This window comes from Apium graveolens, chromosome 10 (genome assembly GCF_009905375.1).
Source record: "Apium graveolens cultivar Ventura chromosome 10, ASM990537v1, whole genome shotgun sequence".
NCBI lineage: Eukaryota > Viridiplantae > Streptophyta > Magnoliopsida > Apiales > Apiaceae > Apium > Apium graveolens.
This window is the reverse complement of record NC_133656.1, coordinates 176,204,531-176,276,619: the sequence shown is the minus strand read 5'-3', so window position 1 is coordinate 176,276,619 and position 72,089 is coordinate 176,204,531. Positions and strand designations below refer to the sequence as shown.

Sequence of the window (72,089 nt, the reverse complement as noted above, 5' to 3'; positions counted from 1 at the left end):
ACTCAAGACAGAATCTCAGTGTGGATGAATTGAAAAAGGATATAGCTGACTTAAAGACATATAACTCTGAAAAGCTGGATTCAATAATGCCATATGGTACCATGCATGATCTATTACTAAGATTAAGGAGAGAATCAGATTCTGACAAGAAGATAGCCAAGCTGGAGAACAAAGTTCAGGTTATTGAGAATTCAGTGGCTCTACTTCTTCAAAATCAACAGACTCAGACAAATCTTCTTATGCAACTGGCTAAAGCACAAGGCCTAACTCCTCCACTTGATGATAACAAAAAGGGGGAGAGAGAATCAAGTAAGGGGGAGAAAGGACCAACTGAGGGGGAGAAACTTCTAGTTCAAATCAGCAAAGTAATTGTACCTTCAATTACTATCTCCAAGCCACCAGTTGCAGATGGTATAGATCTTATAAATGCAGCAGCAGCAAATTTGAAAGATGCTGATAAAGGAGAGTTGACTCTGATCAACTGGAAAAAGATTGATGAGGAAATACAGAAAAAGTTTTAATTAGTTAAGGAACCAGATCAGTCAGCCATCCATCACTCTCATGTCAAGCCAATCAATGTGAATGAGATGAGCATGAACTATCTGGAGAAAGGACAATCTTCCTGCATCAAGACTACAAAGGCTGAGATAATTCTTAAACCAAGGGAAAACTATCCAAAGTTATCTTTGAAGAACCCTATGGATTCTGTGTATGAGACACCCAAGCCTGATGAAAAGAAGCTTCTGTCAAGATCTATTCTCCTCTACAAAGATCCAGCTGATTCAGCCTCAAGAAAGAGAATTGCAAAGATATTCAGAAATGGGAAGGAAATTTGTGTGGTAGCTGGACATCCACAATTTGTTCATGCAAAGGAAGAAGAAAAATCCAGATTGAAGCAGGAAAAGAGGCAAGCTGCTCTAGATGCAAAGAAGTCTAAACAAAAGAAAGAACAGTTTGCTTTTTTGGCCAAGCTACAGGCTGTGAATTCTTCTCAACAAATTCCCTCTCAACCATCTCAAGCTACTGAATCAGAGAAGAAGATTGAAAAACAGAAGAAATCCCCAAGAAAGAAAGAACTGGCTAAAAGAATAAAAAGAAAGTTGGATGTTGTTGACAAGGAATTGGAAGATCAATTTCCAAGGGAATCCACTCAAGCTGAAACTCAAGCATCAGAGCCCTCTGTGGTATTTGAAGACATAAGGGTGGTGGACCCCTTCAGGAACATACATGGAGAGCCTATTGTGCCAAAGGATGAGCCAATAGAGTGGGATAAATTACCAATTCCTGACTTCAACTTGCCAATTCTTACTAAGCCAAGAAGGACAAAATCAAGGGCAGTCAAGAAAGTGAAGCTGTCACCTCTCAAATCCAAGTCAGTAGTCAAAGCTCAACCCAAGGTCAACAGGGGAGACTACTTGTACTTGTGTGACATCAAAGAATTCTCAGATCTAAACCTTTATCTGGAGGAGCTGGATGAGGTAAGGGCAATTGATGCATACAGAAACCTACCTGAAAGGTTGGTGTTCAAGTACAAAGGGGGAAGGGAGATTTAGTGGCCTCTTCACAGGATACTTCAAGAAAGTCAAGCTGTGTTGATCAAAGTCTATTCATCCTTCAAGAAAAACTTTGGGTTCAATGTAACTGCAAGAAGATTAGTATTGAAGAAGATTGAAGAGCTAAGGAGTGTTAGAGCCAAGGATGCACTACCCAAAACTCTTATCATCCCATACACAGGGAGAAGAGTGCATCTAAGGCCCTACTGGCTGATGGAATTCATGGATGACAAGGGTGTGAGAAGATTCTTCAGGTTAGAAGACCAATTGAGTATCTCTAGCAATGAGACTCTCTTAGAAATGCAAGAAATGTTAGATCTCTCAGAATCTGGTGAATTAGAATTCCACAGACAGCTCCAGAATCAAATTGAAGAAAATAACAGAAAGCTTGGAAGAAGATCCAGACCTTCAAGAAACTAGAAAAATCTGCTCAGACTAGAGGAGCATCTTGAACTGACTGTGAGCCAAACCTTGTACATTTTTGTTTAAATTGAAGCACTTTCAGTTCTATCTACTTATCTTTAAAAATATATGTTTAGGATGTTTTGTTATCATCAAGTATCTCTTAATTTATGGCTATAATTCCAGTAGACATAAATTGGGGGAGATTGTTGTGAATATGTTGAGTACTTGATGATTACCTAAACAAAATATCTAAGTAGATTTTACTTAGTGAAATAATGTAGCACTCGACGGATAAGAATTATAGTCCCGACAGATAACTCATTATAGTCCCGACGGATGATTAACTTATTATCCATCGAGTGAGTAGCTTATGTAATAATAAGTTTGTAGCACAGTATTGTATGCACCTTTATATAGAATCTGGAGTAGCATATAAGTCATGTTGACTTTAACTAGATATGCAGAATAGGTTGATTAACTGTACATAAGCAATGTCTTGTAATTCTGTATAAGTGAAATGAAGTCAAGTGACAAAATAGCTACCAACGGATGATTAACAAACCTTCGACGGATGATCAAAATAGCTACCAACGGATGCTTAACAAAGCCTCGACGGATGATCAAATGACTATCAACGGATGTTTAACATAGCAGTCGACGGATGATCAATTAAGTCATCGACGGATGATCTGAAAGTCGACAGATGATCATATCAAGATTCAAACATCAGTTGAACAGTGAAAGCTGACACCAGCCGTTGAGTTGGATACAAGTACACTGTGGAAGCTCATTAAATGGGTAATAGAGGACGAAAAGCAGCAAAGATCAAGACTGTTAGATTTTATATTTATTCAGTTCTTTTGACTTTGTAATCTTGGTAATATATAAACCAAGAGAGTAGCAAATAGAAAAATAACTGAGATAGCTAAGAAACAACAACAGAGAAATCTTTGTAAGCACTATCTTTACCATTTCCTGTGTTCTTAGCAGTTCTATTTTGTGTAAGCAGCTGTGAGCATTTCTGCACATAGAGTCCTCTCGATATATTAAATATATCTCTGGTGGAATTGTTTAAATTCACCAGAAAGTTTTTGAAGACTCTTGTTTTTAATTACTTATGTTTTGATTCATTCAAGTTTACATTCCGCATTGTGCTAATCAAAACAAATATATCCATAATCGAGTTGAACATTTTTATTTCAAGAAAAAGGTTCAAGAATTTCATTCAACCCCCCTTCTGTAATTCTTGCTATATTGTTAAGGGACTAACATCCGTGTATAATTTAATAATATTAATTTCACACTTATTCTCTCAATTAACGTATCATTAATATTTATATTTTTAAATCTCGGTGAAATATCAAAAATATACTTATTTTAATTTAGATTTATGTTTGAGGAATAGATCTATATATACATATATTTTGTCAATAATAATGATAATAATAATAATAATATATCATCCAATAATTATACGTAAGAAACATATCAACCATAAATCTAATTCAAATTAAGTAATTTTTGATGTTTGAGTGAAATTAAAATTCTTAATATTAACATTTATAACTCTCTTATTTATATTATTAATTTGGTAATTAATAGAAAATGAGTTAGATGTCAATATAAAAAAATTATGTATCGAGCATACATATCTGCATTGAACTTCTATTTATGTCTCTATTTAGATAAATTTTATTTATATATACGTATATATTATTGTCATACTTTAACAATTGTATTTTTATGGTACAAATAAATTCAATTACAGACAAAGATTAAGGAACTTTCATTTATATAAGTACAAAACATACTTGTAAGTGTTGTATGACTTATCGATCACAATTTTAACATAGCAAATACACGACACATTTTTAACATACAAACAAATAAAATAATTATGAATATATTAATATTTTATACATATTTAGAGAATGCTCACTAGCTAAATATTGTGTTATGTATAAGTAATGGACCTCCAAGATATCTTGTTATTATTTTTTCTATCGTCCCAAGTGAGTTATATACCATTATATTTCTCAAGTAATATTTTCTTTCAAATGTACGGTAAAAATGAACACAAACATACATATAATTTTTTCTGATAGACTTCATTAAACATATGATCATGTTGGTTGTTGTATCAAATGAAACATATAATCTTAGTAATATTTTTGTATCAAATGAAATTAAAAGGAGCCTATGTATTAAACATATGATCATGTTGGTTGTTGTATCAAATGAAATTAATGTTCAGGACTATGTATTTGTTAATATTGAATGAGGAATGTGAAAAGTTATTAAGGTCAAGAATAAATATTAAAATAACAATCAAAAATAAAATTATAAGCATACAAACTACTATATTATGCTGTATCTCAAACAACCACAAACATTTTTAAAGAAACCCGGTCACCCTTAGTAGTGGACAACAAGAAAAATCACAAACATTTCTACATCAACCCAATGGATCGCCATTAGCAGTAGACAACACAACATACAACTTTCGAACTCTATTGTTTTAGCTTAATGACAAATTTCCAAGAACACGTTCAACCCACATATCACCACGCCCCAAAAATAACTCACATACACAAACAAATACGTCTTCAATCCACCGGGCAATGATATACATATATGAGGGATGTAAAAAGTTACTAAGGTCCAGAATAAATATTCAAATAACAATCAAAAATAAAATTATAAGCCTACAAACTACTATATTCTGCAGTATCTCAAACAACTATGAACACTTTTAAAACAACCCGATCACCCTTAGCAGTGGATAACAAGAAATATCACAAATATTTCTACAACAACCCTCATGGATCGCCATTAGCAGTGGACAACCAGAAATACAACTTTCGATCTCTATTGTTTCAGCTAAATGTCAAATTTCCAAGAACGTGTTAAACCCACATATCACCACGCCCTAAAATTAAGTCATATACACAAACAAATATGTCATCAATCTACCGAGAAACACCATATATGTACTCTTAATAATTGCTGTTAAAACCAATACTCGCAATAACATTGCAATCACAACACAAAAACTCATGCTCATATACACAAATAACTACATCATTTATCCATCAGACGGCAACAAAAATATAGCATTAACAATTATAATTGAAAAATAAAAATTTAATTCACGCAATATAAAGCAGGTCCGCGCATTGTACATGTTATAGAGTTAGTTTGTTAATAAAAAGTATAATCGAGAGGTAATGAGATCAACTAATACTTAGTTTAATGGAGGAGAAAAAGTAAATGTAGTTAATTTTACTTAAAAAAATTTAGCAAAAAAAAAAATCACTTAAAATTTAAGTACAATTTGTCTTGTTAGTATGCGGAGCGGATTTATTTAAAAAAAATTAAACAAAATTTCACCCAAAATAGATCTTAGCTAAAAACACAAACCCGAATCCCGACATTGTTTTAATTTAATTTTGAAAGACCAGTGGCTCGGTGTAACCTGGAAACTAGGGGAGAGCGCAGTTCGGTTCAGTTCGGTTTTTGTATAAAATCGAAACCGAATTTTTCGGTTTTAAAACTCGAAAACCGCAACAGCAACTGAATCACCGGTTTCGTTTTCAAATGTCCCGGTTCGGTTATAATTATTCGGTTTCGGTTTTAAAACCGACAAAAGAAAAATAATTATAACTTAAATAAAAAAAGTTCGCTTAATTAAAAAAGCCAACCACGTCATATAAGTTTTTACAAACATGTCTTGCAGATATAGCTTAAGGATACATTGATAGACTAATTGTAGTAGAGAGACTCTCAAGACTTGCTGAACAGAGGGATTAATGAACAGAGGGAGTAACATCCTGCAGATGCAAGCCTAAAACATTTCAATGATCTTAAAAATTGATAACGGCCTCTGTAAACCGACAATTTATGTAGTTTACAACCTAAGTGCACCTCCTAAATTTATATTTTAAAATTATATTTATATTTTGATGATGTGTATATATATTACATAATATATTTTATTTATTAATATATTATAATAATCGGTTCGGTTTCGGTTTTTTCGGTTCGGTTTAACTCCAAAACCGGAACCGACTATTAGTAACGGTTCGGTTTTTCAGAATCTCGGTTTTAATTCGGTTCGGTTCTAATCGGTTCAATTTTAATCGATTTTTATCAGTTTCGGTTCGGTTTCGGTTTCATTTCGGTTTTTTTGTTCTGCCCTACTGGAAACTACTAAAAACATGCAGAACTTTGTTACCGGCACAGTTCAAAGAAAATTTTATTTATTATTTAAATCAACAAAGTACATACATATGGGTAGAGCATGAACATTACAAGCAGTGTTACAGAAATCGGTCGTATCGCCGATAAATCGGCCGAAATATCGGCCAGATCAGGGTTGCCGATATAATTAGAGTGAATTTGTTCAAAAAATGTATTGGGGGAATCATGTCAAATTTCGTGCCAAATCGGAAAAATTACCGGGTCAAAACCGGATTTCAATCTCAGTATTATGATACTTAAAAAGGAAAGAGTGAAACGGGAAGTGTAAAACGGGTCCCTTGAATGATAAAGAATGAAAAAGCTTAAAACGAAGAACCATACGACGGTGTACAGAAAGGGAAGCCGTAAAAGGGTGAGATAGAAGTAGAGCTGACAATTCGTTCGTTTCGTGTACTTTCGTGTCGTGTACTTTCGTGTTTCGTGTCATGAATGTCTAACCCAAACCCGAACCGTTAAGGATTCGTTTCATTTCGTGTTCGTGTATCTTTATTTCGTGTACGTTTCGTGTCGTGTTTCGTGTAATTTAAAATTAATAATAAAAATAAAGATAAATAAAATATATATTTAAATATTAAGTTTTTACTAATCGAGTTTTAAGTCAATAAGTCATAAAGACTCAAGTGCAGTCAAATCTTATGAAATTTAAATTTGAATCTATTTTATATCTATATTCTGTAAATATTATATGTAAAATATTATTATAATATATATGTATTCATATAATTTTGATAAATTTATATAAATATTTATTCATTTCGTGTACGTTCATTTCGTGTCGTGTAAACCCAAAACCGACATTAAGTTCATCCGTATACTTTCGTGTTCGTGTACCAAAAATGTCAAACCAAATCCGTTATTTTTGTGTCGTGTACGAAATTACCGGCTCTAGATAGAAGGAGAAGAGGATGTGAATCTATGCAGTTGTATACTTTTTTAATAAATAAAGCGCATATAACAAAGTTTTACTCCACTAACACTCTACGCAAAACTATATATTATATTATAGAGTTGTAGTACAATATACTTTAGGTTGTAGTACAAATTACCACATGGACTTGGTTTAAGGTCCATGATTCAGGCCCATTTACAATTAAAATCTGTGTGATACAGATACATATATAATATATGTTTTACTTATATAAATTTAAAAATATATATATTAAAATATAGCCAATTTTATTCTAATTTAATATTCTGATAAATCATAAATCGGTAGTTCAACCGATTTAGACTCTGTTTGGGATTGCTGTTAAAAATTACTGTGTTGTTAGAAAAAGTGTTGCTGAAAAAAGTGTTGTTATAAAAATTAAATGACTGTTTGGTAATTTTTTTGATATGTATATGTATTGATGCAAAAAATTAAAAATAATGATGTTTTTGGTAAAGTTTGATGGTGAAATCAGCATCTGTTTACCGCAACAACTGAAAAGCAGTGTTTTTTCTAAAAGTATAGGGGGACTTGTTTTCTCTTAACAGCGGCTTTTAGGCCAAAAACACTTTTCCGAAAAACAGCTTTTAAATTTTACCAAACTATTTTTTAACTGATTTTCAGTGAAAACCTGTTGTATGCAATAACAATATCAAACACACCCTTCGTCCGATTTCCGATTTCTGATTACAGTTAACATGTAAAAAAACAACGAAGATACATTGGCTTTTTTTCTAATAAAGCATATGCCTCCTGGGCTTAAACAGAAACCTAGAACTGAATGTTGTACGAACCACATCATAAAATAGACCAAATTGAAGTCCAACAAATAAAACAACAGGTGATGCAGCCAACCCGGTGATTAGATAAGGTACCCATTTCATTCCTTTTGTATAAACTAAGAAGAAGCTGGCACTGAAAGCAATCATCATTGCTGTGATTGAGATGAAAAGTGCTAGGAGGCCAATCATCAATTTTATAGGTAAAGACGCCAAGAAATCTCTTTCTGCGTAACGCGCTGTGAGAATGGCCAAGAACATGAGTATGGAAGCTGAAGAACTGAACAATGATATGGCATCTGTTATTACAAACACAAGAAAGGCACTTTCATTCTTAAATATTGGATGCCCGCTTTCCTGATTGTTACCGCCTGGAAAAGTAAAGGCTGCTGCAAACATAATGGTGGTTATAAGCGCAGCAACAACCATGCACTGAGATGCTGTTTCCTTCATCCACCTTTCCCCCTTATCCATTAACTTTGCATGCTCCTCGGTGAATAAATCTCGAGGAGTTTTCCCTTGTTTGTTCTTCATTTCTCTTAAAGACGGCTGCACCATAGATTCTACTTCCTATTTGGAAAATCATTTGTAACTTGTTACAAATTGTAGGAAAATCATAGCATGTATGATTCAAGATCATCGTCTAGGGAAGAAAGGATTCAATTCAAATAAGCATAATCAATAATGGTAAAAGGTAAAATCGACCACCAGGGTCTTGCCCCCTGTGATCTCCGTCTTCAATTCCCCTCCCGGTACAAAAAACATAATTACATTGAAATAACATGTACAAATAACAAGAGAAAAGGAAAAAAAAATGAGACAGCAGTAAATATTAAATACTGATTTCCTAAAATTACATGGATTATTTCTTAAGAACTTTTCTGTTTAGGACCAAGAAAGTTACCTTGTACCAAAGTAGTTCCCGTTGCATTTGAAGAGCTACCCCTGACACAATACAAAGTCGAGTTTGTTCTGGCAACATGGCAGCTAAGTGTAGTATATTGTTGTCATTTTTGTCCGTGAAAGAAGTTACGAGGTCCGTAATTGAACCTATCTCATATAACAGATTGTAGACACTCTCTTGACGATGTGAAACAGCAACATGAAAAATTGTTTGTTCATTGTCATCAATCTTCCATACCAGCTCAGGACAGGATTGTATAAGCTCGGTTATCAGCTTAGTGTTCCGAATGCAGCAGCAACAAACAAAAGTCGAGACCTGTGTATGTGTTTATGTTCATACTTAGCATCAGGGCCATTACCTTCTCTGACTTCTACTATTTCTGAAGGGCCTCTGATTATATTCCCTATCTCATCATCCTTCTGTTCAACAATCTGTGCCCAGATTATCTGGACTATTTCAAGTGCTTTACACTTTTTATCACCTGGTCCTATTCCTGGTCCAGGTAGTACTGTAAAAGAAAATTGATTTGTTGGTGATAACTATATATGTTGCGTATGCCATAGGGAAAATATACTTAATACTTACTAGTATTAAGTATATGGAGAAGAAACTTACTGGTATTAAGTAGTTTCCAAAAAACAGGCTGCCTTGTTCCAGCAAATGCCGACGGATTTCTTGCCAAAACATGGAGTGCATTCTTGTCAGTTGCCAGGGCCAGTTTTTCCTTGTGATGGTGCAATAATTTTAATGCAACATCTACACAATTTCACAAACAAATATAACAACTAATTAAACAAAGCTAATTTCCAAAGCAAAGCAATCATAAAGAACTAGCAATACATTATAAGATGTTTAATTAATGGATAGAAGCATGATAAATTCTTACATTAGGGCTGTCTTTCAGAATGATGATCCCTGAAACTATGAAGCTATTTCACCTATTTATGGGTATGATCAATTTCTAACTATAATTCTAGAGCGACATAAATTTTACAACTTTATGACTGTATGCTACATATCAAGATATTTGAAATTATATAAATATAGATGTCAAGCTCAAGATCTGTTAGAATAAAAATCACAGTGGCTATATAGGAATATATAATCAGATGCTACAGGCTGCAGATTGATCAGATTGATACTGAATTATCCATGTTTTTAATATTTATATAAAAAATGTGGTTTGTGAAAATCGAACTCAAATTACTTCATTCAACTATACAACATTTTACCACTACATCATATTATCACATGTGTTTTTTATCATACACATAATATACATAATATGTAAGTGTGCTAAATGAATATTTTATTTAACTATAAATATATTATTTGAATTTCGCAAATAAAAGAATAGTTAGTTGAATATTGTACAGTTAATTTTAAAGAATTGAATTTCAGATTTAAAATTAGGCATAGTACATAAATGGATTATTATCTTATTTATTAATCATTTTTCAGTTTGAAACTATATCTCATATACTTTTAGCATATTTTTTTATTATAAAAAGTAATTAAAATGTACGTATATAATTTTAAAAAAAATATTGAAAATAGAGTCGCTTATATATGAATAATCTATATTGGTATTACATATTTAAATGAGTTCGAATTATAATGAGTAAATGCATTTTAGAACTTGGTTCATTATTCAAAAAATACTCGAAATTTAACTACATGACCCAACCGAAAAATATCGTCACATTATACGTTTAATAAATTTAAATTATAAGCTCGGCGAGAATATCTTACAAATAATGTGAATTTTTTTAATATATTATGTTAATATAAATTAATGTGTTTGAGGTCCTTATAAGATCATGTCAATTGATTATTTATATTAAAATTACTAATTTCACTGCTTACGCATTATTATTTTTGGAATTTTTCCAAATTTTAATAATATTTGAAATTTGAAATTTGAAATGAGAGCACACTAGAATTGTTAAAACTACGATGATATATTAAATCGATTTATTTTTCATTTTCACTTTAAAAAAACTAACTTTTAAAAAAAATCTTTTAGATCAGCAATATTCATTGATAAAAATAATATTGAACAAATATTTTGAATTATATTAATATTTTGAATTATTCAAATAAAAGTTATATCTATGCTATATTGTAGCATTTGATTCAATGCATTTTATATTATTTAATGAAAAAACATATATTGTTCAATAATTTGAAGGAATTAATCAGTTCAACTGATATTTATAAAACTTTATCGAACTGAAATTTTTTAATTTTAGAAGAATAGTATAAAATGTTATCAAATTATTATATGAAAAAATATTAGAGTCGTAATGAAAGAAACTTAAAAATGGTTTAAATAACGATATAAATATAATATTTCTTTCGAATTCTTGAAAAAAATCATGAATATCAATAATAAGTCTTAAAAATATATAATTCATTTTTATGTTACAACAATGATTGATATCCGGTTGCGTAAAAAAAAGATATGGATTGTTTGCCAGTGATAATGTGAATACCATATATAAATTATAGCAATTTATTTATTACATAATTTTAATTTTTGAATAATTATAAATGCATGTTATTTAATTGATCTATTATCTCATTAGATGTTAATAATGATTACATGTACATAAATCATATATTTAGCATATAAATAATTGAAACCATCATAATTTACTAAGAGATGTAACATACAATAATTTATATGTTAACACACATACATATAACTTAATCTTCCTTTGTTAACAATAGTGTAAATAAAAAACTAACATTTTTACATACGTTGAATTTCAAAAACTAATATTTTTCATTAAAATCAATTTTAATATTAACAATAATGTAAATTTTACATTATTGTATATTATGTAACAAGTTATTCTAACTTCAATTATACATTTTTTATCTTTTTAAATTGTGTAAGTTAATTGTAAGTTAGTAGTGAGTTCAGTAATAATATAGAGCAGTACATATAGTTTATTTAAATAAAATTCAAGATTTTGGTCTAACTTTGTATTCAACATATATGTTAATTTGTAACTTTTTATTTGTAAACATACGAACGGCATTCTACACATTTAGTTTAATCGTTTCATTTTAAACGTACACTTACTACCCTGTTTATATTCATTCATTAAACATAAAATAACGGGTAAGAAAAATATAATATAATAATAGTTGAAAGGATATTCACTTCTAAAAGTGAGAAATCATTCAAAACTCCTAATATTATAGAGGGGGACATGGATCTTGTTGAAAATAAATTTTATCTCCATTTCTTCAAATTTTGACTCAAAAACCTATATAAAGATATTGTTGAAAGTGTTCTACAAACATTATAATTGCTTTATTCATAAAAAAAACTCTAAAAAATGATTTTCTCACACTAGTTATTAAGCTAGTTTTCAATAAAGTCATAGCACTACGAACCCACTCGTGACCACCTGATATAGAACACATTTGCTAGCAAACGAGTTTAAAAAGTAAAATTTTCAGCATAAGATCACGGATGATTTGAATTCCAAAATCCTTGCAACCAAACAACCCGGTAGCCATCCAGCAATTAGTTCTTTTTGATCATTCGTTCGGCAAATGTTTTTACAATCTAACTCTAAGGACGTGTTTGGAGTTTCTTAAAATGTATAAATTTTAATTTATAATTGAAAAGTGTCTTATAAGTTATATAAATCTTCTAATTTATCAGTTATTTACATGTTTGGATAATTTTATATATAAGTTATTTATAAGTTGATAAGAGATTTAGTAAATCATAATTTATAACTTATATATTTTTTGAAACAAAAATTAAAATGAAAAGGATAACTAACTCTCATTTAAAAGTTTTAAATGAACAAATTTCATATTTGGAATATTTTATCAAACTAAATTTAAAAAATATATAAAATTGAAAAGTTTTTTTTGAAATATTTCTCCAAAAATATTTTTTGCAAAAATACTATTAGTTTTTATTAAAAAAAAAGTCGATACAACTAATTGTGTGTCTCGTTTATTTTGGTTATAACATATTTTTGCAAATATTTTTATAATATATTAAAATCGCAAAAAAAATAAAAAAGTAAGTATTTTTAATATTTTTTTTAAAATATTTTATATATCTCAAAAGTTTTAAATTAGTATAATTTAAAAATTAAAAAAGCGAAAAACTAAAAATGAAATGAGAATGTGTAAAGTCGAAGGTAACCATCTTTTAATATTCTACTTATACCCAGTGTTCTAAAAATTCCCGATTTTCAAAACAAATTCTGATTAATCCCCGATTAATCCCCTACAAAATATCCAACCGATTCGATATTTGAAATTCGATTTATTTTTTACGATTTTTTCTTTATTGCAGTATATATAATTATTTATTAAAATTAAAATACTGTATTAATTTAAATATAAATAATTATAAAAATTATGATATAATAAATATATATTTGTTAATAAATAATTAATATAATCATAATAATATATTAACTATAATTTAATATTATAATACATCCAATTTTTACCCCGATTAATTCTCGATTTTCAATTAGTCCTAAATCGGTAGCTCGACCGATATTCCCCGATTCCCGATTTTTACGACACTGCTTATATCATATAAGTCATAAATATGTTACATTTTAATTTTGCAAAAAAAAAATGTTACATTTTAGCCAAATAGTCCGATAGATTTTCATTCATCATTTAAGTTCAATGAAAGCCGCATGTGATGAAACAAACAGGTACTAAATTTGTCTAAATATACTAAACTCTATCATCATCAGTCAAGAGTGCGTCTCGTATTGCTAGCAATAGCTGAAAAATAATTAAAAATTGTTTGATAAAATTTTAAATATATTTTTTTGTAAAGTATTTTTGAACTAAAAATTACGGTTAAAGAAAGTAATTTTTCCTGTTATTTTATAAAAAACTGCTTTTTAACTTTTATGGCAAGCAGATAAGATTTTATTATTTAAATTCATCAAAAATATTTTTATTTTTTTAAATCAAGGCATATACCTGCCAAAAAATTATCAAATACTCATTTAATTTTTTTAATACTTTTTTCACCTGCAGCACAATAATTTTTAATAACAATCACAAACAGAAACTTTAAGTAAAGTTAAGAAAAATTAACCCAATGAAACCAAATTATAACTAAAAAGTTATATTAATTTTTCGGGTTTGGCTTGAAATGATGGTTTGCATATTTGTAAGAGCAAAAAAATCGCATGAATAAACAGAGTTCCAACTTCGTACTTCGTACTTGCCTTGTTTTGTGCGATCCTCTGTTTACCTCAAGGTTGTACTTCTTTTTTTTCCTGACATATATAAATTAAATAAAAGCTTAGTAAAAGAATATATATATTACTTAAATAATAGTGGGGAAAAAATGACATTAAGTACATTTTTCAAAACTTTGATATAGCAATAATATCCGAAAATGAGCGAATAACCAAAAAAATAGAAAAACTCGGCGAGATTACCTTAAAATTGCCGGAAACACCTTTCTTTAACCCAGAAATACATGTATGGTATTTTGATGGTACAAAACAAAGATTAGTTAGATGAAATGAAACACCTTGATTTATAGGTGTCCCGACCGAGTCACACACGCTGTCATGAGGTCATCTAACAAATAAACCCAAACATTAATTAATAACAGCATGTTTCCACTTGTAATAGAGAAGGTCAAAATGCTCAAGAATAAATATAAAACCTAAAACAAAAACATATGCATAGATGCATAGAATATTTTATAGCAATAAGAATAAAGCAACTTACCGAGTTATTTAGATTTTATTTGTCACTTGTCGTTAGAGTTTGATTTTATTTGATTTATTTGCGATTTATCATGTTCGAGATTACAAATTTGTAAAATTTTCATGATGTTAATTCGGTAAATATTTTTATGCTGATATATTTGTGGTCGATTGTTCAAAATAACATTGAAGATTATATCATGTATATCACTTCAAAAAATTACTTAATTATCTATAAAAGAATTAAGAATTCAACAACAATATAATTATATATTTATTCAATTTCGATCATATATATAGATGTCGTATGACTTATATTATTAAATTATTTTTCTTTTCTTTTTTAAAAACGTGGTAGCATATAATTTGGTTGAAATAACTAATATAAGGAAAGAAAAACAGTTATACTCATGCCTTTTGTTGTGTTTGTTTTATAAAAATAATGATTCTCATTCTCCTTTCTTTTTGGATTCGTGGGAATCGAACTCAAAATACTCTATTCAACTATATAACTTCATACCATTACATCATATTATTATATTGCTTTTTATCATACACATGGTATATATGTAAGTGTGCTAAATTAATATTTTATTTAACTTTAAAAGTAGTTACTTGAATTCCGAAAAAAAAAATTGTTACTTGAATATTTAAACAGTTTATTTTAAACAACTTAATTTCACTTATAAAGTTAGGTATAATACATAAATGAATTATTATCTTATTTAATAATCATTTTTAGTTTGAAAATATATCTTATATATTTTTAACATATTTTTTATTATAAAAAGTAATTAAAAATATATATATATATATATAATTTTTTAAAAAAATATTGAAAATAGAATCGCTTATATATAAATAATCTATATTGATATTATATATTTAGATAAGTTCGAATTATAATGAGTCAATGCATTTTATTTTATTTCGAATTTGAAATCAAAAATTGGCCTATAGTTAAAAAAAATACTCAAAATTTGACTACACCAAAAATTTTAATATTTTGACTACACGACCCTGCCGAAAACATCGTCACATTCTACGTTTAGTAAATTTAAATTACAAACTCGGCGAGAATATCTTACCAATAATGTGAAATATTTTAATATCTTGTGTTAATATAAATTAATGTATTTGAGGTCTTTATAAGATCAAGTCAATTGATTATTTGTATTAAAATTAATAACTTCACTAGTAGCGTATTATTGTTTCTCGGAGTTGTACCGATTTTAAAAATATCAAAATTTGATATTAGATCTCACGAGATTTTAAAACTACGATGATATATTAAATCTATTTATTATTCAATTTTCACTTGAAAAAGACTAGCCTTTTAAAAAGAATTATTTTCGATAAGTAATATTCATTGATCAAGAAAATATTGTACAAATATTTTTAATTATTTTAATATTTTAAATGTTTCAAATAAAAGTTATATATACTATATTATAGCATTTGATTTAATGCATTTTTATATTATTTAAAGGAAAACATATATATTGTTCAATAATTTGAAGAAATTAACTAGTTCAACTGATATTTATAAAATTTTATCGAATTAAAAAATATTTAATTTTAGAAGTATAGTACATAATGTTATCAAATTATTATATGAAGAAATATTAGAGTCGTAATAAAAGAAACTTAAAAACAGTTTAAATAACGATATAATTACAATTTTTCCTTCGAATTTTTGAAAAAAATCATGAATATCAATATCAAGTCTTTACAATTTATAATTTAATTTTATGTTACAACCATGATTGGTACTTGATTGCGTAAAAAATAGTTATGAATTTGTTGTCAGTGATAATGTGAATATCATATTTAAATTATTGACATTTTTTATTAGACAAGGTTAATTTTTAAATAATTATAAAGGAATGTTATTTAACTAGATATTAATAATGTACATGTACATAAATGAGATATTTAGCATATAAATAATTGGAACAGTAAATATTATTACTATTATTATTTTGAAACAGTAAATATTATTATTTTTAATATTATAATGTGGCCGATGTGATGTGAAACGAGTGGTTGACTAGTTGCGATGATTGTGTAATTGTGTTTATGAAAAGTAAATGGTTGACTAGTTACATTATTGGATAACAAAAAGAGTTATGCCACTTGATAATAATTGTATATGTGACATTTTTATTAATTTCTTGTCAAGGTTTACTTATTTTACTTATTGTTACATGCTGTTACCTATATCATATTTATATATAATATTATAAAATTTTGATTTTATATTTAATTAAAATCTAGACTATAAATGTTTAATTTATACAAATTTAATAAATAAAAAATTATATACAAGCGTGGTTTATGCATCTAAAATAATGAGTTCAAAAGTCGGATATCTCTTTCATTCACAAATAAGTTAACCGGAAACAAATGATTGGTAGCTCTTATTCCCGATTTCAAGAGTTCTTATTTTAAGTTATGTCTGTGTAATTAATTAAATTAAAAATGTTAGCCCTATCTACTATAATATGAACGTATAATCTATACTCTATTAGAAGGTAATTTATATATAATTTGCTTCTCAATTTATGTTATCTCTTATATTATTTGATTGTAAGAACTTGTGGTTAAATGGTAGCAATTCCAATATGGATCCTTCTGCGTCTATATATGGATCCGAGTAAATCGGTGATTTGACAATTGAAGGCGAGGATAGAAGATTAGGTGAAATTTGTTCAAAGAGAGAGTGTATAGAATATTAATGGCACAATGTGGGAACACTAAAACAGATGATGTTGAAAACGGTGCTGATTTCTTTCATTCTCAATCTGCTTGATCTTTTGCAAATTGTAAATGAGCAAGTGGATGTCGATTTTGACATTCTCATCCCGTCTCCTTTTCGGTAGAGTATATGTATGAAGTATCTCAAAAAAAATTGTTGAATTTATTGATAAAGTTATTTTATGCAAAAATTTCATATTGGAATCCCACTTGTAATAAATTAAAATTGAATATAAAGAATAATACAATAGAAAAGTATAATGTTTGACTATGGTACAATAAAATTAAACTTTTGTATCATAAGTTTTTATAGATTCTAGTTTAAAACTCGTGATGCACGATTATTTTACATAATTATTATTTTTATTCTTATTTTAAAATTTTATTAATAATATTTGTTAAAATAATAATTAGGTCTAAATAAGTATTTTTATATATCTTTCATTATATTATAATAACTATTTATAATAATTATGTTTTCAAATAAATTAGTTCATAAATTAAACCGATAAATAATAAAAAAATTTATACCTGACAAAATTAAGTACGTCACGTGTTTAAATTAAAATATTTCAATTTAGAATTACTTAGTTGTTGATAAGATTTTAATCTTGAATTAACTAATAGAATATTCCAACTCAGAACTTTGACAATTGCCTTTAAAATCTCCTTTATCTCCTTTCATTCCTTGGTCAAATTCCTTGGCAAGTGTATAAAAAATTTAAAAAGTTAAGGCCAAGACCACAGTTAACAAAACAAAACATGTAGGTAAACAAAATCAGTAACTGAAATAACGAGGAGAGAAAGAAAGATGTACCCGAAACCATGGCTTTTAACAGTGACTGAAATAAAGGTTCACAGATACAAAATGCCAAGAGAAATGATCACAGCTGAGTCACCAGGCCTTGCTCGAAGTCCTGGCTGCTCTTAAAGAGAATATTGCCCCTACCTGCTGCGTTTGGGATGCGCACAATATCTCCACCAGGATAAAACAGCTTGGAGTTTATGTTAACAGCAGCAACAAAAGCTCCACTTCGACCAGCACCTCAGTCGCCGGAAAATATCAGCACTTCAGGACTTGTGGGAGAGAAATGTAGAGAGGTTGAAGATAAGAGAAGAGAATGTAGTGTGTTCTTCCTTATTCATTCAGTTTAACCTCTATTTATAGGAGAGGAAAAATGAAACTGTCCACACACTTAATGTCTGAATTAAACTGCTTCATTAATGAAAAAATCAAAACTGATCAGATTTTGAATTCATTAATGAAAAAATCAAAACTGAACAGCTTTTGAATTTAAATTATTTGTAACAGCTTTTCACATTAACACCCACATTATTATCAGAACTTAAGTTAAGTTCTGATTTAATTCATCAGTACTTAAGTTCTGATTCTGATATCAGAACTTGTTAAGTTCTGATTTTATTCATCAGTTCTTAAGTTCTGATTCTGATATCAGAACTTGTTACAGATCAGATTATTTGCAGGTTCAATATATTTAGACTAAGCCCACTAACAAAGTGACTTAGCCTATTTCAGAGTACCCAGCCCAATAATCCAGTCACCGATAAATAAATTCGAATTAAAATAATTCTCAAATAAATAAAATTCTCGCCCAGGTCGCCTCGCGTACGCGAGACGCCGAGACATTCGCCCAAATCGCCCTTCGACCCGATCCGGTCCGGTGCGGTGCGGTGCGTGGCGGGGCGGGGCGCGCGCGTGAAGCACACAACAACACAATGGACCATCACACACCTTAGTAGTTGTATACTACTCATGTGGGTAATACCATATAAAGCACACACCCTCCTTTATTTATTTCAATGTGGGACAAACATTCTCAAATTTTTCCAAGCTTTTCCAAGCTACTTTCAACTCTCATTTCATATGGATTTCATTAAGAAAATTCTTAAAACCATACATGAAAATTTAAGTTCAAATATCATTGAACAATTTCCAATCATTAGATTTTAGGATTAACATCAAGAACATAATTAAATTCAGCTCTAAAATCCTAATTTTCTAACAATCCCCCACAAATCCATACAGAAATGCGATCAATTTCCCTTCATGACTTGTTTTTCAGAGTCGGTACCCTTCCGAGTTTGAACCCTCCTAATTCCTCTACTTCAATGGCTATCAGACTCAGATGGAATGTTTCACCTTGAATTTTAATCCGTTTAGTATAACCATATTCCATAGACGACGACAAGTCAAAGGTTATGGTGCCAATCTACGGCTTTGAGACATTAATGGTCATGTCACGATCCTGTTCGTCGAATGCTTCAAGGATTAACCCTATCCTCTAATTGCGACCATACAATTACATTCGCTTAGCTGGGCATCTCCAGAGATATACTGCCTCTATCTCGTCAAATGACTTGATCCCATTCAGAGTTTTAACACTCTTGCTTTTCTGGCAGTGTCAGTACCTTCTAGGTTTACAGGGGATAGACTCAGATACTATAGTATCATCTATGTAGCAAAGGTACTACCAACTCATCCTTACAGCTTGTTATTACCCATTGAATACACTTTGAGGGATCTCCTCTCATGTGTATTGGGTTTCCACTGTGGATGAATTATGATGGGTTGACAATCCCATCCCCAACCTTGACTTAAGGACCACTGCAGGTTCCAGTCCTTTAGTAAGAGGATCAGCTATATTATTCTGAGTTCCTATGAACTCTATAGCTATGATCCTATCAGTCACTAAACCCCTTATAGACTTGAGTCTAACTTGGATGTGTCTCTTAGTTTTAACATTATGCTTTTTACTGCTAATCTTATCGATAGTTGTTCGACTATCACAGTGAATAGCAATAGCAGAAAGCGGTCTGCTTACTACAGGTATTGCAGACATAAGTCCGTGTAACCATTCAGCCTCCGTCCCTGTGGCATCAAGTGCACACAACTCAGCCTCAAAAGTAGACCGATAACAATAGTCTGTCTGCTTGACTTCCAGGATATTGCTCCACCAGCCAAGGTGAACACGTATCCAGTCACTCCATTGGAACCAGACTTCTTAGCTATCCAACTTGCATCACTGTACCCTTCAAGCACACCAGGAAATCTCCTGTAGTGTAAACTAAGGTACATTGTGCCTTTTAGATATCTAAGTACTCTATCAAGAGCATCCCAATGAGTTCTGTTTGGACAGCTTGTATATCTAGCCAATTTAGATACAGAATATGAAATATCTGGTCTAGTACAGTTAGCAAGATACTGCAAGCTCCCAATAATCTGAGAATACCTTAACTGAGACACAGACACTCCTGAAGTATTCTTAACAAGGGAAACTTTCGAATCATAAGGTGTACTAGCGATTCTACACTGTGAATAACCATATTTCTCAAGTATAGATTTCTCTATATAATGAGATTGAGTCAAGGTTATTCCTTCAGTGGACTGAATCAATTTGATTCCAAGAATCACACTTGCCTCACCCATATCCTTCATTTTAAAATGCCTTTTCAAGAATTCTTTAGTCTCGTTAATAATCTCAATATTGGTTCCAAACAATAAAATGTCATCCACATATAGGCACAAGATAACACACTCATTACCTTTAACTTTAGTGTAGACACACTTATCACTTTCATTAATCTTATAACTGAAAGACAATATAGTTTCATCAAACTTTTTATGCCAATCTCTGGGAGCTTGTTTCAAGCCATAGATGGACTTGATCAACTTACATACTTTCCTTTCATTGCCTGATGCAACAAATCCATCAGGTTGATCCATATAAATCTCTTCTTCAAGTTCACCATGAAGAAAAGCCGTCTTTACATCCATCTGATGGATGATAAGACCATGGACTGAAGCCAATGCTATAAGCATTCAGATTGTTACCATTCTTGCAACCGGAGAGTATGTATCAAAATAATCAATTCCTTCCTTTTGCTTAAAACCCTTAGCTACCAGTCTAGCTTTGTACTTATCTATTGAGCCGTCAGGGTTCAACTTCCTTTTAAAGACCCATTTGCACCCAATAGTAGAACACCCAGGAGGGAGATCAACCAACTCCCATGTTCCATTAGAAATAATAGAGTCAATTTCACTCTTGACAGCGCCCTTCCAATGCCTTGACTCAGAAGAATCCATAGCTTGCCGGAAAGTTAAAGGTTCGTCCTCGATATTGTAAGTGATGAAATCACCTCCAAAATCCTTGACTACCTTTGCACGCTTACTTCTCCTTGGTTCCTCTAGTTCCTTAGGAATAGAGCTACTACTAGGTTCCGCCCCCACATTTATCATCTTTTCCACATGATCAGAAATAGAACTTGATGTGTAAGTAGGATCTTCCTCAGAAGTCGTTTCAGGTATTCCAGTCTTCATAGGGTAGACATCCTCAAAGAATGTCGCATCTCGAAATTCAACTATCGTGTTTGCCACTATACCATCTATGTCAGATTTTAACACTAAAAATCTCATAGCTGTAGTGGTTTCAAGATAGCCCAGAAAGATACACTCAACAGTCTTTGGACCTAGTTTCTTTCTCTTGTGTTCAGGAACAAGCACCTTAGCAAGGCACCCCCACACATGAAGATACTTAAGACTAGTCATCCTGCCTTTCCATAACTCCAAGGGTGTTTTATCCATGTGTTTCAGAGGGACTCTATTCAAAATATGGCAAGCCGTATTTAGAGCCTCTCCCCACATGTATTTAGGCAACCCAGAGTTAATAAGCATACTATTAATCATATCTTTAAATGTTCTGTTCTTTCGCTCAGCAACCCCATTAGACTCAGGTGTGTATGGTGGAGTAACTTCATGAACTATACCATTGTTTGCACAAAATTCATTAAAAGCATTACTCGTATACTCACCACCTCTATCAGATCTCAATCTTTTAAGTAACTTACTAGTTTGTTTTTCTACTTCAGTTTTATATATAATGAATTTACTAAGTGCTTCATCCTTATGTCTAAGTAAATAAACATAACAGTATCTACTACTATCATCTATAAAAGTAATGAAGTATCTAAACTGGTCCTTGGTCAACACACCACCAAATTCACAAATATCAGTGTGTACTAAATCTAACAAGTCTGAATCCCTAACAACGTTATGAAAAGGTTTCCTTATCTGTTTAGCAGACACACATACTTGACATTTAGAATTCTTTTCTATGGTATATTTTGGAATCAACTCTAAGTTCATCATGTTCTTAAGAGCACCAAAGTTTAAATGACCTAGTCTAGCATGCCATATATTTGAGGACTCAATACAGTTAACAGTAGGAATAATATTATTATTCAAATTTCCCAAAACGGGATCCGCATTAATAACAAATAAACCATTTGACAAGTAACCCTTGCCAAAGAATGTACCAGTGTGAATAAGAACTACTTTATTACACTTGAACGAAATTTCAAAACCACTAGAAACTAAACAGCTTCCACTTATTATATTTCTACGCATGTTGGGAACATGATGCACTCTCGTCAGAGATAGAATACGTCCTGAAGGGAACTTCAGATCCACGTTTCCAACTCCATGTACTTGAGCAATACTAGCATTCCCCATCTTCACAGTCAGGCTATGATTCTGTTGATAAGATACAAATAAACTAATATCAGCACAAATATGTACATTAGCTCCAATATCTATCAACCATTCATTTGACAGATAGGTAGAAAATATCACAGGGTTGTAGGATACATACCGGTCAACGTCGGTTTCAGAAGCCGTAGCCTCACCAACAACCATGTTCACTACAGGCCCACTTGCGGTTCCAAGCACAACATTTGCTTGCGCTACCTCGGTTTTCTTCGCTTTCTTCGTAGGGTAGTCCTTACTCCAGTGTCCAACCTGCCCACAAGACCAGCATGATTTGTTTGCCTTGGGTTTCTTGGCCTTGTCCTTGTCACTCTTAGGTTTATTACTATTAGCTTTCTTAGCAAAAGCCTTCCTCTTTTGTCCTACAGTTGCTATGTTTACCTTTGAGGTACCGTGTTCAGTTGGCATCACATGTCCCTGTTTGGACTTGTGTTGTTCTTGCACCGAGATGTCCAACATAAGGTTGGTCCAGGTGATCTCTCCTTTCTGTCTTTTCAGGGAGAGAGAGAACTCTTCCCAAGACTTCGGGAGTTTTTCAATCACACTCATCACCTTGAACTTCTCCGGGAGATTCATTCCAGACTCCTTCAAAGCATGCACTATCATCTCGAACTCATGCACCTGCTCAGTCATGGACTTATTGTCCACCAGCTTGAACTCGAGGAACCTTGCCACATAATACTTTTCTAGACCTTGTGAGTCAGTATTATGTGTCTGGTCCAGCTTCTCCCATAAGAGTTTTGCAGAGTAGGCATCAGAAGAATAGACATCAAACAAAGTGTTTGTTAGTGCCGCCAGAATGGCCGCTCTAGCCACTCCATCCTTCTCAGCCCACTTCGCAAAAGCCTTAACTGTGTCAGCCTTCTCTTGATCCACTACTGGTTTCTCATATTCCACAACCGGCCACAGACCCTTTATAGTCAACCACAACTTCATCCTTTTCTGCCAGCGAGAAAAGCCAATGCCACCGTTGAATTTCTCCGGTAAACCGGTTAGTTCAACAGCTTGTGGAAAACTATAGGTGGTCCAATCAATGGCCCCAGCAGTTGCACCCGAACTGCTACCACCACCAACGATAACCTCACTTTCGTTAACCATTATGCTAAATTCTATATAACTAATATTCTCTTCAAGAATGTTGTAAATCTCACTAACAAATATAGCAACATAGAAGCAAGTGTATAAAGAATTTAACAAGTTTAGGCCAAGACCACAGTTAACAAAACAAAACATGTAGGTAAACAAAATCAGTAACTGAAATAACGAGGAGAGAAAGAAAGATGTACCCGAAACCATAGCTTTTAACAGTGACTGAAATAAAGGTTCACAGATACAAAATGCCAAGAGAAATGATCACAGCTGAGTCACCAGGCCTTGCTCGAAGTCCTGGCTGCTCTTGAAGAGAATATTGCCCCTACCTGCTGCGTTTGGGATGCGCACAATATCTCCACCAAGATAAAACAGCTCGGAGTTTATGTTAACAGCAGCAACAAAAGCTCCACTTCGACCAGCACCTCAGTCGCCGGAAAATATCAGCACTTCAGGACTTGTGGGAGAGAAATGCAGAGAGGTTGAAGAGAAGAGAAGAGAATGTAGTGTGTTCTTCCTTATTCATTCAGTTTAGCCTCTATTTATAGGAGAGGAAAAATGAAACTGTCCACACACTTAATGTCTGAATTAAACTGCTTCATTAATGAAAAAATCAAAACTGATCAGATTTTGAATTCATTAATGAAAAAATCAAAACTGAACAGCTTTTCACATTAATACTTAAGTTCTGATTCTGATATCAGAACTTGTTACAGATCAGATTATTTGCAGGTTCAATATATTTAGACTAAGCCCACTAACAAAGTGACTTAGCCTATTTCAGAGTACCCAGCCCAACCCAGGTCGCCTCGCGTACGCGAGACGCCGAGACATTCGCCCAAATCAACCCGACCCGACCCGGTCCGGTCCGGGGCGGGGCGGGGCGCGCGCGTGAAGCACACAACACAATGGACCATCACACACCTTAATAGTTGTATACTACTCATGTGGGTAATACCATATAAAGCACACACCCTCCTTTATTTATTTCAATGTGGGACAAACATTCTCAAATTTTTCCAAGCTTTTCCAAGCTACTTTCAACTCTCATTTCATATGGATTTCATTAAGAAATTTTTTAAAACCATACATGAAAATTTAAGTTCAAATATTATTGAACAATTTCCAATAATTAGATTTTAGGATTAATATCAAGAATATAATTAAATTCAGCTCTAAAATCCTAATTTTCTAACGGCTGATATTTATACTCCTATCCTACTAGTTGATAATTGTCATATCTCTAATAGAAAATGGTTATAAACACTAAGGTGTTGTATTGGTAAAAGCTAATGTTAGCTTACAAGGTCGGAGGCTCGGAGCTCCTACATTAAGTCACTAATTTTTACTCCATCTCCAAAACATGGCAAAAAAAAAGTCAGTTTTATCTGCGAAGAAATTTTTGGAAAGAATGGTAACAAAAACTACACTAATTTTCTTCTAAGAACCGAAGTACCTATTGAGTTGAACATGAACCAGTCACAACAAACTCGTAACCAACAAGTATACAACAGAATCTTTAGTACAGCATGTGTTTGGTAGGTTTGAACAGAAACCTAGAATTGTATGTCGTCCGAACCACAAAATAAAACAGAGGATACTGAAGTCCCACAAACAGAACAACAGGTAAACCAGCTAGAACACTGATCAGATAAGGTACCCATTTCACTCCTTTTGTAAAAACTAGGAAGAAGCTAGCACTGAACGCAGTCATCATCATCGCAATTGAGACGAAAAGCGTTAAGAGGCCAATCAACAATTTTACTGGTAAAGCAACCAAGAAATCACTTTCTGCGTAACGTGCTGTGAGAATCGACAAGAACATGAGAATGGAAGCTGAGGAGCTGAACAACGATACAGCGTCTGTTATTATAAATACAATGAAGGCACTTCTGCTTTTGAATATTGGCTGCCCGTTGTCACCATTGGTACCACCTGGTAAAGTAAAAGCTGCTGCAAACATCATTGTGGCTACAAGGGCAGCAACAACCATGCACTGAGCTGCCATGTCCTTCATCCAGCTCTCCCCTTTCTCCATCAACTCCGCGTGCTGCTCAGTGAATAAATCTTGAGGAGTTTTTCCTTCCTTGTTCTTCATTTCTCTTAGAGAAGGGTGCACAATGGTTTCTACTTCCTAATACGAATATCGTTTAGCTTGTCAGAAAATAGAAAGAATAAGTTATAAAATTAATGAATAGATAAAAACCCTAAAACTATATGGATTCTCTCAAGTAAAAGTACTCTTCTCAGGCAGCTAAGTGTACCTTGAACCACAGTATTTCCCTTTGCATTTGAAGAGCTACTCCTGAGACAACATGAAGTCGATTTTTTTCTGGCTTCATGGCAGCCAAGTGTAGTATACTGTTGTTATTTGAGTCCCTGGAAGAAGTTATGACGTCCTTACTTGAGCCTATCTCGTATATAAGATTGTACACGCTATCCTGGCGATTTAAAACTGCAACATGGAAAATTGTATGGTCATTTTCATCCTTCTTCCATATGAGCTCAGGAGACAATCGAAGAAGCTCAACTAAAAATTTAGTGTTGCCCAATGCAGCAGCAACAAACAAAAGTTGATCTCCTGTCTCTGAAGGGCCTCTGATTATGTTCCACATGTCATCATGCTCCAGTTTTACAATTTCCCTCCATATAATCCGGACGATTTCAAGTGCAGGACAGTTCTTCTCTTCAGAACTTATTCGTGGCCCAGGAAGTACTGTGAAATCAAACAATTATTTGAGAGATTTGGTTTATAGGACATATCGGACATCGCATAGGTTCAGTTTCTTCTCTTTTAGAAGAAGTGTCTTTCTGTTCTAAATTTATATATAGACACTAAAAAAAATTGCATGGATCAACATTTAACAGTGAATAAACTTACCTGTATTGAGGAGTCTTCCGAAAAGAGGCTGGCTTGTTTCATCTAGCACTGACGGATTTTTAGCCAAAGCATGTAGTGCATTCTTGTCAGTTGCCAGTGCCAGTTCTTTCTTGTGATGGTGCAATAAGTTCAATGCAATATCTACATGATATTAGTAACTGTTATAGCAACTTAACAAATTAAGCTAATGTTATAGCAAACCAATCAAAATGCTCCAGTACAAAACATTCAATGAAATAAGAAGCATAAGAAATTCCTAAGCTGAGTAATAATTTAACAAACGAGTGGTATTATATCAAGCCCTAAACCATATTAAGTTACTATTGAATCCAGATATGTTGCATGAAGATATTTGAACTTTCCTATGTGTCAAGCACAATATCTATAACGACAAACAAGAATCATGTAAAAGAACATTAATCAGCTAGGTCGCACCCTGACTTTAGAGCAGCAGAGTGACTTTAGAGTGAAAAACCAATACATCCTATGCTTACACTAAAAAAAATGCAGAAAATGAAACCTTCTCATATTTACCATATTTGTTACTTGCCCTGTTTCAATAGCCAATAAGTGTAATATTCAGATCAGGGTTCTGTCATGTTCCAATTTACAGATTGTTGACCATAAATAAGTGCAATGATATTAGGCCTGTCAAATAGGGCAAGTTTAGGTTTATTTTTCATTCTGCTAGTGCTGCTGTCACATATATCCCTTGCAATCAAGTCTGCGTGCATTTTTTCTGCAGGGCTTAATCTGTCAAATAGAATTTTTTAGTAATTAGTATGTTGCTAGCAAGAGGATGCTTACCATAAAGATTTGCACTAATACAAGCATGCATTAGCATTACTCTATCCGTACTGGTCCACTCATCATCCGTCATATTATTTGTTTTAGAATAAAGACATGACACCATGTCATTGCGTCTAAACAGAGCTGCCAACGAGAGTGGTGACATATCGTTGGCTCCACGTTTCCTTAGAAGGTTGGGGTTCTTTTTAACCAAAATATCTGCAATTTTAACAGTTCCAGTTGATGCTGCTATACAGAGAGCTGTGTTTAAGTGATAATTTTGAAGTTCCAAGTCCTCAGGTTGCATTAATTTCACCAGCTCTTCCACAAAGTAAGTGTGTTTTGTCGACGATGCAATGTGAAGAGCAGTATCATGATACATGGTAATGCTCACGTTTATCACCTGTGGAAATTTGCCTATGATTCCTTGAGCAGCTGGCCAATCACCTTTGAGTGCAGCTTCATAGAGTGGCAAACAAATGGCTTGGTAATTCTCTCTGTCTGTAAATTTCAAGCATAAAAGCTTAGTACAGATATTTTCTCAACTTATTACAAATATTGATATATTAACTATTCATTTGATATGCTGAGTTTAAGTTTTAGATTTGTTAAAAAAACGTGAACAGTCACATCTCTGGTGCCTTGAGAACTTCTCCATCTCATTTAAAATCAAACTATCTCAGGCATAACTTATTATTATTATTATTGTAACATAAATCAGATTACTTGGCTTCCATTAGATAGAAGCAGTTTGCTTAGGCAACTAAAGAGAACAAGAAACTAAGTTATACGTCAGATCTGAGGTGCTAGAACCTTAGCTCACCTCAAATTACTACTTTCATATTAAGCATCCAACTTTTCCGAAGTCTTATTGCAATGTGCCCTGAATATCTACTTACTGGATTTTTAGATCTTAAATAAGCCATAATCCTACGTTAATTTGCCATCATCGTAAAATTTATTATTTCATTTGTAGTTGCTAACCAGAACATTTGTTCATCCAGAATTTCAAAATTTATTTGTTTTTTAGATCTTAAATACGCCACATCACTCTATTAATTAAACTTATTGTAGTGTAAAATTTGTTCACACGGGTCTCTTCGAAATAAATAAATTTATCAAAAAAAAATAAAAATTTGCTCGCACACATACATAATGAAAACGAAACTGCTAACCAGAAACATATATAGTTGAAGGAAAATTTGGTTGAGGTGGTGTAGGAATATTAATAGAGTGATGTGGCTGTAGTTCCATGTCAGCAGATGATCTTGAACTACTTGTTCCTGCCAATCTCGTCCTGTTTCATCATTGCAAACATACATAAAAATCAGGAGAGAGAGAGAGAGGGAGAGAGAGAGAGAGAGAGAGATTAGTGAATGAGAGGTGCAGAGTAAGATAATTTGAAGAGATGAGTCAATATGAGAGTTGAATCTCAGAAAGAAGAAAAAAAGCTGAAGGAAATTACCTTTACTAAAAATCTGCTAATTCACCTTTCTTTAAGTCAACACAAATTTTATGCAAGCATGAATGGTCTGAATAATTAAGATGAAACACCTTGCTTGCTTTATATTGAACGCGATCAGTCTTACGTTTCAGCAGAGACTTCCATAACCTTACCTTAATCCAAATCATCTAAGATTAAAATATAACAGATAAGCAAGCGTGGCTGCTTAGTTAGTTAATCAATTTCTTTATTATACTTGTAGTTGTTGTGACAATATTACTTTATGTGCTACTCGACAGACTGCGGTTGGAGAGAGGCAATCAAATGATAAAAACATGCAGTTGACAAATTAAATTATGATGATCTGCATGGTTCTTGTACAAGGACAGGTTACCTTGACTAGCCAGTAGCCACACCACACATTCACACCCGCGCTACATGCATTGCCTGTAATGTTATTTATAATCCGAAATTTACACACATGTTGCGTATTAAGTTAATCTTCCGTTTATTTTATGGTGACTCATGACACATTTTTAATTAAAACGCATAGTTAAGTTGTGCAGAAGTTCCAACAAGTTGGATAATAGCATAGAATGGTAGGTAGATAAGTAGATTAGAATGCATTGTCGTTGATTGTTTCCTCGGAACTGAAGTCCGTGAGGCATTAGACACAGCAGGAGGCCTTGTTTACAAATCAGAGTAGCTGTATATTTTAAAAAAAGCATAGCATTTTCTGTTTGTTATAGATTGCAAAGGTTATATATTTGCCATATATATGTCTGCTTCACAAGTAATTGCCAGAGAGTGTTAATTTTTGTAGGGTACTGACCTGTTTGCAGAATTACTATAACAACATCGTTAAAACAATGTAAATCCGAATTAACAGTTAATGTGAATTTCACATTCGGCTAATACCAGAACCAACATAAACACTATGTACTCCTTCTGTTAGTATCTTACAGATTGAAAAAGAAAGGAACTCATACATGTGTGTTCTGGCCTAACCAATGTATATTGACCAAACCACACATTACTATATATGAAGGGGGACCGAAGCATATTTTAAGGAGAACATGAACTGTTACAAGTCACAACATACTATATAAGCAACAAAGATAGAATAGAATTCTTTAGTAAAGCATGTGTTTCTTAGGCTTAAACAGAAACCTAGAACTGAGTGTTGTGCGAACTACATCAACAAAGAGACCATACTGGAGTCTAGCAAATAAAACAACAGGCACTCCAGCTAACCCGGCGATTAGATAAGGTAGCCATTTCATTCCTTTTGTATAAACTAGGAAGAAGCTCGCACTGAAAGCAATCATCATTGTAGTAATTGAAATGAAAAGTGCTAGGAGCCCAATCATCAACTTTATAGGTAATGATGCCAAAAAATCTCTTTCTGCATAACGTGCTGTGAGGATGGCCAAGAACATGAGTATAGAAGCTGAGGAACTGAACAATGATATGGCATCCGTTATTACAAACACGATGAATGCACTTTCATTTTTGAATATTGGATCTCCGCTGTCCTGGTTGTTTCCACCTGGTAGAGTAAAAGCTGCTGCAAACATAATTGTAGCTATGAGGGCGGCAACAACCATGCACTGAGATGCTGTCTCCTTCATCCAGCTTTCCCCTTTCTCCATCAACTCTGCATGCTGGGCACTGAATAAACCTTGGGGAGTTTTTCCTTGTTTGTTCTTCATTTCTCTTAAAGAAGGATGCACCATAGTTTCTACTTCCTGATATATATTTTTTACAACTTGTTAGTGAAGTGTAAGAATTAACATATAGGAATAGCATGTATCTTCTGAAAAAATTGAAGGTTGGATCTGCTAGGCTTCCTAATGCAAACCCCCTCTTTTTCTTGGTAATATGAGGTCAGCAGTTCAACACTTTGTGGAGGCTTGTGCGCGTGACCATTTTATATTTATGTAATTGACCATATCCCAAATATGGAGTACATGAAAAGAATGTACTCTTCTAAATTAGCAAAAAAAAAAAACTTATCTTTTGAGGTGTTCAAAGGAAAGAATATTTACCCTAAACCACAGTAGCTCCCTTTGCATTTGAAGAGCTACTCCCGATACAATATGAAGTCGATTTGGTTCTGGCATCATAGCAGCCAAGTGTAGTATATTGTTGCCACTTATGTCCCTGAAAGTAGTTACAAGATCCTTAATTGAGCCTATCTCGTATAACAGATTGTAGACACTCTCCTGACGATGTAAAACCGCGACATGGAAAATTGTCCGTTCATGGTCATCTATTTTCCATATCAGCTCAGGGCACAATCGAAGAAGCTCAATTATAAACTGAGTGTTGCCCAATGCAGCAGCAACAAACAAAAGCCGAGACTGATGTACTCTTTGATCAATATACTTAGCATTAGGGTGGTTACTTTCTCTGACTCGTATTGTCTCTTGAGGGCCTCTGATTATGTCCCATATATCATCATCCCTCTGTTCAACAATCTCTCCCCAGATTATCTTGACTATTTCAAGTGCTTGACACTTCTTCTCACCAGGTCCTACGCTCAATCCAGGTAATACTGTGAAAGAATATTAATGGATGGATAATTACATACCTTGTACATAACATAGAGAACCTAAAATTATTCCAGTTTCTTTCGTTTTGGGAAGTTTGTTTATTTCTGAACTTTTTGATCTTTTTTATTTGTATACAAAAATATTACATGCATCATTAGTGCCACAAAAGAAAATACATCTACCAGTAGATAACCGAGAACTTACTTTTATTAAGTAGTCTCCAAAAAACAGGCTGCCTTTTTCCAGCAAATTCTGATGGATTTCTAGCCAAAACATGGAGTGCATTCTTGTCAGTTACCAGAGCCAGTTTTTTCTTGTGATGTTGCAATAATTTCAATGCCACATCTACAAATTTTGGTAAACTGTTATAACGACTTAAATGAAACTAGTGCTCAGAGAAAATTATCTAGAGTTCCAGCGAAACAATATAAGGCGTTCGATGAAACAGGAAGCATGACAAATTCTTTGGCTGAAGTTATAATTCAGCAAATGAGTAGTATATATGTCAGGCCTTAACAAGGAATTTCTTAAAAGCATCTTAAATTATTTATGTGATACTTCAGAATCCAGATACCCTGCATCCAGAGAGTTGTACCTTGCTATATCTCAAGCACAATTACAACATCTATAATAGATGCCAATGGAGAGATGTAGAATCCTGGATCTAAAGCTGCAGATTAATAAAGTTATACTTAGATATGCTTGAACCCTTAAATCCTACTGTAGAATCATCTTGAACGAACATTTTGCAGAAAAAACAACTTTCTCATAGCCACTTTATATATTCCTTATTCAACAGGTTAAATACTCAGAAAAGGCTTATGTAGTGCTTTACACTAAATATCGTTGATCATCAATTCTCTCAAGAACGTTAGATTTTAGACTTATCATATATAAGTCAAAATTTTGATTTTTTGTGGACATGACAAAAGAGGCTAATACTTTTTTATTTGTTTGTGAATCCCAAGCAATCTATGTGCATCTTTTTTGCGTCGCTTAATTTGGCTAAACAAAAGGAAATATTAAAGGAATACGTGACATTATCTTGATTTAAAATGGTGTAAAAAGCTTATAAGATTAAAAAAAAACTTGATTTGATTAGCTTGTTGCTACAAGGAAAAAGCTTACCATATAGCTTCGCGCTGATGCAAGCATTCATCACCATTGTTCTATCCATATCAGTCCAATCTTCACCTGTCATATTTTTAGTCTTAGAATAAAGATATGACACCATATCTTTGTGTCCAAACAAAGCTGCCATCAAGAGTGGTGACATATTATTGTTTCCGCGTATGCTGAGAAGGTTAGGTTTCTGTTTCTCCATAATCTCAACAATTTTAACTGTTCCAGCTGTTGCTGCTAAACAAAGAGCTGTATTCCAGTTTTTGTTTTGAAGTTCCAAGTCCTCAGGTTTCATTAAACTTGCCAGCTTTTCCACAAAGTGAGCGTGTTTTGTCGACGAGGCAATGTGAAGAGCAGTTTCATAATTCTTGGTAATGCTCACATTTATCACCTTCGGACATTTGCCTATGATCCTTTGTGCAGCTTGCCAGTCACCTTTGAGTGCAGCTTCATAGAGCGGTAAACATATAGCTAGGTAATTTTTTCTTTCATCCTCTGTGTAAAGTTCAAATGTAATAGCTTAGTACCAATATCGTAATCCAAAAAATAGAGAATATAGATTTTGTTTTGTTTAATCAGAAAAAGATTAATGGAGATTGACATCATAGGCTCATATCAATACCATAAGACTTACATTGCTCCAAACTAAATAAAATCAAACTACTCAAGGCATACCTTTGATGTTGTTATTATCCATCCTCAAGTTTCGACTAAAGAGGTAGGATTCCGAAGGAACATATAGTGTAGGCAAAACATATAGCCAACTCTATTGAAACTATATCAACTAAGATGGAACACAAGGTAAATATGTACACAATTCTATACTTCTATTCCTAAACTGGCAATGAATCATATTTATTCGGATAGTGATGTTGGATAGCATAAGGTCATGTTTGGGGCCTTTCTCTGACAACTTAAAGTTTTAGAGCGACTAATTACTTAACAAGTGATAATTGTCAATATTACACTTGTTCTCCACATGGTTGTGCATTTTAGATGCAACAAGAACAGGTAATGTAAGTTCTACATCAGACCTTAGATAACTAAGATTCCCTGTTGACTTTGAGGGTTGAGGGTGTAACTGGAAAATTAAGAAACTAGTATTTGCAAGTTTGCAACGTTTCTGAAAGTGGAAATCATTAGTTCAGTTGCTAGATATTGAGTATTAGTTGTGCAGAATTTGTACTATATCCAAAAATGTTCAAGTAAATCATGAAATCATAAGCTTGTATACGGAAACACACCCACAAAATGACAAGGATGAAGGCTAACCTGAAAGATATACGTCTGAAGGCAAATTAGGTCCAGGGCGATGATGATGAGGCGGAGAAGGAGAGAGTGGGCGAGGAGGATGAGGTGGTGTAAATATTTCAATAGAGTGATCATGCTGCAATGCCCTTTCAGTAGAAATTGCTGAGCTACTTGTTCCTGCCATTTCTCTTCCTGATAAATTAATCATCAGAACATATCAATATAATCAGCCTTGTACTCAAATTAAAACTAAATCAACATCGAAAATGCAAGCTCATCACAACCCTCTGTTATTGATGATCCAATAGTTCAAGTGATCATCATAACCGCGATTTCTATTTTTACATGTTTTTTTAGCCGAACATGACCCTAATCATCTACTGCTAGACATTACTGAAATGAAAAAAGATTAAGGCATTGGAATAGAGTTTCGAAAATCATCCACTACCGGACATTACTGAAATGCAAAAAAATTAAGGCACTGGAATATAGTTTCGAAAAGTAGCAAGGCTGTAAGAATTACCTGAACTTAATATATCCAAGACACTTTGTTCAACAGTTCAAGTAAAACAAATTATATGTAAGCTGGCATGAATGGTGAGATGAAATAACTTGCTTTATATTCATGAACCTACATTGTCATTTAACATCCTGCAGAGTCTTCCATGAATTGCAATCCTCTCAAGTCAACTAGGAATGTAATGTAAACAGATAAGCATGTTTGTTACTCCAGTTTCTACATTTCTTCTCAGTGGTTGGATTGATATTATTATACTCATGTAATTGTACTCTGTACCACCATTGCTGCACGTTATTACCATTTATTGGTAGTGTAAGAATAGTTTGGTGGTTGCATTTTTTATCGAGGAAAAACAGTTGACTTGATGCAATATTACTGCCATTGCTATTGCACATCATTATCTGCTTTTCTGTCAGTTCATATTTATATTAATTAAAAAAATTCTGCAAGTAGGTTATTCGGGTTTTAACTTGTAGGTATTACGTTTTTTAAATTTAATATGTCAAAAAACATAATTTAAAGAAAAAGAATAAATACATTTTTTTTTAGTAAAACGTACTTGCTTCCATTAAATTGCATCCAATATAAGATTATATGAGATAAAATCGGGAGCAGTATTATTCCACTCCATAGGACCAGACAAAGAATATGCAGCCTGGGCCAAGGCATGAGCTACACTATTCGTTGATTTACTAACAAAAACAACTGACACGTTCTTATAGTGTCTACGATTATCACTATAAATCTCCACAATAGTATCAAAATTTGAGCGTCCTCGTTGTTTTCCACATTCTGATCCATTCTATAGCTTCTTTGAGGTTGTAAGCTTCCGCCTCCCTGGCATTTGTAGTACCTTACAGTAGTTTAGTTTCATCCCTTAGAAATTTACCATGATTGTCATGAACCACACAACCAACCCCAATACTAGCTTCCACTGCCTTATATATGATGCATCAATATTTATTTTGATCCAATGAGGTTTCGTCCAAGTTTTACAATGTCCAGTCCTCTTATCTGAGCCTATACCATCCTGACTCCTAGCACGTCTCCAATCTGTCACTAAGTTACATGCCATTGCTTTAATACCAAACACGGACATTCGTATTCTTTCCCACACCCACTTATTTCGTCTTGTCCATAAACTCCAGCACAGCAAATACACCATGACAAATTATTCTCGTGTTCCTACATTAAGTACTCGCTTCAACACTGTCATGACCGTATCACTGTTAGCTACCGTGATAACATTCTGCAATCCAGCTGAGCACCATACGTCTCGAGCTATACTGCAATCAAAAAGCACTTGAACTGCATCTTCCATAGCTTCTTGACACCATGAACACCAGGAAGTAACATTGACCCTTTTACTTTGCAAGGCCACTGCAGTTGGCAACACATTAGAGCAGGCCCTCATATGAAATTTAACATCTTTCCTAGTATCTGTAAGCTCCAAATCCTCTTCCAGAATACTCGATCAACACATGCATATTCACCTCGAACTTTTCTATAACAACTTTTGACAGTAAACTCCCCTTTTTGATCTATTATCCAATACCATGAATTCTCCTTGTCACGTACGGTAATTGGAATTTGTAAAATAAGCTTCTTATCCCATTCATCAAATAGATCTGATACTACATCCACATCCCACATTTTTTGATTTGCAGCATATAAATTTTGCACAGTAGTATGCTGTAACTGCTCATGGACCATTGTTTTAACGTAGCCATCTTCTAAATCCGGAAGCTAAGGAACCTTCCACTCCATAGTTGTTAGTCCATTGCCGATTTTCCTCTGTATTCCCTGTTTCATCATATCTTGAGTTGCCCAGAGACTTCTCCACAAATAACATGGATTTGATCCAAGTGAAGCATCCAAGGAATCTGAGTCAGGATAATAACGTGCCTTCATGAACTTACTAACTAAAGGATTAATCTCCACCATCAATCTCCAAGACTGCTTTGCCAACATAGATATGTTGAAATCCTTCAGTTTCCTGAAACCTAAACCTCCTTCTTCCTTGATTGTGCATATTCTATCCCAAGACAGCCATTTAATCCCACCAGTTACTCCACTTTCCCCCCACCAAAAAGCGTTCATCCGTTTTTCAATCCTATCACAAATAGAATTTGGAATCAATAGGAGCTCCATCCAAAAATTTGGTATGGACTGCGCTGCTGTTTTAAGCAAAATAACCTTCCCATTTTTTGATAAGGTTTGATTATTCCAGTTCTGTAACTTCTTATCAATTTTCTCCACCAGAAATTTAAGCTCATCTACCCTGTTGCCTCCAATGCGCATTGGGATACCTAGGTAACGGCCAAGTACTGCTGCTTCGTGAACACCCAACTCCTCACATACTGCATTCCTATAATTATCAGTCGTATTAGGTGAGAAAGTAACAACTGATTTGTTGTAGTTTATCATCTGCCCTGACTTATGTTCATACCGATTTAAAATTATTTTCATCATATCTGCTTCATTTGCATTTGCACAAAACAAGAAGTAACAATCGTCTGCAAATAACAAGTGAGAAATCGTCGGTGCCCCTCCTGCAACCGTACAGCCATGTAACAACCCAACATGCTCACTCCTTCTAATCATAGCATTTAACCCTTCTGCACATATTATGTAGATATATGGCGAGATAGGGTCACCCTGACGTAATCCCCGTTGAGGCTGAATGTACCCAAATTCCCCATCTCTGTGTAAAAAACTATATGAAACAGATTGAATGAATTGCATTACTCGTCTTATCCAGAGGTCATGGAAGCTAAACTTTATCATCATATTATGAATAAAACCCCACTCTAATCGATCATACGCCTTAGAGATATCTATTTTTAGAGTCGCTAAACCATTTTGCCCCTGTGTTTTCCGTTTCATATAATGATTCACCTCAAAAGCTAGTTAAGCATTGTCTGTGAGTGAACGACCTTCTATGAATGCACTTTGTCTACAAATATAATCGACCCTAATTACCTTTTCAATCGGTTTGATAAAACCTTAGACAAGATTCTCACCAAAACATTACAAAGCGAAATGGGTCTAAAATCAGACATGGTTAGAGACACTTTTATTTTGGGGATCAAACAAATTAAAGAGTGATTCATACCTGCAGAAAGTAACCCAGTTTCCATAAACTGCTGGCAAAATCGAACCACAGCATCTCTTACTACATTCCAGAATGACTGAAAGAATGCAGGATTAAATCCATCTTGACCTGGTTATTTGTCTGGATGCATAGAAAAGACTGCATTTTTTACTTCCTCTGGTGTAATATCAGCAATCAAATCATCATTTTCCTTCTCCGACACCTGCTTTACAGTCTCACGGTCTGAAAGTTTGCCATCTAGATTCGTTACAGTGAACAGCTGAGAAAAATACCCCTGAATAACCTCCTGGACTTCATGTTTCGTTTCCCTCCATACACCATTACCATCCTTGATTCTTTCTACGTAATTAGACTTCCTTCTTCCAGATGCAAACTTGTGATAGAATCGCGTATTATTATCACCTTCACGTAACCAATTTTTTTTTGCCTATTGCCTCCAATATACTTCTTGTTTTTCTAACAAAATCATGTACTGCCATCTCACCTCGTTATACAGATTTACCCCATATGCATCTCTCTGTGATCGTAAGTTTCTAAGCTTAGCTCGATACATTTTTCCCTGTTGCTTATACTCAGCAGCTAAACCACCCCCCACTCTTGTAGCCTGGTATCCCATAACTTTATTTTATTTACAATGTCAAGTCCTGGTAACTCATTCCACCCATTTCGAATCACAACTTCACATTCCTTCTCTTTAAGCCATGAATTTTCAAACCTAAACTGACGCTCTTTAGGTTGATAAACTTGCTTCTGCAAATGTAAATACAGAGGCAAATGATCTGACATGCTAACCTCCAAAATTTGCACCTCTGCACATGGAAATAGGTTGCACCAAGTTTGATTTGCGAAGCCCCTATCAAGTCTCTCCTGAACCCAATTTGGCTTACCACGAGATTTCTCCCAAGTATATTTATCCCTTATAAAACCTAAATCCCCCAGGCCGCACTCATTCACAACATCAACAAATCCTTGCAGTAAATAAAATGGGTGAGGCCCTCTTTTCTCATCCGCACTCGTTAAATTATTAAAATCCCCAATAATATACCAGGGCAAATTCTCTTGTTAATAATATTAGCTACTAAATATGTATTAACTGTATGATATAAAACTGAGAAAAGCTTCACACTTTGCTTGCCAGAAGGCTTGATTTTTTTATTGCTGATAACTTTCCAATATAAAGACGATACAAACTGAAACGTGGGAAAACCAGAATGCCTACAAACTAGGACACGATCATGAGCAAGCATCCTACACTTACTAAACAACCTGACTTATTCAAACTCCTACAAACCAGCTACTTCTACGACTATCCAAACAAATGACTTACCGACATAAAAACAAGACGTTATCAGCTTTATTTAAAAACTCAAACCAAGTTAAAGATTAAACCAACATATCCCCCCTTAATCTTTAACTCGTTCAGACAGTTCCTTGATTCCCAGCAGACTTCGCATTTTCTCAAACTTGGCCACCGTCAGTGCTTTTGTCAAGACATCTGCTTTCTGCACTTCACTGTTTACATGCTTCAATATGATTTCCCCTCTTTCAACACATTCCCTTATAAAGTGATATCGCGTGTCGATATGTTTACTTCTCCCGTGAAATACAGGATTTTTAGCCAAGTCTATCGCCGACTTGTTATCAACATAAAGAATTACTGGACCATTGCATTCTGCAGCTATCTGATTCAGTACATTTCGAAACCAAATCATTTGACACGTTGCTGCAGTCGCAGCCATAAATTCCACCTCGCAAGAAGACAAGGCCACGCATCTTTGTTTCTGCGAAACCCATGTAATGAGGCTCTCATTCAGGTAGAAGCACATTCCCCCCGTACTTCTCCTATCGACTAAATCACCACCCAGATTGCTGTCGCTAAAACCAGTTAATATGTTATTCCCACTGGTTTTGCTGTACACCAGACCAAAATGTAACGTACCTTGAACATATCGAAGAATTCTTTTGGCTGCATTCTGATGAACCATGGTTGGACGCTCCATATACCTACTTGCTATCCCAACAGAAAATACAATATCCAGTCTAGTGTGTACCAAATACCTCAAACCCCCGATCATGCTCTTGTACTGTGTGACATCCACTGCTTTGCCTTCTTCATCCTTGTCAATTCGTTCCTTCGGATCCATTGGGAGTTTAGTTGGATTGCAGCCTTTCAAACCAGCCTTCTCGATAATCTTACGTGTGTATCCTGTTTGCTTAAGTCTGATGCATCCTTTGTTTTGCTGCACCTCGATTCCCAAGTAGTAGCTCAACAAGCCCATGTCTGTCATTTCAAAGCTTTGGTTCATCTGGTTTTTGAAACTCTCGATCACAGCCACGATGCTTCCTGTCACCAGGAGGTCATCCACGTAAACAACAATAATTAATTTTTCTCCTCCATTTGTTCTTGTGTAAACGGCATGTTCTGACGGGCACCTTTTAAATCCCAACTTCTCAAGGCATTCATTTAACTTTGCATACCAAGCGCGAGGTGCTTGGCGAAGACCATATAAGGTCTTTGACAGCTTGTAGACCAGTTTTTCTTTTCCCCACTTCACAAACCCCTCAGGCTGACTCACATAGACATCTTCACTTATTTCACCATTAAGAAATGTTGTTTTTACGTCAAGATGATGAACTTCCCACTCCTCTTTTGCCGCCAATGCCAGCAGTAACCTGACCGTTTCAAGTCTGGTAACCGGGGAAAATATTTCGTCAAAGTCGACTCCGTGTTCCTGCACATACCCTTTGGCAACTAACCTCGCTTTGTGTTTCACGATATTTCCCTCTGCATCTTTCTTTAACTTGAAAATCCATTTCAAACCTATAACCTTTTGACCCTGAGGAAGTTCAGTTAATTTCCAAGTTTCGTTCTTCTCTATTGACTGTAACTCCCTCTCCATCGCCATATTCCAGTTTCAATCCTTAGCAGCCTGTGCAAAGTTCATGGGTTCTTCAATTCCCATTAAATAGAGTTCCTCATCTAGCTGCATTTCCTCTGTCTCCTCATATATTTCCCTGAGGTTTCTGGTTTTCTTCGGCTCGGTACTATCATCGTAATCCTCACGGTTTAACCTTGGCACTGGTGACTGTGTCCCTGGTGTTTCTGCAGCTTCAGACTGTACACTGCGTGGGCTGTTGCTTCCTGCGTTTTCGTCGTTCTCATCTCGGAGTTCCCTCTCCCCTGTCTCAGAATCTCCAGCGACCGTAAACACACCAACTTGACTGTTTTCCCCACCAATTTTCTCACACCAGAACCACGATTTCTCTTCTTCAAACGTTGCATCCCTGCTAACATAAACTTTGTTCTCATTCGGTTCATAAAGACGATAAGCTTTTGTCCCTGGTTCTTTTCCCAAGTTGATGACTTGTTTACTTCGATCGTCCAATTTCCGTGTATGTTGACTGGGCACCTTCATATGAGCTATGCACCCAAACACCCTTATGTGTCCAACGTGTGGTTTTCTATCATTCTAGGCCTCATACGGAGTAATACCTGACAGAGATCTTGTTGGAAGTCTATTCAGAAGATATATTGAGTGCCTAACTGCTTCTCCCCACAAAAATGAAGGCATCTTCATTTGTTTCAAACAGCTTCTTGCCATCTCGACAACTGTCCTATTGCGACGTTCCACCACCCCGTTTTGTTGTGGGGTGTAGGGTGCCGTATAGTGTCGCTTAATTCCAGCCTTTTCACAATAAGATTTGAAATCATTTGACCCAAATTCACCACCTCGATCAGTGCGGAAAACTCTCACTTTCTTATCTGGGTCTCTCTCCACCAAAGCACAGAAATTCTTAAAAGCATTCAAGGCTTCATCTTTGCTCTTCAGAAAATAAACCCACATATAACGGCTATAATCATCTACTAGCAAGAAAAAATACCTTTTGCCTGAGGCTGTCTCCGGAAGTATTGGACCACACAAGTCTCCATGGATTAACTCCAACACTTTGGTTGCGTTGTAGTTTGACTGTGAAGGGAACTTCTTTCTGGTTTGTTTAGACATAAGACAATCAGTGCACACCTCACTCGGCTGTGTTATCTTTGGCAATCCGTTCACCATTCTATCTCTGAGCATCAAGGACAACGCATGATAATTAACGTGTCCTAAACGCTTATGCCAGAGTCTCGACACCTCGTCTTGTTTAGTCATCAGACACTTGGAGTTTTCAGTGTTAATCACAATTTTGTACAGCCTATTCTGCGATCGCTTCACCTTCATAAGTAACTTGTCATGGATGTCATACACCCACAACATATCTCCCTTCATGTTGATTGTGTTTCCAACCTCCGTCAACTGTCCTATACTGATTATATTATTCCGGAGTGTTGGAATATAATAAACATTTTCAAGTGTGCGTGTTTCACCATTCTTGCACACAAACGTCACAGACCCCTTCCCCTTTATGCTTACTGTAGAGCCGTCTCCAAAGCTGACTTCACCCGATATTTCCTCATTTAGCTCCAAGAACTTTGATTTGAAAACAACTAACTAAATTTGCTACTATATATTATTTTAAAAAATGTAAATCCGATAATGTCCTCCGCATTGATCATGGTTACAAATCTTGAAATTCGAAACTATTTGATTGATTATCAATTTATAATTTATTAAGTTATTTTTAAAAAATTAAATAACTGATAATTTATCTAAAATCAGTTAAATTAAATATATAAATATTTTTGAGTGATTTTTATAACGGAACTGTTGACTTGTTCGAAAATCTTATGCCAAAACAATCTAACCGAAAAACAAGAAGCCTAAAGACACTGCGTATATATATGCTGTTATGTATAAATCATCACAAAAAAAGCAACCTTGTCTCCTCCGCACAACATGTCTCAGCAATCCCCTCTCCCTATCTCAAACCCAGATTCTCAATCTCAACCTCCCCTCACCACCCCCGCTCTACGCGCTTTTCTCACGCGCCTCTCCTCCTCTATTCGACGCGCCTTCACTCAACGCCGTCCTTGGTACGAACTCATCGACCGCTCTTCTCTCTCTCGTCCTGACTCCATCACCGACGCCGCCACGCGCGTCCGTAAAAACTTTTCTTACTTCCGCGTTAACTACTTAACTGTACTCGCAATCATACTCGCTTTCTCTCTCCTTTCTCATCCTTTCTCTCTCATCGTTCTCCTCTCTCTCCTCGGCGCGTGGCTGTTTCTCTACCTCTTTCGTCCCGCCGATCAGCCGGTAGTTGTTCTCGGCCGGACTTTCTCCGATCGCGAGACCCTAGGCATTTTAATTGTGTTTACGATAGTTGTGGTGTTTCTCACGAGCGTTGGATCGGTGATTATAACGGCGGTGTTGATTGGATTGGCGATTGTGTGTGCGCACGGCGCGTTTAGAGTGCCGGAGGATTTGTTTTTGGATGATCAGGAACAGGTGAACTCCGGATTCTTGTCGTTTCTCGGAGGCGCTGCGTCGTCTGCTGCGGCTGCTGCTGCTCCTGCTGTTGTCACGCGCGTCTAAAAAGGTCAATTTAAGTCAATTTCATGTCATACGAGTTGAATTGGATCTGATTTTACGGTGAATTTTACTAGATGTTTAGTTAATTACTGAATATTGTTTGAGAATGTGATATCAGAAATTTTTTGGAGCGGTTTGGTTAGGTTTTTGTAACCTAGATTGATCCGTATCCCGCAAATGTAGATCTATGTTTTATTTTCGAAGAAATTAGATGAATGGAATTATGTCGTATTCTACCGGCTTATTTTGTGCGGAAATTGGTACATTATCTGCAATGTTAGGTTTGTAGCTTATATTATATGTGATGTTTACTTGTGGTATTGTTTTGGATTGTTTTGTGGAATGGAATTGGTATGTGACTGATTGTCGTGTTTTAATGTTCTGGTATTGATTTATATTTAGATGTAGACTTTGTTTGGTAAAAAATTGTGGCAGTGTATGTAATTTCAAGTGTTTTTTATTGTTATTGGTAGAGTTGGATTAAGTTGGCTTTGAATTTCGATGTAGATTTGGTGATTTGAAATGAGGGACTTGGGTTGATTCGGTTAAATAAATTTCCATGCAATCAAATCATTGTCCTGATGAACAAATGGTTGCCCGAAATTTTACTAGCGTCATTATGTTTAGGCAAGTGACAAAATTGCTATCCTACTTCTAATTACTTTGCCTTTTGTGTGACAAATTTGATTTGTAACTTGTAACTAGAGGAATCCGGGCTCTGAATAGTTGGTGGATTTTCAAGACTTACAATGATTTTTCAATTAGCTTTAGTAATTAGCACTCTCTGTTTAAGAAGTTGATTTGCACAAGTTTTGGATTTTTATAGGTGTAGTTTTTCCCAACTCTTGTTTGACAAGCATTTGAAATTTTGCTGATGTCTTACTACAGGTCTCCAGCCTAATTAGATTCCATGACAGCCTGATGATTATGTCCTCCTTTAGTATATGCAGAATAGACATTGTATATGAATTTTAGCAATTTTTTTGTGAAGTGTAGGAGACAATGTCAAGCAATTAGGGGTAATGCTGCAAACAGGCTCGATGTCAATGGCTAGTTAAGTCGTCATAACTGGAGGTTGGGGCAGAATGGGTAGTGGTACCGATTTAGGGGGCTTGTTTATTTAAGCGACTTGCAATCAAAATGAGTTCGTGTCTATTTGCTACCTTAGAATGCATAATTTCGTGTTGTAGCACAGTTTGCAATACTCCCATCTGCCATTTTCAATGTCATATTTTTCCAATTTATTTTCTTGGTGTTGGTTCAAGATCACTTGCCTCACGGAGTGTTGTGATAAAACCTAAAAAGAAGATGATAGAAATTGTTCAGTTTCATTTTACAGTTTACTATCCATGTACTGTGATATTTGAGGCCTGATAGAACTCCTAGCATAACCTTGCGTAGAAGGAAACCCATTCGTTTTGTTTGAACCGGCATAACACAATGGGTTGGGTTTTTTTGCCTCACCTGAGTGGGAAGATCGATTAACCCCGGACCTGAAATTTTATCGTGCACTATGCAGCGGAAAAAGATCACTGATTTTTAATCCTACATCATTGATGATGTGATTATGTGGTGGGAGTTCCTGCAATAACGCCAGATTTACCCCTCATGCTTCATGTACTAAAACTTGATTGGCAGTAAACCCAGATGTGGACTACAATTATCAAGATGATGCGACAGTATCTTAAACTTAGCTAGAATTCCTTAAAAAAAACTTAGGTTGTCGGCATTGCGAATTCATTAATAATTTTAATATATTATTGTCTCTTTTTTCGATTATATTTTTGGCACACATTTTTTACCAAAATTTATTTCTTCAACATTTAACATTTAAACTTACCAAATTATTAATATACAAGTATAATTAAAAATAGACATGAAGGTACATGTCTTTAATAGTATATATAACATTGTTTTCATTTGGGAGGGTGCTAAAAATTGGTTATTTTGATCGGTACCCCTAAAACTCCAATAAGTACTCGATTAGTAAAATCATATTACATGCACTTTGACACTATATTTGACACTCATATTAGAAATGCTCTCATCTAACATGATATATCGTTGTATATTTGTATTCTTGTTGGCTCTGGTCCAAGATTATCAATTAAAATTGGGCATGATCTATCATTATATTCTTGTTAGCTCTTGGTATGATGTGTCAATTCATGTTGGCTGTCTTCCATGTAGGAATATCATCAAAATTTGCGAACTTTTTAAATCTTTTAACACCCTTGTAAAAATACAGAAATGCATTCTTCTGAAAATTTGATAAAAAAAAAGCCAAAAATATTATATTAGTAATATTTTTAATTATTTGACAATATTGATATTTTAATTAGCACCTCTATCAATGCTATCGGAAGGAGAGTAATGATATCAAAAGGAGACTAATGATACACCTGAGAATACGGCCACTATAATCTTTTCAAAATTGCTATGAAACTTCATCCGTAATTTCTATGGCTTATCTTGGACAAAAGGAGAGTTATGATAAATCACCACTAAAATCAGGTCATAACTGCTATGAAACTTCACCCATAATTTCATAAGGCCTATTTGGGAGAAGTTTCAGGCCATGACGTATCACTAAAATTTGTTACAATCTTTGTGATAACTTTTTAGCAAGATCAAGTATGAATTCTGAAGTGCTGAAGCTGAAAGCGGTCGAGTATATTGAGCAAGGGATGAAGTATACCGGGCAAATGATCTAATGTATGCGTTCAAGTGCAGAGAGACCAAGATCGCATATGGACGCTGAGCTGCTGCTAGGGATGCAGAGGAATTTTCAGACGGGCATGGGCGGTATCAAGTTCGGGATGCAAGGAGTGGAGTATAATTGAGAAGCAATTAGATGAGGTGGTAATCATGCAACGCAACAGGAGCTTGGATTAGGGCTAGGGATGGAGTATATTCGAGAAGCAAGTAGATCAGATAATCGTTATGCACAGTGACAGGAGTTGGGATTAGAAGATCCACAAGGGATGGAGTATATAGGAGAATCAACTAAATCGGATACTAATGAATGCAAGGAAGAGGAGCGTGGGTTAAAAGATCAGCAAGGGGATGGAATAGTAATCAGCAATGGGAACAGGAGTGCGGATTAAAAGATTGGCATATTAGAGGGACAACTAGATCAGGTACACACAAATCATGTACTGCTGCAGGAATGTGGATTTGAAAATCAAAAAGGGAGAGAGAGATTATACCTGAGAAACACCTAGATTGATCATATACTAATCATGTACCGGCACATGGAACTCGGTGGGAAGTCCTGCAAGGGATGGAGCATAATCGAGAAACAAATAGATCAGGTACTGAGGCAATGTTGTACCTCAAGTATTTTTTTAAAAAAAATAAAAAAAATTGATAATATATATGTAAAAGAAAAACCATTTGTAAAGCCTGTGGTTTTCGTGTGTTACCGACTTATTGGAACTTCAATGTTTTTATATCCATGGCATCATAATATCAAACTACTCAAGTAGCAATTACAACAAGTAATGATCTCTGCTATAAATAAAATTTTCAGATCCACTAGATGTAGACCAGCAAATTATTTCTCAGTTTTAATTTGTTTTAAACTGGTCCTGGAAATGTAAAATCTTAATTTTTTAGCACAAATAAAATTTAATTTTAGTAATTTATCGAGGATTAATAGTTATAGGTATCTCAGATTTCAAAGCTGTATGTAGTTTACATTCACTGCATTTCGCCTGAAAAAAAAAAAACTACTTAGCCTCATCAATATTTCCACCTCGATATGGGGCCATAAGACAATAACAACTGCTCCAAGCTTGCTATTACGAGTAATGGGCTCCCTTAAATTTAGCATCTAAAGATATAAGAAAGTCAACTTTGGATTATATATATATATTATCCAGTTGGTAGCAATAGAAACTTACTTTAAACTATATCACATTGGATGGTCAAGTCACTAAAGACATCACTAAGACTTGAAAATTGCAAGCTGCGTATAAAACACATATCGTAACAGTTTTTAGATCTTCCTCAATCTTGTTTTCTAGTTTTTCTTCATAGGATCTAGGATGTATGCTGAAGTGCAGCAAGGAATGGAGTACATTCAGCAGGGGATGGAGTATAGTCAGCAAGGGATCGAATACATTCAAGGACGGACAAGATCAGGTATGTATGTTGAACTGCAGCCGTGGGTGGAGTATATTCAGCAAGGAATGGAGCACATTCAGAAAGGGCTCCAATACATTCAACAAAAAACCAGATCAGACATTTATCCTGTACTGCAGCAAGGCCAGGGATATGAAGATTGGCAAGGAACTGAATATATCCAAGGAAAAACAAGATCAGACATTTATCTGTACTGCAGCAAGAGCACCGAAATAAAGATCGCCAAGGGATTGAATATATTCGAGAAAACCATAGGTCAGCTACTTATCCTCTTTTGCAGCAAGGGTTCAAGTATATTCCAGGACCGACAAGATCAGCTCTTAATCCTGTAATGCATCAAGAAGTCCGGTCCGAAGATCCACAATCAATCTCGTGTATTCAAGGACCAATGAGATCAGCATCAATGAGGCCACCTTTAAGTCCTGTAATACATCAAGAAGGCAGGTTTGAAGATCCACAATCAATCGCGTATATTCAAGGACCAATGAGATCAGCACCAATGTGGCCAGCTTTTAATCCTATAATGCATCAACAAGGCAGGTTTGAAGATCGGCAATCTATTGAGTATATTCGAGGACCAACGAGATCAGCTTATTATCCTGCATTGTCTCAAGAGCGTAAATTTAGCATTCTCCAAGGGATTGAGAATATTCAGGGACCAACAAGATCACCTCTGAATCATGAAGTGCAGCAAATTCAAGGAAACAATAATCAGCAAGGAATCAATTATATTCGAGGACCAACAAGATCACCATTAAATCCTGTAGTGCAGCAAGCAAACGGATACAATAATCAAGTGTTTGATTATACTGGAGATGCAGCAAGGTCAGGTACGCATTATGAAGCCAAACAAAACCAACAAGTGATTGGAAATAAGCAAGCAATGGAAATTACAGGAAAGCATGCAAGTAATTATTTAGATAAGCAAGAGATGATGGTCATTGATATAGAAAAGATATCAACTGGTTTCAATCATGTTCCGGAAGCAATTGAAAATGAAAAATTGGTAGGGATTGATAATAGTAGACACGCAATATCAACGGCACCTACAATACTCGGTTTGAAGCGCAGCTGGAACGTGATTTCTTCGCTAAAAAGTATGGTTATATAGAGAAACATCCAGAAGCACACAATAAGATAAAAGCATTACAGGTACTGATGACAATATGTGATGCTGTGGACAGGTCTATAACAAATGTAAGTTTAACATGAATTTTTAATTTAGCAAGGTATGTATACCCGAAAAAGATACTGAAAGTATGATCTTTACTGTAATTTGTTGTTTGAACAGATTTCAGTTTCTTGAATGGAGATTGTTTCATAGTTGTAGGAAAAGAAGAGAGCAAACCGAAAAGAACTTGAGAGAATGAAGGAGTCGTGGCGTGAATTAACACTGCCCTAAAGTTGAATTTGTCCAGCTACGTACACACGGCCTCTTGACAATCAACCTCCAAGGTTACACGACTTCTATTTCTTTGGTGTAATACAAAGAAATAGATTGAAAACACTCTTGATCATTGCCCAAAAATATACTTATATCTATATGAGAGGAAAATTGTTTTTTTTTGTGTGTGCAAAGATGAGGGGGAGACCTCCTTTTATAAGAGCTCAAACTTGTAACTTCAAGAATGGCCAAAAGACACCATTAATACAAGGAGGTAAAAAGGCTCCAAAGTGAAAAGTCACAAACTGAAAAGTCTTGAAGATTTTTCTAGAAGTCTTGAAGATTTTTCTAGATTTTTCTTTTAAAGCAAACTATAGAAATAATATTTATATTAATATTAATTCTAACATTCCCCCACATGCTGCAAAAGAAAAATAATTTAAGTAATTTAATGGGCAATGGATAGTCGGTTTCTTAAGCACCAATGTCTTGTGGACTTGAATTGATACCGGTGCATACAAACATGCCTCAAAACCATGTGAGGTAGAAAAATCCTTGAACCTCTCACGGAAGTTAGTGAAAACATATTTGCGCACTTTAACCTTTCTCAAATCAAGAAGTGATTTCGCAAATTATATTTTTATATAAGTGCCCCCACATTGTACTTGGATTTTCGTGAACGCTCTAGAGGTCCTTCGCCAAAGGACTCTCATAAGGGGTTGGGCAATAGCCCCACATTCACATAGGTAAGTTCATCAAGTTTGTATTGTCGCAAACCACCTCTTACGAGACTATGAACTTATTAAGAGCATTAGCTCATCCTAACACATGTGACAATAATAAAAATACTACATCACTTTATTAATAGGAATGGTAGTAGTATATAAACATGAGTTCTTTTATGATTTCGTTTGACCCATTGAACTTAAACAAGTTTAAGATGGGTGTCCATCACAATTCACTCCACAATAGGCTTTAAACCCATTCCTTGTGCTGACTCCAACACTAATTTTCTACAAAGGCCTTTGGTGAGAGGATCTGCAATATTCCTCTCTGATTTTACATACTCGAGTGATATCACATTATTTCTGATCAGACTTCGAATTATAGCATGCCTCAAGCGAATATGTCTTTTCTTCCCATTGTAGAGTTGATTATTCGCTAGTCCCATTGCAGCTTGTGAGTCACAATGCATTGAAACTGATGGAGCTGGCTTCCCCCACAAAGGAATATCAGCAAGTAAACATCTTAGCCATTCAGCTTCTTGACCAGCCAACTCCAACGCAATAAACTCAGATTCTTGTGTGGATTTAGCATGACAAGTTTGTTTTGAAGATTTCCAAGATATAGCAGCTCCATCAAGAATGAATACATAACCACTAGTAGATTGAATCTCATCATTATCCGACACCCAATTTGCATCACAATATCCTTCCAAAACATGAGGACTTCTTTGATAATGCAAACCCCAATTTATAGTACCCTTTAAATACTTCAACAATCTAATCAAAGCACCCCAATGATCACGATTAGGATTGTGAGTGTATCTACTCAGTCTACTAACAGCATATGCTATATCAGGCCTGGTATGATTCATCAAAAACATTACACTTCCAATTATCTTGGCATACTCTTCTTGGGAAACACTATGACCTTTATTCTTTTTCAAATGAATACTAGGATCATATGGTGTCTTCACAGGGGTACAATCAAATTGATTAAATTTCTTTAAAATTTTCTCAACATAATGAGACTGGTTTAACGACAACCCATATGAATTCCTAGTAATTTTTATGCCAAGAATCACATCTGCCTCTCCTAAATCCTTCATATCAAAACAGGAACTTAGGAAGGCCTTGCTAGTATTTACCACATCAATATTGGTACCAAAAATTAACATATCATCAACATATAGACATATGATCAAAAAATTCAACGTCTCTTGACTCTTTAAATGGACCAAAACCATATGCATCTTTAAGAATAAGTCTATATGCACCACCATTAAAACCAACAAAAATACCATCAACAGTCTTGGGACCAATTTTACTTCTTTGAAAATCTGGGAGCCCAATTTTTCTCAAACACCCCCACACTTTAAGGTAACTCAAGTTGGGCGCGAAACCCTTCCATAATTCATAAGGAGTTTTATCAGATTTTTTATGCGGCACACGATTAAGCACATAGCAAGCATATAAAATAGCTTCACCCCACATATTAGAAGGCATTCCTGAACTGATAAGCATAGCATTCATCATATCTTTAAGAGTTCTATTTTTTCGTTCAGCTACCCCATTTTGTTCAGGCGTATATGGTGCTGTAACCTCGTGAATAATCCCATTAAGTTCACAGAATTTCTTTAGAGTTGCTCCATCAAATTCACCACCCCTATCTGTTCTTAACCTTTTAATATTTTTATTCAATTGTTTCTCAACTTCAGCCTTATAAATAAGAAATTTTTCTTCGGCCTCATCTTTCGAACTTAACAAGTAGAGCTTGGTGAATCGTGAAAAGTCATCCACAAAAGTAATATAATAACGTTTACCCCCTCTACTCATAGTGTTCTTAAAGTCACCTAAATCACTGTGAATTAATTCAAGCAATGTCGAAGACCGGTTTCCGATTTTATTAAAGGCCTTTTTAGGGTGCTTTGCTTCAACACATACTTCACATTTATCAAAAGATGTATTGCTGAATTCAGGGATTAGCCTAAGTTGTTTAAGCCTTTTCACAGAAGCAACATTTACGTGACCCAGTCTAGCATGCCATAAGGTAACAGATTCAGCAATATAAGCAGAAGCAGTAGCAATTTTATTATCAGTCAAAATATCAAGTACAAACAGCCCACCATTACAAAAGCCTTTGCCCACAAAATCACCATTTTTAGTAAGAACAAGTTTATCAGATTCAAAGGTTAATTTAATACCAGCTTTGTTCAATAAGGCTCCAGAAATCAGGTTTCTACGAATATCAGGGACATGCAAAACATTATGCAAAGCAATAGTTTTTCCATAAGTAAGTTTAAGAGAAACCTTTCCCTTTCCAAGTATACTCACAGTGCTTGAGTTGCCCATGAAGACACATTCTCCATCAGATGCTTTATCATAGTCCTGGAACATATCCTTATTTGAACAAATATGACGAGTTGACAGCAGCTATGATTTCTTCAGTGAGATTGGCCTGAGTCTGAGATTTGTCTTCCTTTGTTTTTGAACCAGGTCCCTTTCCTTGCCTACACTCCTTTGCGGCATGCCCGAATTTTCCACAAGTGAAGCAATTTCCTTTAAACTGCCTTCTCCCTTTGAAGTTCTTATTTTTCATTTTAGTGCCATGGAACTGATTTGGACCTTTACCTTTTGGTCCTTTCGTATGACCTGCATCTTTTGACTCAACAAGATTAGCAGTAAATGAAGAATGACCAAGTGTTGTTTCATTTGTTTGAATTCGATTTTGTTCCTCAATCTTGATGTGAGACACTAACTCTTGCAGAGTGAAGTCCTTCTGTTTGTGCTTCATAGAATGAACATATGTTTGCCAAGATGGTGGTAATTTTTCAAGAAGACAATTAGCTTGAAACATTTCACAAATTTTCATTCCTTCAGCAATAATATCAGCACATAAATATTCATACTCATGAACTTGTTGAAGAACAGGCTTATCATCAGACATACGAAAATTTAGCCAACGACTACATGCATATTTCTTAGTCCCATAATCATCAGAACCATACTTGGTTTTTAAAGCATCCCAAATTTCTTTGGCCTTTAAGGACTTGCTATAGATTAAATATAAAGCAGATGTCATATAATGCAATAACATTCCACGACAAGTCTTATTATCCTTCTCGAAATCTTTTCCAGAATTTTCAGGGACTGAGTCTTTAGTGAGACAATAATCTACTCCAATTTGACTCAAGAAAAACTCCATCGTATCGGACCACATTTTATAATTTTTCCCATCAAAAGGGTCTAATTTAGACATATCAGGAATAAAAGTATTGGAATTCATGGTGGCAGATAAGATATATGCTAACACAAAATTCAACTTTAGAATGTAGGAAAAGAAGAGAGCAAACCGAAAAGAACTTGAGAGAATGAAGGAGTCGTGGCGTGAATTAACACTGCCCTAAAGTTGAATTTGCCCCGCTACGTACACACGGCCTCTTGACAATCAACCTCCAAGGTTACACGACTTCTATTTCTTTGGTGTAGTACAAAGAAATAGATTGAAAACACTCTTGATCATTGCCCAAAAATATACTTATATCTATATGAGAGGAAAATTGTTTTTTTTTGTGTGTGCAAAGATGAGGGGGAGACCTCCTTTTATAAGAGCTCAAACTTGTAACTCCAAGAATGGCCAAAAGACACCATTAATACAAGGAGGTAAAAAGGCTCCAAAGTGAAAAGTCACAAACTGAAAAGTCTTGAAGATTTTTCTAGAAGTCTTGAAGATTTTTCTAGATTTTTCTTTTAAAGCAAACTATAGAAATAATATTTATATTAATATTAATTCTAACAATAGTGTGATGATGTATTGCACAATAATGATTAATATATATATATATATATATTTCAAATGTCCTCCAGACGTATACCCATACATTCTTTCTCAGCTTTAGTTTGTTTTACAGAGGTCCTAGAACGAGGAAGGTTGATTATAAATTCGTTAGTGCAATAAAATTAACTTTTGTAGTTCATAGTTAAGGGGTCCGGTCAGGACAAACGATTGTTGCAGCATACCATATCGTATAAAGTTGTAGAGTAGGGGTTTGATGTTGATACATAGGGCCCATCTATTGAACATTTTCTTGTAGTGTCTGAAACGAAACGTCTCCCCATATATATGAGCGAGGTATGAAATATATTTAGATACCAATAAGATTGCCAATTTAATTTTAAATTCAGCAGGCACACAGATGCAGTAATCAGCTTGGAATAGAGTACTGGTTGTAAAGTAAGGTCAAGGATGCATTCTGAAGCCAAGCAAATTCAACAGGGATGGGAAATCTTCAGGCAATAAAAAGACCTGCAACTTCACAAACAGATTAACAGAAGTACAGAAGAAAAATAAAATAAAAAACGAAAACATCCGTGGAGCATGTAACTGAATATGGAGAAATGATATAAACAATTTACATGTTCAACTACTCCAAGCTGACATCTTAAGAAAAAGTAAACGCTGGATATACATGATTATGTAGGTAACAACAAAAGGTTACTGAAAACTACATATCGTTGACATTATCTAACAAAGTACCTAGATAACACAAACTATCAAGCTGTCTATATAACGCATACCATAAAAACCTGTAACAATCTTGGAGATCTTCATCAGTCTTGTAATTAAAATTTTAGATAATCAGGTATGTATGATGAACTGCAGCAAGGGATGGAGTATATTCAGGAAGCGACAGTAAGATTTGATACACAACTAAGATCACGTGTATTGCATAAAGAGATGAATATTGTTACAGAAAAATTAAATGACATTTGGCAAAGGATCGAATATGTTGAAGATAAAACAAGAGGTAGGTATCCTGGAGTACAGCAAGGAATGGAGGACATTAAGCTAGGGATGGTGTATATTCAACAAGGGAAGGATAAATGTTTTGAAACAGTAAATCAATCGGATAAATTAGAGCTGCTCAGGCAAGGGGAGGAATATGTTAAGCAAGGGAGGGAGTATGTTCAGCAAGGGATCAAATACATTAAAGAAATAAGATCAGATATGTATCCTGAAGTGCTGCCAGGCCCCAGATTTGAAGATCGTTAAGGGAAAGAGTTTATTCGAGAAGCAAGTGGATCAGGTAATACTAATCCTGTACGTCAGAAAGAACGTCAATCGTATAAATTAGAGCTACTCAGGCAAGGGAAGGAGTATGTCAAGCAAGGGAGGAACTATATTCAGCAAGGGATCAAATATATTAAAGAAAAAAGATCAGATATGCATCCCAAAGTGCTGCCAGGCACCAGATTTGAAGATCGTCAAGGAAAGGAGTATATTCGAGAAGCAAGTGGATCAGGTAGTACTAATCCTGTACATCAGCAAGAGCGTGGACTTGAAGATCGGCCGAGGATATTGGAGTACTCCCGAGAAGCGGATAGATCAGGCACCAATCATGTAGCGCAGCCACAGAGCGGATATGTAGAGTGGCAAAGGAGGGAGTGTATTCGAGACCCGGATAGGTCCGATAGAACAAATCCTGTACCTTGGCAAGATCACAGATTTGAAGATTGGCAAGGGGGGGACTTTATCCGACAAGCAGAAAGATCTGCTGGTACTTATCCCGTACGTCAGCAAGATCACATACTTGAAAATGCGCAAGGGATGAAGTATATTCGACAAGCAGATAGATCAGCTAGTACTAATACTGTACGTCAGCAAGATCAAATATTTGAAAACAGGCAAGGGATGGAGTATGTTGGACAAGCAGATAGATCAGCAACTAATTATGTACGTCCACAAGATCATGGATTTGAAGATCGGAAAGGGCTGGAAGACATTTATGAATCAGATCCTAGATGAGGAATAAGTCATGTATTTCAGCAAGAGCGCGGAAGAGAGGATTGGTAAGGCACAAAGTATATCCACAATACACAGTCAAAGGATGAACCTTTTTGTAATTGGTTGTTTAAGGTGATACGGTTTCTCGTTTGGAGATTGTTTTGATGGTGTAGAGATTGTTTTGATGGTGTGATGATGTGTGTTGGTTATTATTTATTAATAAATATTTGAATGTCCATTCCCATACTTTGGTTCTCAACTTTAGTTCATTTTACTCTGATCCTGGAATGTGAAATTTTGAAACCATTACAAAATCTGATTAGAGATGTTTTGCTTGGGGACTTTGATCAGGCAAAATGTCAAAATTGCTCTGTCTTACTTCCAAGCTTTCAATTTTTTCCGACGAGTTTTGAGTTGTAGAATACGAAGAGAGTAATCTGTGCATGAAAGAATGGTAGATTTTCATGACTCCTACTCTACAATCTTCAGAGAAACTTAAAAAAATTTAAAGTCACGATAATTATGTACTACCGAGTACAATTGAGGAGAACGAAATCAGCTAATAATTCGTGATAATACAAGATCACCTATATATCTTGTGCTACAACAAGAGCATAGATATGAAGATAGAGAAGCATATATACCGCTTAGCAAGGAATGAAACATATTCAACGAACAAGATCAAGCATGTATACTAATTTTCATGCAGGGCCCGAAGATTTGAAGTTTATCTAGAGATTGATTATAGTGGAGGAAGAACAAGAACATTGATTTATCGCTTACAGCAGCAAAGGCCCTGACATGAAGATCCGGAAAGGAAAGAGTATCCATGAGTACGGTAAGCACACAGAAACTGTTGCAGTAGCTAAACACAATTTACTGCAAACTAACATTTTATTGACATTGGCCAACAAAGTCAATGAAATTTCAGCAGGTAGCTAAACAGAACTTACATTAAACTACATCACATTATTCGATGAGAAAGTCAATGAAAATGTCACTTGCTCAATTTTCACACCTAAAACAGCTAGATGAGCTGCTTAGAAACACATTCTTTATAGATTTGTTAAAATTTTGGAGTCATTTCCCTATATATATACGTTCTCTTCATCTGTTATACTGCAAATCAAGCACAGTTTAAGCGTTTTAATGGAGATGTCGTCTGCTATTGTTGATGGTTCTTCATCGTCATCTACAATTGATGTAGATTATCTTCATCCTTCTGATAATCCAGGTATCGTGTTAATCCAAGCTGATTTTAATTATAATAACTACCTTCATTGGTGTAGAACTAAGCTAAAACTAGGTTTTGTTAATGGTACATATGTGCAACCTGATCTTACTTGATCTCTCTATGAGCATTGGAATTCTAGTAACTTTTTTGTTAATTCAATTTGTAGATGATCAAGGAACGAATGTCATTGATTTCAGATGAATTAACAGCTCAATCTGTGTAATAATACATTACTAAATTTAGTGTTTCATCCGTCCCCTTAATTTCTTAACACTTTCTTTTTGGAATGTCTCATTCATTTCTTAAGAGTTTTTAAATTACTTAGGTTATTATTAGAACACTGATGTAGACTTATAAATTCTTTCTCAGTTTTAAGTTGTTCTTCACTGTCGTATAAAGGTTGAAAATTAAACTTTAAGTAACAAATTCAGTTAAAAGGTGCAGTTTGTGTTCCTAAAGAACTTTACTACTAATTTGCACAGTAGTTTTCTAGAATGGTTGAATATCACTTGATATGTTGCAAATCTGAGCAAGTAGTATCATGGTGGTTAAAACAATTATTTCAGAGTTGTGAATAGCCATTGGCATTAAAGACTTTTCTTTCGGGAGATATAAACAATTACATGTTCAACTACTCCAAGCTGGCATCTTAAAAAGAAGTATATGCTGGATAATATAAACATGATCTTCTAGGTAAAAACGAAAGCTTACTGAAAACTACATATAATTGACATTGGCTAACAAAGTCAATGAAAATTTTGCATTTATATAACACATTAACTATCAATCTGGCCTATTACGCATGTCACACAAAAACTGAAACAATCTAGGAGATCTGCATCAGTCTTGTAATCTAAATTTGAAATATCAGGTATGAATGATGAACTGCGAGAAAGGATGGAGCTATTTCAGGAATTGACAGTAAGAATATTCAATAGACAAAGATCAGGTGTATTGCATAAAGAGATGGAAATTGATCCAGAAAATATAGAACACACTTGGCAAATGCTTATTGAAGACAAAACAAAAGTTAGCTATGCTGAAGTGCAACAAGGGATGCAGTACATTAAGGTATGGATGGCGTATATTCAACTAGGGAAGGGGAAATGGTTTGAAGAAGGAAATCAATCGGATAAATTAGAGCTACTCAGGCAAGGGAAGGAGTATTTTAAGCAAGCGAGGGAGTATATTCAGCAAGGGATCGAATGTATTAAAAAAATAAGATCAGATGTGCATCCTGAAGTGCTGCCAGGCACCAGATTTGAAGATCGTCAAGGGAAAGAGTATATTCGAGAAGCAAGTGGATCGGGTAGTACTAATCCTGTACTTCAACAAGAGAGTGGACTTGAAGATCAGCAGAGGATGGAGTACATTCGAGAAGCGGATACATCAGGTACCAATCATGTAGACTGGCAAGGGAGGGAGTATAGATCCATTCCTGTACCTTGGCAAAATCGCATATCTAAAGATCAGCAAGGGACGGGGTATATCCGACAAGAGGAATCCGGTGGTAAGAATCCGGTACGCCGGCAATATCACAGATTTGAAAATGGGATTGAGAATGTTCGACAAGCAGGTAGATCGGGTACTAATCATGTACATCGCCTAGATCACGGATTTGAAGATCGGCAAGGGATTGAGTATATTCAACAAGCAAGTAGATCAGGTACTAATCATGCACGTCGTCAAGAACATGGATTGGAAGATCGGCAAGGGATGGAGTATATTCGACAAGCAGATAGATCAGGTACTAATCATGCACGTCATCACCATGAGCACGGATTTGAAGATCGGCAAGAGATGGAGTATATTCATGAAGCAGTAACTAGATCAAGTACAAGTCATGAATTACAGCAAGAGGGTGAAGACGAGGATTCATAAGGCACAGAGTATATCCGATATACAATTTAATCAGGCAGCAAACATGACATGAGACACATCAAGGTATGTATATCCACAATACATGGCGGAAGGATGAACTTCATTAATTGTACTTTCTTTTTTTGTCAAAGAACTATATGCAATGATGTGTTGGAAATTAATGATTAATAAGGGTTTTGAATGTCCATCAGGTGTTCTCAGCTTTAGTTCATTTTACACTATCCTAGAATCTGCATTATGCAATATAATTAACTTTTGTGGTCTACATAGGATTAATAACTTTGGTTTTTAGTTGTTTGTGATTTACATTTTCTACATTTCCAACAATGACTAATGTATCGCTGTATGTAGTGTGATGTGTGTTTTCTTGACACGATGTTGTTTGCTTGCTTATACGATTTCTCTGTCAGAAACCATTGTTTGAATGCAGAAATGGTTGTACTGAATCGTTAGATAATCAGATTCGACATGTTTTGTTTTTGTGACTATGGTCAGGCAAAATGTCAAAATTGCTACAATTTACTTCCAATCTTTTTTTGTTTGACGAGTTCTGAGCTGTAGCATACGAGCATATGAAGAGAGGAATCTGTGCATGAAAAGATGGTAGATTTTCATGACTAGTATGGTACAATTTCAGCAGAAACCTAATGAATTTTTAAGTATCGACGTTAATTACCTTGCGACGTTTACTAAGCTGAATAGCTGATTTGCCCAAGAATTGGATCTTTGATTCGACTACTATGACTACCTTGTAGTATTACTGTAGGTCTCCAGAATAATTAGATTTTCATGACAGTTTTGTGAGGAGGCGATGTTTCATATTCTAGGTTGAAAATATGTAGGAAGGAAGGATTAAAAAGAAATCAGAAAGGCGACTAGAAAGTAGAACTACTAAAGTAAATATACTGGTTTATGTTGAGTAACCAGCTCATCTAAAACCTTAAGGTGTTGGAGGACGGGATTGGCAGCAATGGCTAGAGCGGCTTGATTGTCACAATGGAGTATAGCTGGTGGTAAATTTGTGAGACCAAGATCTTTGAGAAGATGCTTCAGCCACGAGATTTCACATGTCGTGAGGGCCATCGCCCGATATTCAGCCTCAGCAGAACTACGAGCCACCACGGTCTGTTTTTTTTTGCTTTCCATGAGATAGGTGAGTCTCCAAGAAATATACAATACCCAGTAGTTGATTTTCTGGTGATCGGACAGCTAGCCCAGTCGCTGTCACAGTAGGCTTGGAGCTCAGCAGCACTTTGAGAGGCTAGGAGTATACCCTGTGTCACTGATCCAAGAAGATATTTCAGCAATTTCTTAGCAGCTTGGAAGTGAACAGTAGTTGGGGCGTGCATAAACTGACTCAGTAATTGGACGGAGAAAGAAATATCAGGACGAGTAATTGTTAAATAAATAAGCTTTCCAAGCAAGCGTTGGTAGATGGTAGGATTTGGCAGAGGATCTCCTTGAGTATGAGTAAGTTTGAGATGAGAATCAAGCGGCAATTTCACAGGTTTGGAGTGCTGAACTCCATATTCTGCAAGAAGATCTCTGGTATATTTTTGCTGAGAAATAAAGAAGCCAGCTGCAGTTCGATCAACCTCCAATCCTAAGAAGTATCTGATTGGTCCTAAATCTTTCATGTGAAAAGATTTAGCAAGCATATCTTGCAAATAATCAATCTGAACATCATCATTTCCACAAATTAGAAGGTCATCAACATAGATGAGAACCACAGTAATAGTTGAAGTCTTTTTAAGAATGAACAGACAATAATCAGATTTAGCTTGAATGAAGCCCAGAGTGAGAAGGGTATTTGACAGCTTGGAGAACCATTGTCGCGGAGCTTGTTTCAGGCCGTAAAGCGCCTTGATCAGAAGGCAAACCAAGTCTGTAGTGGACTTTAGAGAAGGACTGTTCAACTCGATTCTGCAGCCCATATGTGTATACCCTTGAGGCAACTTCATATACACTTTTTCATGGAGTTCACCATTAAGAAAAGCATTGGTGACGTCCATCTGTGCTGTGTTCCAGTTAAGCAAAGCAGCAACAGCCAGGAGTGTTCGAATTGTAGTCATTTTTGCTACGGGTGCGAAGGTTTCAGCATAATCCTCACCGTATGTTTGATTGCAGCCAAGTACTACCAGTCGGGCTTTCTTTCGATCCACAGACCCATCAGAGTTATACTTGGTTTTGAATATCCACTGGCAGCCAATAGCTTTCTTGTTTGGTGGTAGGGAAGTCAATATCCACGTGTTATTACTTTCTAATGCCTGCAGTTCAGTGTTCATCGCTTGTACCCAACCAGAGTCTTTGACAACATCTTTGTAGTAGAGAGGATCATTGTGAATTGTCAAGGTTGACATAAAGCAATTGAATTCAGGGTGAATTGGTGTTTGGGCAAGGTTTGAGATGTGGGAAGCATGAGAAGATGTAGCTTGATAGGTCTGGTATTGTTGTAAGTATGGAGGTGGATTGTGTGTTCTGGTTGAATGGCGGGTAGGTGGTGGGTTTGGTGGTGTTGGAATAGTTGAGTGATCAGGTGAATTAGGAGGTTCAGATGGTGTTGACTCTTCAGGTGTAAGTGTATCAGAGATATCTATGTCATCCCATGAAGGTTGTGGTTGAATTGTTGTGGCAGAAACAGGTAATGGGTTCATATATTTGGTGATTGAGTCTGGGTGATAAGGATAAACATCTTCATGGAACACAACATCACGCGAGGTGAAGATTTTTTTGGTGGTGAGATCCAGTAATTGATACCCTTTTTTTGAAACAGGATAGCCTACAAACACACATGGAACTCCCTTTGCTGCAAGCTTGTCTGTGGTAAAGCTGGGATTAGCAGCAAATGCGAGACATCCTAGAATTCTGAGAGTAGAATAATCAGGAGCTTCATTAAACAGTGCTGCATACGGGGTAATCACATCTGAAGGTACAACTGAACTCGGCAGTCTGTTCATGAGATAGACAGCTGATTCGATGCAGTATCCCCAAAGAGACAGAGGTAGATGAGCATGAAATCTGATTGATCTTGCTATTTCAAGAATATAGCGATGCTTTCGTTCAGCTCGTGCATTTTGTTGTGGTCTGTGAGCACAAGATTGCTGATGCACTATGCCATGTTGTGCAAAGAACTGGGCACATTTGGTATCCAAGAATTCTGAGGCATTGTCTGAGCGAATAGTTTTGATGCCAGTAGAAAAGTGAGTGTAAACATAATTATAAAATTTCTGAAATTCAGCAAGAAAATCTGACTTGTAGGCAAGCAGTGTAATCCAGGTATACCTACTGTAATCATCTACCAAGGTGAGAAAATACTTCATATTACCTTTAGTTGGCACCTTGTACGGCCCCCAAATGTCAAGATGAATCAAATCAAATTTCTTTGCTGCTCTGGAGTCACTTAATTCAAATGGTAGTTTGCTGAACTTAGCCATGGGACAACTTAGACACACCAGTTCTTGTTTTTTTACTTTAGGCACATCAGGAATCAGTTGTAGCTTGGACATAGGCAGGTGACCAAGTCTATGATGCCACACATCAACAGCAACAGGCTTTGAAGTAACAAGATATGACTGGGGTTTTCTGATTTGAGCAGACAACCACTGCATAGGATTGTCAGTATTTACAAGATAATACAACCCATGCCTTTCTTGTCCTACTGCCTTCACAATTTGGGATTCATTGTCTATGATAACACAATATGTAGGTAGAAACTTAACTTCACAGTTATTAGACTTAAGCAGTTTCTGAACCGACAACAAGTTGTGTTTAAAATTAGGCACACATAAGACATCAGTCAACAATAAGCCAGAAGAAATAGTGACATTACCAATGTGAGAAATTCTTGCTGTTGCACCCGTTGGAAGATTAATGTGTTTGGACGAATCCAGCAATTTTGGGGCCTCCAGATTGTTGATACAAGGTGTCATGTGGTCTGATGCGCCAGAATCAATAATCCACTCATTGTTGTAGGACTGAGCATTGTAACAGCTTATCATGCCAGAGAATGGAGATTCTGGAATATCTCCCCCTGAGGTTGAGGACTGTAGATGAGAGTGTTGCATAAACTGAGCTAGTTGTTGAAGTTGTTGTTCAGAAAACAGAGGTGATTCATGACAGTCAGGTTCAGAGCTCTGAGCAACATTGGCCATGCGGGAACTCTGAGGAGACCTGTAGTTGGATTTCCACCGTGGTTTAAGAGTGGATGGAGAGGGTTTGGCTTGAGAGGACAACCCTTGATTGGCTGGATTCTTTGGGTGCCACTGTGGATAGCCAACAACAGTCCAACATCTGTCGTTGCTATGACCTTTGCCACCACAGAGAGTGCATTGATATACTTTAGAAGGAGGGCCTTTGCCATAGAGAGCAACAACATCAGTATCAGGTTTGTGACCCAACGTCATATCACGTTGAGCCTCTTCTTGTTGAAGTGTAGCAGAAGCACTTTCAACAGTGGGTAAAGGAGTCATCAGCAACAATTGACTCCGTTGTGGTGAATACATTTCATTTAGGCCATTTAAAAATTGAAACAGCTTACCCTCTTCACGTTGGACAGCAATATCAGCAAGTAGTTTAGTAACTTCTGGAGTAACAGTTGTAACAACAGGCAAGGTATTAAGACTGTCTAATTCCTCCCAAATAGTTTTCATAGCAGTGTAGTATTCATTAATAGACATGGAAGATTGTTTAAGTTCATAAACATCTCTATTAAGCTTATATTTGCGAGAGCCATTAGTGAGGGAGAAACGCTGTTCAAGGTTATGCCAAATCTCCTTAGAGGTGCTCATATAAATGACAGATTTACGAATAACTGGTGAAACATTAGCAGTAATCCAAGAAATAACCATATTATCACATGTCTCCCACATTTCAGCTTTCAAAGGATCATCGGTAGGAATAGGAACAGTACCTTTTACAAACCCCAGCTTGCGTTTGGAGGAAAGACCAATTTCCATGGAGCGACGCCAAGACCTGTAGTCAGAGCTGTCTTGAAGTTTTTCAACCTGGATGGATGTAGCTCCATCAGAGGGATGCAAGAACAAAGGATTTAGCATATCCTGATATGTTACTCGAGAGTTATTGGTCATGGTAAAAGATGGCTGACTGATGAGAAAAAGAAAGTAGATCTGAAAAATAAGTTGAGAGAGGTGTAGATATAACACCCAGCAGGATCAAAGATGGATCAAGAGGAACCTTGCTCTGATACCATGATGAGTAACCAGCTCATCTAAAACCTTAAAGTGTTAGAGGAAGGCCCCAATAGGATCATATATTTAACAGTTTACAGGGTTATGAACAATATTTATGGATTTGTGAAAAGAAAAAGAAATATTTATAGTTGTATTTTACCTAATCTAAGTTTACCCCCATCCGCAATTTGTTGAATGGAAGTAGATGACAAGAAATAAGAGAACCCAGAAGACAAAAAAGAGAATATCAGATAGATATGTATCCTAGAGATTATTAAGCACACAGGTCCTGTAGTCAGCAATGGATATGGATCCAGTACGTTGGAGGCAGAGCAACGTCAGATGTGCATTAAAAAGATTACAAGATTCATCACAATAAATCCTAATCTGGCGACCAAGTGAAGCATTAATAGGAAGGATTACGTATTCAGACGTTTTCTCTCCTTCTTTTTGTTGCAAAAAGAACATCTTGGAATTCAATCCCCGAATAGTGCCTATGCGACACATTAGGTTATGATTAGAACGTTGATGCAGACCCATAAATCCAAGCTGGAATCTTACAAAAATTGGTTGGAAACTTCTGGAAGAAGTAAACGCTGGATAATATATATCATCCTGTAGGTAGCATGGCAAAGAAAAGTCAATGAAATTCCAGTAGGTTGCTAAACAGAGCTTACTTCAAACTACATTACATTATTGGATAAGAAAGTCAATGAAATGGTCACTTGCTCAATTTTAACACTTAAATGCAGCAAGATGAGCTGCTTACAGACACATTGTTTCTAATTTTGTTAACATTCTGGAGTCGCTACATTTCAGCTGCAATACACATTTTCTTCATCTGTTTTACTGCAAATCAAGCTCAATTTAAGCGTTTTACTGGAGATGTCGTCTGCTACCGTTGATGCTTCTTCATTTTCATCAACAATTGATGTAAATCATCCTTATTATCTTCATCCTTCTGATAATCCAGGTATGGTGTTAATCACAGTTAAGTTGAATTATCATAACTACGATCAGTGGTGTAAAGCTATGGAAATTGCCCTCTCTTTTAAGCTAAAACTAGGTTTTGTTAATGGTACCTCTGTGCCACCTGATGATACTTCATCTCTCTACGTGTATTGGAATCGTTGTAATTATTTTGTTATTTCTTGGATCTTGAACACTGTAAGTTCTGAAATTAGACAATTTCTGTCAAGTTCGGGTACGGCTGAAGCTCTTTGGTTTATTATCAAACTTGTGATTGATGAGAATGATGTTCCCCAAATTGGTAATCTTCGTAAAAAACTTGCAAATCTTACTGAGGACAATTTAGGTAGTTTTGATATAATTTTCTATGATATACGTGCTTTAAATGATGAAATCGATGTTCTAACTGAGTCTAAGTGTACTTGTAAAACCTGGAAATGTAATGTTTATGCTCATCAAGGGAAGTTCACAAGGGAGACTAGACTTTCTCATTTACTAATGGGATTGAGCGATAAATACAGTGGCCATCCAATTAATCTGTCAGCATTTCGATATATTCCTACTCTTCACGAAGTGTATAGTTCCATCATTAGAGGGGAAAGATATGAAGATCGCCTAGCAAACGAGGATATTGAATTTAATGAAGGAACAAATGGATTGGCTGTTGATTCTGTACTGCATGGAGACCGGCAGGGGATTGAGGATATTCAACCAGCGCCAAGATCAACTATTCGAGAACCACCAACTCAATCTAATGGTGAGATGAGGACAGCACACGAATACAATCATCAAGGAATTGAGTATATTCGAGAAGCAGCACCAACTCCCATTTATGGCGAAGTGCGGACAGCACACGAATACAATAACCTGCAAGGGATTGAGTATATTCGAGGAGCAGCACCAACTCCCTACCGTGAAGTGCAGCCAGCACATGAATACAAAAATCAGCATGGAATGGAGTACATTCGAGAAGCAGCACCAACTCCCTCCTATCGTGAAGTGCAGCCAGCACATGAATACAAAAATCAGCAAGGAATAGAGTACATTCGTGGACCAGCTAAAACACCGTTTCGTGCTGATGTTTAGCAGGCATATGGATCCGATAATCAGCAAGAGCACTTACAACACTCGGTTTGAAACTCAGCTGGAAGTTGATTTGTTCCCTAAAGAGTATGATTACATAGAGAAACTTCTAGATGCACGTGATAAGATTAAAGCATTACAGATACTGGTAAGATGATTCATATTCTTGTTTGGAGATTGTTTGATGGTGTGATGATGTATTACGTATCAATGAAAATAAATAGTTTCAATTTCCATTACATGTAGACCATACATTCTTTCCTAGTTTTAACATGTATTAAAGTGGTCCTAGAGAAGTTGAATACTAACTGTGGAGTTCCACAGAATTAATATTTGAAGATTATATAGGATTAATAGCTTCGGTCTCAAAGTTATTTGTAGTTCATATTTACTGGATTCGACCTACAAGTCCATGACCTTACACCTTATCAATGTTTTAACCTTAATGTAAGGCCACGAGGGTACAGAAATGAGATAAACAATTAGAAGGTCAACTACTTCAAGCTTGGAAAGTGGAACAAGCATATCCTGAATGACATGCATCTCATGGTAATAATACAGCAAAGAGACCTTGGGTGGCATCAACCAACCAAGGGTATACCTAAACCACCATTGATCCCCAAATGGAAGGGATGACCAAAAAGATCAATACAAAGTAAGTGATATGATTCAAGAATTGAGGATTCAGTGTAACTATTAAAGATGATTTTCTTAATTTGGCTTTCAGGCATGAGTCAAATAAGCCATCAGAAGTAAATATTACATTGGGCAATCCTCTCACAAGATCTTTCTTCACAAGTTCATTGATATGGTCGAAATTGAGATGAGAAAGTCTTTTATGCCAGTTACAGCTGTCTTCCACAGATGCTCTACTAAGTAGACATATTTCAGAACTTTCAGAATTTATGGAGACCCCGATTTCATATAAGTTACCATGTCTATAATCGGTCATTACAACCTTGCCATTTGATTTACTGACAATTTCACAATGTTCTTAATAAAAAGTCACATGGTAACCTTTGTCACAGATTTGACTCACACTGATCAAGTAATACTTGAGTCCTGCAACTAGAGCTACATTTTCGATGATGACATTTCCAAGTTTGATTTTGCCATATCCCAAAATCTTTCCTAAGTTGGCATCTTCATAAGAAATATTTGGGCCAGCCTCCTCCTTAAACTCTAATAGCACGGATTTATTTTCAGTCAAATGTCCTGAACATCCACTGTCCAAGACTAGAGAATTTTTCTTGTTAACCTGCAATCGGTTATACAATTATTTAGTGTTTTTAAGGACTCGGACTTGTTTGGATCCTTTGGCCTTTTTAAGTTTGTTAACATTTGCAGCAGAAGACTTTGAATCAGAGTTTATGCTAACATTCTTAATATCAGAGTTTACACATGCAGAAACAACTTTTGATTTATTTAAATAGGGTTTTCAGTTCATAATAATCCTAGTACAAATTGTGATACTCTTTACATGTGTAAATTGAATGTTAAACACTACCACAATGAAAACATGGATTCTACGGTTTATATCTAATTATTCTATTCCTAAACTCCGAGTTAGGAGGAACAATGTTTATTTCCTTATTCTTCCTGCAAGCAACCATAAGATAATTAGTACTACCACAGTTTAAACAAGCTTTCTAGGTGCATTAGGAATGAGTTTGTATTTGTTCTCCTTATTGACACCTACTTTCCCATTTCTGTTCTTTTTAGGATGTTTTTCCTTGTTTTTCATTCTGACTTCTTTCAGCTTTTGCTTAAACTGTTTCTGAGTCATTAAATCAACATTTATTGACTTGGTGTGAACTTGTTCACACTTATCAGTTTTTAAGTTTGACTTAGATGATGATGTTGTCCCTTTTTCATTTACTGATTTAACAGAATCAACACTTAAATTAAACTTAATAGGTCTTAACTGAGACTTGTTCAGTTATATCTTTTTATCAGCATTTATTGGTTTAATTTTCTCAGATCCTTTTTTCATTCAAACTATCAGAATTAGATTTACTAGAATAACCTAATCCTGATCCTCAACTGCCATTTTCTATTAAAACCTGAGTTGTTTTTTCTGAATTAGTCCAAAGCTTAATGACTTTTCTTTCTTTATCTAATTTCTTTTCTAGGTAAGCATGCTTTTCTAATAGTTTTTCCTTAACATGTAAAGCATCATCTCTTTCCTTTTGAGTTTTTAGCATGAAAATCAACTCAGCTTTTAGGTGATCATTCCTTTTCTTAAGGTCAGAATTTTCAGTTCTAATCCTAGCATTTTCAAGTGTTTGATCCTTATAACTAACATGCAGTGTTTTAAGAAATAGCCTTAATTCACAGATATCATCAATATCAAAAGCAAGTGTAGTTTGAGGTACCTTCATCTCAGTAACCTCAGCCTCACTATCAGCATTTGCCATGAGAGCATAGTTGACATCCACATCCGATTCAGATGTATCATCTCGATTCTTCTCTTTGGTAATTAAGGCTTGTTTCTTCTCAACTCTTGGCTTCCTGCAGTCAGCTACAAAGTGTCCAACTCCATCACAGTTGTAGCACTCAGTCTTTGACTTGTCAAATTTCCCATATTTTGACTCTTCATCAGAGTTTCTTCTGTAATTCCTCCTATCAGTGTTTGAGAAACTAGAGCCATTTTTGGAAAACCTTTTTCCCTTCTTGAAGTCTTTGTAGACCATCCTCTTGAATCTTTTAACCAATAGAGCAGCGATTCATTCAATATCATCATTATCGTCATGATCACTTTCAATGTCTGAGTCACTTTCAGAGTTTGAGTCATCATGGGAGTTTGATGAATCAATATTAGACTTTCCAATCATAGCCTTACCTTTAGAATGTCTTTTTCTCCCAGCTTTCTCCATTGGTTTCTCTTCAACCTTGAGTGCAACCTATCTTGCTCTAGGCCCTTTTCTCTTGCTTCTTTGATCCATCTCCAATTCACGAATCTTTAACATGCCATAAATCTCATCTAGAGATGTCTCATCAAGATCATAATTATCCGTTATTGATGTGACTTTTAAGTCCCACTTTTCAGGGAGTGCAAGAAGAAACTTCAAGTTAGAATCCTCCGGATCATATTCTTTATCAACCAGTGACAAGTCATTCATCATCTTTTGAAACCTGTCATAGATTTCAGTCAAGGACTCATTAGCCTTTGAGTCAAAGTGCTCATACTCCTGAGTTAGTACTGTCCTTCTGTTCTTCTTAATAGCAGTGGTTTCTTGACACTTGACCTCCAAAGTATCCCAAATTTCTTTGGCAGTTTTCCATCCAATGACTCTATTGGACATGACACTGTCAAGACTGCTATGCAGAATATGTCTAACTTTTACATATTTTATAATAAATGAAAGATCCTCAGGAGAATAGTCCTTCTTTTCTTTATCAACCATCTTTTTATCTTGGCTTGCAACAACTTCATTGGCCTGTGAGGGCCATCATAAATCATGTTCAAATATTCAAGATCTGTTGCTTCCAGACACAGGTCCATCTTCACTTTCCAGATTGGATATTCATGAACCTTTCGAATAGGAACCTTGGTAGCCTCATATCTACTCATGTTGTGGCTGATTTGATTTGTGGCTGATGGAGGTGGGGAATTTTGTTGAGCTTCTTTGTCTTCCATTAAAGATTATTTTGTGGATCTTAAATTATTTGTTTATCAACAGCAAGCTCTGATACCAATTGTTAGGCCTTTAATCAAATATAGAAGGGGGTGGATATAGTTAAACAATCAAATCGAAATAACATACTCAATTAAAGGAACGGTTTTTATTATTAATGGATAAAAACTGATTACAATACTCTCTCAAAGGATGAATAGATATCCTTCAGAACTGCTAGGTTTTGTGAATAATATAAAAATATTCGAACACATCAAGTATAAATCTAACATGTGCTTATATACTGCACAGTTACACAATCAATTAGGAATCTCAATACAATACAATAAGGAATCCTAATATATATCCATCTATTGATTGATACAGTAAGTAAAGTCATACACCGACATATCTCTGCAAATATTTTCTCCTTTGATATCTCCTGATTTCCATCTTGACAATTACTGATGTGACTAAATGTCGATGTCAAATACTGATCGGAAAATACTAATGGTAAATGATGATGACGTCACCTCTGTCAAACTCTGATATCAAATGCAGATCAATAAACTCTGATAGTTTAAATAATGATATCATCAATTTCTTCTAACAAATCTTCACATGATGCAGGAACTAGCTCAATTAGTGTGTATTTCCAGCTGAGTTAAATCACACAAATTTGATTCTTATTCCAAAGAAGGAAAGTGTGGATAGGCTCACAGATGTCAGACCAATGGCATTATGTAATGTTCCGTACAAGCTAGTAGCAAAGGTTCTTGCAAATAAATTGAAGATCATTCTTCCAGATACCATCTCAGAGAACCAGTCTGCTTTCGTGCCTGGAAGAAGCATAACTGATAATGTGCTCATTGCTTTCAAACTGATTCATTATATGAAAAGGAAAAAGAGATGTCGAGATGGGGAGGTGGCTCTAAAGCTCGATATAAGTAAGGCTTATGATCGAGTTAGTTGGAAATATTTATGGCACAGAATACTAGTGATGGGGTTCGATGCTAAATGGATAAGATGGGTTAAACTTTGTGTTATTATAGTCCAATATATGGTTTGTATGTATGAGAATTATGTGGGACCTATAAATCCTAGTAGGGGGCTATGGCAGGGAGATCCTCTCTCCCCTACCTCTTCTTTTTGTGTGTCGAAGGCTTATCTCACTCACTCAGAGGTGCTGCAATTAATGGAGATATCAATGGATGTCGTATTTCTTCAACTGTTCCTGCTATAACTCATCTTTTATTCATCGATGATAGCTTCCTTTTTTTTAAAGCAACTGTGGAGGAATCTCAGACTGTTAGAAGACTTCTGAACTCAAATACTCTAATGTCAGGTCAAGCAGTGAATTTCCAAAAATCTGGGAACTTTTTCAGTTTGAATGTTAGACGGGATAATTAATAGGCAATAATGAATATCTTGGAGGTTCATACTGATTTGAGGAATGATAAATATTTGGGGTTGCCTTCATTAGTTGGATGTTCAAAGAAAGCTATTTTCAGTTTTGTTAAATATAGAGTATGGAAGCGGATACAATGGTGGAATACTAAAACTCTCTCAAGAGCTTGTAAGTATGTAATGATCAAAAATGTCACTCAGTCAATACCGTCCTATTGTATGTCTTATTTTTTACTAACAAAAACTTTGTGTCAAGAGATTGAAAGGATGTTAAACGGGTATTGGTGGAAGGCTGGGAACATTAATAATAGTAAGGGCATTTGATGGTTATCTTGGGACAAGATGTGCATGGCAAAAGATAGAGGAGGCATGGGGTTTAGAAGTATGTATGAGGTTTAACTTAGCTCTTCTTGGAAAGCATGTGTGGAACTTTCTAAGTAATCCAAATTCTTTGGTTGCAAGAATTTTAAAGCTAGGTATCACCCAGAGTGTCATATATATTCTGAATGCAATTAAGGGAACATGTGCAAGTTTTATTTGGCAGGGGATTTGTGAAGCTAAGGAAGAGCTGTGTAAGGGATTTAAATGGGTTTTGGGCAATGGCCAAGACATCAATATTTTCTATGATCAATGGCTTCGAGGAAAGAATGACTTATGTGTTGAGAATCACCATGTGAATAGCTCTAGAACTGAAAAGGTCTGCGAGTACTTCCGTCCAAACATCATAGAATGGGACGTGAACAAAGGACAACAGACTTTTCATGAAGATGATGTTAGGTGTATTTTGAACCTCAGAATTCCACAAAACCAAATGGCTGATCGAGTGGCTTGGCTAAACATAACGGATGGCAGATACACGGTAAAGTCTGGATATCACCATTGGTATAATAGGCATTATAATATGCAGAATGAAATTCTAGCAAAGGGGTGGAACAGACTGTGGAAGCTTAATATCCCACAAATAACAAAATTCTTTCTTTGCGTATGTGCAAGAACAAAATACCAGTCCGGAATTTGCTAAGGGAAAAAGGAGTGCAAATAATAATTGTTTGTCCAATGTGTAATCATGATGTGGAACATCTTCTTCACATTTTCTTTGACTATACTTTTGCAAGAAAGTGTTGGCTGAAATCTGGAAACATATATAACATGACAGCAATTGAATCAGCTCTAGTGTGGTTACTAGAGAAACTTTGTACTGTATCTGAAGAAAGACTGATCATTATTGCTAAAACTTTGTGGGGAATCTGGTTTTCTAGAAACAGAAGGATTTTGGAGAACAAGCAGCTAGACCCAGAGGTAGTAATAGAGTTGAGCTCGAGGCAATTCTCTGAATGGCAAGAAGCACAAAAGAAAACATATAGCTCCATTCATGCACCCAACTCTGCAGATCCTTAAAACCAGGTTAAATGGCATCCTCCAAATGCAGGAAGGTACAAACTGAATATGGATGCCTCCATATATGAGGATCATTCATATTTTAAAATTGGAATGGTACTTAGGAATGACAAGGGGGAGTTTGTTGCTGGTACGAACAAATGTTTGCATGGATCTTCT

The 72,089-nt window shown here is 35.2% G+C and overlaps 5 protein-coding genes across 10 annotated transcripts; 2 read left to right on the top strand and 3 right to left on the bottom strand.

Moving 5' to 3' along the window:
- Nucleotides 1-7,818: 7,818 nt before the first annotated feature.
- On the bottom strand, nucleotides 7,819-9,155 carry LOC141693288 (ankyrin repeat-containing protein ITN1-like). Its single transcript, XM_074498334.1, has 2 exons — nucleotides 8,830-9,155; nucleotides 7,819-8,495 (listed from the first exon to the last, which is right to left on the bottom strand). Exons 1-2 carry the CDS (start codon nucleotides 8,905-8,907, stop codon nucleotides 7,881-7,883), a joined length of 693 nt encoding a protein of 230 aa, XP_074354435.1. The 5' UTR covers nucleotides 8,908-9,155; the 3' UTR covers nucleotides 7,819-7,880.
- Nucleotides 9,156-25,315: 16,160 nt separating this feature from the next.
- Nucleotides 25,316-29,236, bottom strand: LOC141692961 (uncharacterized). Of its 2 annotated transcripts, none has more exons than XM_074497931.1 (6): nucleotides 29,103-29,236; nucleotides 28,813-28,934; nucleotides 27,656-28,138; nucleotides 26,849-26,989; nucleotides 26,232-26,683; nucleotides 25,316-26,101 (listed from the first exon to the last, which is right to left on the bottom strand). In XM_074497931.1, the coding sequence occupies exons 2-6, from the start codon at nucleotides 28,889-28,891 to the stop codon at nucleotides 25,487-25,489; spliced, it is 1,770 nt and encodes a 589-aa protein (XP_074354032.1). In that variant the 5' UTR covers nucleotides 28,892-28,934; nucleotides 29,103-29,236; the 3' UTR covers nucleotides 25,316-25,486. The 2 variants fall into 2 exon arrangements, with proteins under 2 accessions (XP_074354032.1, XP_074354033.1); XM_074497932.1 differs by having other exon boundaries at nucleotides 28,790-28,934; nucleotides 29,103-29,117.
- Nucleotides 29,237-30,140: 904 nt separating this feature from the next.
- Nucleotides 30,141-34,699, bottom strand: LOC141693129 (uncharacterized). 2 transcript variants are annotated; one of them, XM_074498136.1, is made up of 6 exons: nucleotides 34,533-34,699; nucleotides 34,031-34,201; nucleotides 32,765-33,253; nucleotides 31,841-31,981; nucleotides 31,130-31,638; nucleotides 30,141-30,829 (listed from the first exon to the last, which is right to left on the bottom strand). In XM_074498136.1, exons 2-6 carry the CDS (start codon nucleotides 34,191-34,193, stop codon nucleotides 30,215-30,217), a joined length of 1,917 nt encoding a protein of 638 aa, XP_074354237.1. In that variant the 5' UTR covers nucleotides 34,194-34,201; nucleotides 34,533-34,699; the 3' UTR covers nucleotides 30,141-30,214. The 2 variants fall into 2 exon arrangements, with proteins under 2 accessions (XP_074354237.1, XP_074354238.1); XM_074498137.1 differs by having other exon boundaries at nucleotides 31,130-31,617.
- Nucleotides 34,700-42,439: 7,740 nt separating this feature from the next.
- Nucleotides 42,440-44,894, top strand: LOC141689894 (PRA1 family protein B3-like). 4 transcript variants are annotated; one of them, XM_074494402.1, is made up of 2 exons: nucleotides 42,440-43,122; nucleotides 44,635-44,894. In XM_074494402.1, exon 1 carries the CDS (start codon nucleotides 42,480-42,482, stop codon nucleotides 43,116-43,118), a length of 639 nt encoding a protein of 212 aa, XP_074350503.1. In that variant the 5' UTR covers nucleotides 42,440-42,479; the 3' UTR covers nucleotides 43,119-43,122; nucleotides 44,635-44,894. The 4 variants fall into 4 exon arrangements, with proteins under 4 accessions (XP_074350503.1, XP_074350502.1, XP_074350501.1 ...); XM_074494401.1 differs by lacking the exon at nucleotides 44,635-44,894 and adding an exon at nucleotides 44,112-44,628; XM_074494400.1 differs by lacking the exon at nucleotides 44,635-44,894 and adding an exon at nucleotides 44,004-44,628.
- Nucleotides 44,895-56,287: 11,393 nt separating this feature from the next.
- LOC141692644 (uncharacterized) lies at nucleotides 56,288-58,683 on the top strand. Its single transcript, XM_074497549.1, has 2 exons — nucleotides 56,288-56,386; nucleotides 57,258-58,683. The coding sequence occupies exons 1-2, from the start codon at nucleotides 56,302-56,304 to the stop codon at nucleotides 58,265-58,267; spliced, it is 1,095 nt and encodes a 364-aa protein (XP_074353650.1). The 5' UTR covers nucleotides 56,288-56,301; the 3' UTR covers nucleotides 58,268-58,683.
- The last annotated feature ends 13,406 nt before the right edge of the window (nucleotides 58,684-72,089 follow it).

What these genes read in the sequence shown, in the direction of transcription:
- LOC141693288 (XM_074498334.1), bottom strand. Translation starts at nt 8,907, where the DNA reads ATGTTGCCAGAACAAACTCGACTTTGTATTGTGTCAGGGGTAGCTCTT. An exon ending in GGGAACTACTTTGGTACAAG is followed by an intron (nt 8,496 to 8,829) that starts GTAACTTTCTTG and finishes TTTTCCAAATAG; the next exon opens with GAAGTAGAATCTATGGTGCA.
- LOC141692961 (XM_074497931.1), bottom strand. Translation starts at nt 28,891, where the DNA reads ATGGAACTACAGCCACATCACTCTATTAATATTCCTACACCACCTCAA. An exon ending in TATTAGTGCAAATCTTTATG is followed by an intron (nt 26,990 to 27,655) that starts GTAAGCATCCTC and finishes AATATCATGTAG; the next exon opens with ATATTGCATTGAACTTATTG. An exon ending in CGGAAGACTCCTCAATACAG is followed by an intron (nt 26,684 to 26,848) that starts GTAAGTTTATTC and finishes TTGATTTCACAG; the next exon opens with TACTTCCTGGGCCACGAATA.
- LOC141693129 (XM_074498136.1), bottom strand. Translation starts at nt 34,193, where the DNA reads ATGGCAGGAACAAGTAGCTCAGCAATTTCTACTGAAAGGGCATTGCAG. An exon ending in CATCAGCGCGAAGCTATATG is followed by an intron (nt 31,982 to 32,764) that starts GTAAGCTTTTTC and finishes CAAAATTTGTAG; the next exon opens with ATGTGGCATTGAAATTATTG. An exon ending in TTGGAGACTACTTAATAAAA is followed by an intron (nt 31,639 to 31,840) that starts GTAAGTTCTCGG and finishes ATTCTTTCACAG; the next exon opens with TATTACCTGGATTGAGCGTA.
- LOC141689894 (XM_074494402.1), top strand. Translation starts at nt 42,480, where the DNA reads ATGTCTCAGCAATCCCCTCTCCCTATCTCAAACCCAGATTCTCAATCT.
- LOC141692644 (XM_074497549.1), top strand. Translation starts at nt 56,302, where the DNA reads ATGGAGATGTCGTCTGCTATTGTTGATGGTTCTTCATCGTCATCTACA. An exon ending in TCATCCTTCTGATAATCCAG is followed by an intron (nt 56,387 to 57,257) that starts GTATCGTGTTAA and finishes TTGAAATATCAG; the next exon opens with GTATGAATGATGAACTGCGA.